The sequence below is a fragment of the Pinus tabuliformis genome, chromosome 4_2, assembly GCF_031772625.1.
Source record: "Pinus tabuliformis cultivar Carrire ecotype Pingquan chromosome 4_2, CPIR1, whole genome shotgun sequence".
NCBI classification, from domain to species: domain Eukaryota; kingdom Viridiplantae; phylum Streptophyta; class Pinopsida; order Pinales; family Pinaceae; genus Pinus; species Pinus tabuliformis.
In genome coordinates this window covers 1,106,312,956-1,106,385,044 of record NC_142304.1, presented here as the reverse complement: position 1 = coordinate 1,106,385,044, position 72,089 = coordinate 1,106,312,956, and the positions used below count along the sequence as shown (strand labels likewise).

General features: G+C 36.3%; 1 protein-coding gene across 6 annotated transcripts; it reads left to right on the top strand.

The window, feature by feature from the left end:
* Window positions 1–23,487: 23,487 nt before the first annotated feature.
* LOC149173539 (wall-associated receptor kinase-like 14) lies at window positions 23,488–57,117 on the top strand. 6 transcript variants are annotated; one of them, XR_016259141.1, is made up of 5 exons: window positions 23,488–25,271; window positions 54,505–54,588; window positions 54,834–56,063; window positions 56,163–56,192; window positions 56,457–57,117. XR_016259141.1 is itself a non-coding variant. In XM_089424647.1 (4 exons), the coding sequence occupies exons 1-3, from the start codon at window positions 24,491–24,493 to the stop codon at window positions 56,015–56,017; spliced, it is 2,049 nt and encodes a 682-aa protein (XP_089280773.1). In that variant the 5' UTR covers window positions 23,488–24,490; the 3' UTR covers window positions 56,018–56,063; window positions 56,457–57,117. The 6 variants fall into 6 exon arrangements, 2 of the variants coding, with proteins under 2 accessions (XP_089280773.1, XP_089280772.1); XR_016259140.1 differs by having other exon boundaries at window positions 54,834–56,068; XR_016259139.1 differs by lacking the exon at window positions 56,163–56,192 and having other exon boundaries at window positions 54,834–56,068.
* The last annotated feature ends 14,972 nt before the right edge of the window (window positions 57,118–72,089 follow it).

The following is a 72,089-nucleotide window of genomic DNA, read 5'->3' as shown; positions in this document are numbered from 1 at the left end:
AAGAAAGGAGGTGAATGGCGTATGTGTACGGATTCCATAGCCATAAACAAGATCACTATCAGGTCTAGAATTCCCTTACCACGCATGGATGATTTGATGGATTGTTTGAGTGGGTCAAAGTATTTTACTAAAATAGATCTAAAGAGTGGATATCATCAAATAAGAATTAGAGAAGGAGATGAATGGAAGACTACATTTAAAACAAACAGTGGGTTGTAGGAGTGGTTAGTGATGCCTTTTGGGCTCACTAATGCACCTAGCACGTTCATGAGATTGATGAATGAAGTTTTGAAGGAATATGCAGGAAAGTTTGTTATTGCTTATCTTGATGATATTCTAGTTTTTAGTAGAAGTAAAGAAGAACATCTAGAGCATCTTAAATTGATTTTAAGAACTCTACAGAAAGAGAAACTACTGATAAATATGAAGAATTGTAGTTTCATGAAAGAAGAATTAATTTACTTGGGATTTGTAGTTTCTAAAGAAGGGTTGAAAATGGATCCAGAGAAAGTCCAAGGAATTTGGAACTGGCCTATTCCAAGGAATATAGTTGAGGTAAGAAGTTTTCATGGTCTTGCAAGTTTTTATAGGAAATTTACCAGAGGTTTTAGTCAGATTTGTGCACCAATTCTTGAAACAATCAAGGAGACTAATCATCCATTCAAGTGGACAGAAGCAGCAAACAGGAATTTTAAGTTGCTGAAGAGTAAAATCACAGAGAAACTAATTTTAGCTTTACCTAATTTTGAAAAAGTATTTCAAGTTGAAACAGCTGCTAGTGGAGTTGCAATTGGAGCCGTTTTGAGTCAGGAACAAAGATCAATATCATACTTTAGTGAGAAATTAAATGAAGCTAAGAAGAAATATTCTTCTTATGATAAAGAATTTTATGCCATTGTACAAGCCTTAAAAAAATGGAGACATTATTTGCTACCAAAAGAGTTTATAATGTATTATGACAATCATGCATTACAGTTCATAAACAATCAACCAAAATTGAACCAGAAACATGTCTAGTGGGTACAGTTTTTGAAAAGCTTTACTTTTGTGATAAAACACACCAGTGGTAAGTTGAACAAAGTTGTTGATGCTTTAAGCAGGGTAAATTTCATTGTGCAAGAATTAAAAGTTGGTGTTGTAGGATTTGAAGAAATGGTTGAAATGTATAAAGATGATGCAGATTTCAAAGATATTTATACAACAATACAAAATCCAATAGTTCATAACATAAGTCAGTGGTTAGATTATCTTATCAAAGGAGGTTTATTGTTTAAAGGCAACAAGTTGTGCATTCCCAAATGTTCTATGAGGGAAAACATAATAAAGGAGAAACACAATGGAGGATTATCTAGTCACTTTGGACAAGACAAAACCTTTGCTCAGGTAAATACTTTTTACTATTGGCCAAAGATGCAGACTGATGTTAAGATATTTGTTGAGAAGTGCAGGATATGTCAACATGCTAAAGGGAGAAGCCAGAATACAGGATTGTACCAGCCATTACCAATAGTAGACCGACCATGGGATGCAGTTAGCATGGATTTTATTTTGGGGTTACCTAAAACTCAAAGGGGGAATGATTCCATTTATGTTGTGGTAGATAGATTTTCCAAGATGACACATTTCATTGCATGTAAGAAGACTAGTGATGGAACACATATTGCTAATCTATTTTTTTCAAAAATTATAAGACTACATGGATTGCCTCTAAGTATTGTGTATGATAGAGATACAAAGTTTGTAGGGCATTTATGGAGAACTCTTTGGAAGAAACTAGGTGTTAAAATCAGTTTCAGTTCATCATACCATCCTCAAACAGATGGACAGACTGAAGTGGTAAACAGAAGCTTGGGGAACATATTGAGAAGTTTAGTGTATCAAAATCCTAAGCAATGGGATTTAGCACTAGCTCAAGCTGAGTTTGCTTATAATGACACTCCAAACCGAAGTACTGGAATGAGTCAATTTCAGATTTTTTTTGGGATGAAACAAAAGGGTGTGTATGAGCTCAGAAATTTGGGTAAACATGAGACAAGAAGTGCAAAAGCTGAAGAGTTTGCAGAGCAGATGCAGAGACTACAAGAAGATGTCAAAGGCATATTGCAGGAAAGCAGTAGCAAATACAAATAGAGAGTAGATATGAAAAGAAGAGAGAAAGAATTCCAAGTGGGATATTTAGTGATGGTGTATTTGAGAAAAGAAAAATTTCCTTTTAAGACTTACAATAAACTAAAAATGAAAAAGATAGGACCATGTAGAATTGTAAGAAAGTTTTCAACTAATGCTTATGAAATTGAATTGCCAGAAGGGATTGGAATATCACCTATCTTCAATGTTGTAGATTTGTATTCATACAAGGAGACAGAGACAAAGCTACAGGAGGAAGCTACAGAAGATGAAGTTCAAACTTTGAACTAGGAAGAACAAATGCCAAAGATAGTTAAGAAAGAGGTGGAAGCTGTTTTGGAGAAAAAAGTATCCAAAAGAACCAGAGGACAAGTTTATTTCAATATCTAGTCAAATGGAAAGGACAGCCAGTGGAGGATGCTAGTTGGTTGATGACAGCAGAGTTGTAGAAGTATGGAGTAAGCCCTGAAAGTCTAAGGGATGATTCTTTTCTTCCCCGGGGGTCTGATGCAGAAGAATCTAGACTTAGCCAGAAATGTGATGGTTTGTTCACATGTTGTGGCTAAATGAGTGAATTTCATGGACCTGAGTGGTCAAAAGTCAGTTTTAGTACAGATGGTTGGATCTCTTGAAAATGATCTTTACTTCACTATTATAATAATTAGGGAATTGTCTTATTTTAGACTAAGGGATAAGTTGTTAGCATAGGTGTGTAATAGAGCTTAAAAATATATATCTGATTGTTAGATTGATTAAAATAGAGATCGAGTTGTTAGTACAGTGAGAATAGGATTTGACTCATAAAAGAGAAGAAATTGTAATGGAAAAGGATTAGCTGAGATGCTTGAGAATTGAGAGAGAGGCGAGAGTTGAGTGATAGATAGGATTTGGAGATTGAGACAGAGGTCTGATAAATCACTGTAATTGAGCCGAGAGGGCCAAGGATCTGTAACTATTATTATATTGAAGAAATTGATTCAGTGTGCGACTGTGTGTTAATTCTAGTGAAGACTCTCGTTTACCTTTGTGAATTTGTGTTCTGAAACTTAATCGAGTATTTCTCTATTTTCCCATTTTAATTGTAAATCTTAGTGTTTATTTGTTAATCATGGTCATTTAGTATCAACTGCGAGGTAGGAGAGCACGAAAATTCTTTATCGTGGTTGGAGACCCACACTCATTCCTAGTCGTTGATCTCAATTTCAAACTTTTAGGTCACATTCAACGGTGGGGTTTAGGCCTGTTTTTAACCCATGTGCTAGTTGAAGACCTGCCAACCATAGGATTTGATGGCCTCTATTATCCAACAGATATCGAGTCACCAAGTGTTCGGATTTTAATTCCAAAGATGGACCCGAACTTTTATAGATCAAGGATTTATAATCCTTATCGGCTTCGTAAGGTTGGTTAAGCGTCGCACAAGTTCCCTGGCCAATATTGTTGTGAACCATTGGATCCAACGCACTTTGATCAACGATGGAGGATCAATGGATTGTTTTGCTGATCGGGGTGAGTGATGACCATTAGATCTGGAGAGAGGAGATCAATGACGTAGAGTGAAGTGCCTATTTACAAAGGAAAAGTCAACGTGGGACCCTCAATGTAAGGTAAGCCACGTACAGAATCCGCTATAACGCATATGATTGGTTATAAAGTAACCAATAGTCTATTTTTAAGGCTTCCACCTTGATTTCATTAGCCTCTTGCGTCAACAAAAAAAACCCTAACCCCAAGAGATGGAACATCGAGAGTTTGTGGGCCCCATTGGAGTTAGTTGGGCAGCCAAATTCCTAGGGTCATAACTTGGTCATATGATCTCTATTTGGTGCATACAATACCTCATTGGAAAGGTCTCTCCAATTACTACAGGATTTGTGGCAATCCATTTAGGGAGGGTCAAAACAACTCCATAGGTTAAGGACCCGAAAAAACTGCTAAAAATAGTAAATGTTAATATGATCAAGGAAACTGATGAAACCAACTGGAAGTTTAGGTGGAATAGGAAAGTGGCCACCAATATCCACCTGGATTAGGAGATCTCGTCCCTGGTGAAGCCACACTATGGTGTACAGCTGTGGGTGTGGTGTGGTCTGTAGGCCCAACCGCTTCATGACCTCTACTGAAATGAGGTTCTTTTGGCTTTCACTGTGGACAATGAACTACAATGGGAAACCCTTTACCCACATTTGTTAGTGGAAGAGTTACCCCCCCTCCTTTGGATCTTCAGGCTTCCGAATCTTAGTGGTGGCAATGGTGGCACTAGGCTCCACATCAATAATTTTATCCCTTTGTCATTCCCCTTGTTAGATTTTGACTTAGAGTCATAACATGCATCTGATTCAGAAGCCTTCAACTCGACCAGCAATGACTGCTTGGCTTGACACTCACTTGTGTTGTGAGTGGGGCTCTTGTGGAACTCACATCATTTTCCTATTTCCTTCTTTGTCTTCATGGTGTTGTTCTTTGCTTGCGGCTTTAGCGGGTTGTACTGGGTTGCCTCGCCTTGCCTTTGTCCTTTGTTTTGCGGTTTGGGGGCACCTTTCCCTTGTTTTGGATTCGCATATCCAAAATATCGCTTCTTCTATTTAAATTTATTCTCGATATTGATAGTGTATCGATAGGCGTCACCATGAAAGGAGATGTCCAGGAACTCCATCTCATTGGATGTACTTGTGTAGACAATGACGGTACTTGAGTACCAAATGCTGCTCAGAATCCTTGATACCCAACTTCGTGTGAAGGGTATAAAAACTATTTGTGAACTCTGGCATGTCTCGGTCCCTTCCCTATTGCAGCGTGGTCCACTTTACGTATTTATCTTCATATTTCCCGACAGGGTAATATTGTTCCTTAATGGCATCTCGAAAAGAATTCCAAGTAGGTGCGGGTGAAAATAATGAGGGTTTTCTCTCGTCCTTCTATTCACAGTAGGTTTCCCACCATTCCTTGACATGGGGGGTGGCTTTGAGGAGAGCAAAAGTAATATTTTCCCGATTGGAAAATTCATGAACTGAAAATATCCTTCCAACATATTTAACCATCTATCTGCGACGTCTGCATCTATTTGCCCTTCAAGTATGGGGATGTCAAAGTTGAATTGTACCTTAAAAGGAGTGGCAACTCGAGAGTGGATGTTGGATGAATATGTGTTGCTTGAGGGTAGTCGCCAAAGGATCTGGACAAAGTTGTCCATCATCGCATTCCTTTGTCGCTCGAGGGTTTCTTCGAGAAATATTTTGAAAGTATCTTTTGGTCCCTCGTCTTTCTTTTTATCCGACATGGGAGGTCGTCAGGGTTTATGAGGCTGGTCTTGCAAAGGTTCAACCATTTTGAGCCCTAACTCCTTATACCCTAACCTCATTGGGGACATGCAAAGAAAAACAAAGAAAGATCAGACCACTCTGATACCACTAATACAAACTTATGCAGGAACACAACAAAACACATATATAAATATAAACACAGAGATGCAACAGGGATAAAACTTCATTTCATTAACATCAAATAACTGAAATGTGCTTACATACAGAATGGAAATAAATTAGCTCGGGCGATGATAGTTTATCTCTGAGAAGAGATGTGGCGGCTACATGCCTTTAAAATGTGTTACAATGAGGCTCAAGGGCCTTTTCATTATTGAACAACAAAGGAAAACCCTAAACAATCAAAACCCTAACCCCGGGAGATGGAACGCCAAGAGTTTGTGGGCCTCGTCGGGGTTAGTTGGGCAGCCAACTTCCCGGGGTTGTAACTTGGTCATATGATCTATGTTTGGCGTGTACGAAACCTCGTTGGAAAGATCTCTCTGAGTACTATAGGATTTGTGGCAGACCCCTAGGGGCCATAAGCCTATTGCAGACCTAAAAAGAACACCAATTAGTGGGTCAAAATAGCTCTGGAAGTTCAGGACCTGAAAAAGTTGCTAAAAATAGTAAATGTTGTTATAATTAAGGAAACTAAAGAAACCGACTAGAGGTCTACGTGGAAAATGCGGGTGGCCACCTATATCCACCTAGATCAATTGAAGCCATGAAAAATTAGCCATAAGATCAACATAATAACTAATACATATGCTCATTGATCACAACATGAAAATAGCTCATATTAACATCTTTAAAAGCCAACTAAGTCAGGGACTTCCACGTACCACCTAACCATAGATTTGGCTAAACTAAATCTCTATTTCAATTAATCAGCCACGTGTCATGTTCTAAGCATGAATGTGGGATCTCATGGGATAAACCAAGACATAACCAAACATGGAATCCAAAGGTTAAACCATTTCTACCCTCAAGCTACCGTGATCTCACCTAAACCGGTCCCCCAATATCACAAAACCAAAACAAGCTTGGATGCCTCAGAATTCCTTCACCATACCCAGAGGAATTTTTTTGTCTCCACCCACCTATCAAGGGTTTCCTGGAGAAGACCATCTCCCCCCAACCCTTGGGATTTTCCTAAGACCACCTCACCTAGATCCAAAATATTTCGGCATTCCAAAGCTCAACCAAGAATGAATCCCATCACACCATGGCTATCTGGAAACGGAAAGGCAAGGCTGAAACCACTGTCAATCTAGGGAAAATCCAGGCCAATGACAACAAATGAACCAAATAATCAAATGCATGTGCCATGCATTCACATCCCAGCAAGGAAATTACACATGCAACTCATTACCTGCAAGATTTTCCTATTGTAGTTGTTGATCTGACTTTCTCCTTACGCTCCCTTGCTTTCCTTTGCTTATTTTTGCTTTCCTCTGCTTTCCTTTTCTTTCCTTTCCTTCCTTGTTCTCTCCTCTTGGAACTCTCTCTCTCACTCTCTAAAATTGATCCAAAGCCAAAACTGACAAAAGTTGTAAATTGTTTCTCTGATTCCTTTTTATCTTTGATGCCTAGTCTCTTCCTTTCCTTTTTCCTTTTATTTCATTTTCCTTCATTTTCTCTCTAATTTCCCTTGCATGCATATTTGTGTCTCTTCATCTTCCTTTTCTCCTACTTTCCTTTATTTCCTTAATTAAATGCCATTTATTTCCTCTTTGCCTTTGTCAATTTCCATAGTCATTATTAAACCACAAGTGATACCCACTATAATGTTTACCCACCATTCAACTTGGAATACGTGTCCCATGACCTTGGTCTTATTTTATTTACTTGGAAAATCAACCCTGGGCTGTTACAACAAATCTATCTTCTATTGTGAAAGGCATAGAGAGATGATTGTTAAGAGAATATTTATTTGTCTATGGGGAGGTGAGACTTTGAGGAAGGATTGAGAGAAAAATGATATTAGGAATTTGAAAGCGACGAGAAGGCAAATGATAGGGATGAAAACACATTTGAAGAAACATAAAAGTACATTGGTTCTTCTAAAAGTAGGGGAAGAAAGGAATAGGGAGTTCTTGGAGGAAGAAGAAGACATGATAAAATAGATGCAAGAAAAGATTTGGCATCTAGAATTTGAGAAAAAGACAAAGTTTCAAAAGTTAAGGAACTCTACATTCCTATCAATCTTAGTTGGCCCCTCTTAGACCAGATTAAGTAGCAATGACAAAAGAAGATATAGTTCAACAATAACCAGAGTATTGTGAAAATCAAGACCCTTCCATTTGTCTTCTACAATTAAAACTCGAAAGAATGTCTGTCTCAAATAATGTTTGAATTTTTGTTAACATATTGAAAAATAGTCTTTTTCACTTAATTAATTTGTAAAAATTTATGTTTAATAAAAAAAATAGTTTACCCTGGATGCGGGTGACATCAGGGACGAAGGACGGGAGACACATGGAGGCCATGTGTGGCCTCAGGCCTAAGACAAGCCTTCAATGCATCCCGCCGTCGCTGGGTTTAAGTGTGGGGAATGGGACGACATTTCAATGCACAGTCCAGAGCTCAAGAGTGGTTGTAGAACGCAGTTATGGCCTGCAGATTCCAAGGAATGGATGAAGAGATTAAATTCGATGCGGGGATGGAGTGCTCTATGTTGTTTCGCGCTCAGCACTTGGAGCTTGGCTCATGGTCCAGGAAGAGCGCCCCTGTTGTGTTTATGGTATGCGGCGCTGCTGCTCACACCTTTCCTCTGTATTCTAATTGTGGCCTCCAAGCAGAAAACGCGAAAGGTAATCGCCTCAATTCATCCTCTGAGCGTCTGTTCTTCCATCCGGGTCTCAGTGGGAAAATGGTTCCGCCGCGGCAGCGTCTCCTCAGCAGGCATGGCACTAGCCGAGGCGGGTCGTCACGCCCCTCCGAGGCTTCAGCCCAATCTAGATGCTGTAGATGCCTCTGCCACAGAGTTGCAGAAGCACACCCAATTCAAGCCAGCCAGTTCTTGGACGCGAGAGACCCAGATTTGGACTCGGCCCCTCTACCAGCGTTTGGCACGGCTGTCTTCTCTTTCAGCAGTTCTCAAGAGAATTCTCACATCAATGCCCATGTCTCGGTCCTCTTCCTTGAGGAACCGAAGGACGAGAGCGAGAATCAACCCAGCACGAAGAAGCACCAGGCGGGAAGCTCGAGGGATGCTGAAGAACCACCAGAGGCTGCTCCAGAACAGACGGCCAATCCACCTTTGTCTCAGGCAATGCCTTCTCCAGCGGAAGCTAAGAAAGATCAGGATCCTCTCCCTGATGATTATGGATGGTATCCAATTGTCGAGGAGGAACCTGAAGATTAGCCATCCTCTTGCTCAGAATCGTCGTTCAGGTTCTCCCAAGTTATGTTATGTCTGCGTAAGCCTTCTGTTTGTTTATGTTGTTTACGTTTGGGTCGAAAGTAGTTTTTTTAAATGGTTTTTGAAGCCCCTGCGCGGGTTCTTGATGAAGATCTCCCTGTACTTTTTTGATCCCCTGCGCGGGATGACAAGTCTGGTTCAGAAAACTCCTCCTTGGTTTGAAACCCCTGCGTGGGCTGTTTTAGCTGTTAAATTTCAGTCCACAGTGCCATCTATGGCCTTGGACAACATGACTCAACGACTATAATTATTCTCCTATTTTGTATATAATAGAATAGCATAGTTTTAACGATAAAAATAAAAATAAAAAAATAATTTAAAATTTTGATAATAAAACCACCCAGAAATAATTTTTGAGACACTTTTATGGACAATATCGCTTCCTTTTAATTTTTATCATCAAACTTTACCATATAATCACAATTCCTTTTTTAATTAAAATCAGCTTCTTTTAAAAATATATAATATATAATTTTTCCAAATAAAAATACTTTATTTTTAATAATACCAAATTCAAATCATTAAAAAAAAAACAATCTTACCAAAGCTAACTTTCATACTTCAATACATATCTAGCAACTCCATGACAATCTCAAGTAAAAAATATTAAATAAAGTTTACCATATGATAGTTTGAGGCGACTTCTCACATCACGAAGTTTTTAAAATACAAAGCAAAGTACCATGATTTCAACATTTCAACCACACAATCTACATAATGGAAGAACATTGACATTTACTTAATTTCAAAATAATTATTGTTCGTTGAAAATTGAGCATAGGTCAAGATAAATAGTCCATACGCGTTGCAGTCATTTACCTCATGATAATATAGTTTTGTGGTAAGTCTGATGTCAAGCTATGACTTTTAGGAGTGTGTTGTACCTTGTAACTCTTTTATTCTCAAATTCATTTTAGCAATCATTTCATTAATAAAAAGTGATGGCATTGAAGTCAAGGTTAAACATTAAAAAAACAAATATAAAAATAATAGGATTAATTTTAAAATAAATATATTAATAAATTATATAATTTTGAAATATTACAATATAAAAGATTTTATATTTGTATATAAAAAAGAGAACAAAGATTATTTTTATATATCAGTATATATCCATTTTAAATACGGATCTAATATGAGTCGAGAAAGATTTAATTTTTTCATGTGTAAATTTTTTTATGAGTAAACATTATTTAAATGTTTTATATTAGTTTTTTTTTAGATTAAAAAAAAATTGGTGGACATGAGCAAAATCTCAACTTTGATGATGGATGGACAACGTTACACATCATCACACTGGATTGTAGAACGAGCATTTCGGCTCAATTAAAAAAAATGAAGATAATTTTTCTTAAATGACTTGCTTATACCCATCTTAAATTTAGATATTAATTTTAAAATATTTAAAATATTAAAGTTTTTTAATAATTTGAGTTTCAGAGATTTAAAAAAGTTTTTTTTTCAATTTTTTTAATTATAAAACGTGTCTATTAAATTTTTTAAAATTATATATAACTTAAGTGGCTTAATGGTTAACAACATGCTTTTTTCTTATGATGCTACATATTCAAATCTAAAGGGGTAGAGTATGTAGCCCTACATAATGTGTGGAGGTGGGTCCCGTGTCCCATTAACAAGACGGTCTCATAAACCAATTTAGTGTGTAACTTGAGCTGACCTTAAAATTACATTATTAATATTATTATTATAAATCAAAATTGATATCAATAATAATGACAACAATTATCATCATCAATAAAAACATTCTCTTTGTATAATGTTTTTATTTTTCAATGATGATGATGGTTGTTACTATCCATTAAGATTTTTTTTTGCAAGCAAGCCAAAATTGTTATATTTGCAGAAATTTACATTAAGTACAGTCATGGAAAAATTGGAGGAGACGATATCCATGATGTGGTGCTATTTTCAAAAAAGTATTTGTCGTGAGGAGAGTGTAAGAGAGACCAACTACCCATGAGAGGGAAACTAGGTGGTCTCTCAGAGAGTTCTAAGCCCAAATTAAAACAGTATTGGTCCATAGCAAAGTAGAGATTACTGACACTAAAAAGATAAGAACAAAAAAAATCATGGAAAACTAGGAAGCAACAAAGGTTGAGTAAGCCTTTCCTAGGAATTTAGTGAGCTTGGTTGAGCTAGTTTGTTTCCTAGTTGTGCTTGACCTAGTTGTGTTGACCTTGATCCCTTTGAGCCTTGTCCCTTCGAGCTTGTTCCTATTGGTCAAGGTAGAGGAAGGGGTCGTCAAATCCTTTAAGAAGCCATGAAGGGAGCTCCCTCTCAACATACACAATCCCAGTGTAGGTGTCTGCCTCCTTCCATGAGGTTTCTCCCTTGGTTTGGCACTCAACATTAGCTTGGTTTGCCAAGTTTTTCAATTTCTCTGCTTGTTATGGGGAGTTGTGGCTACTAACAAGATTTTGTTTCTTTGTCTAAGGCTCTTGATGAGCAAGACTGGAGAGTTTGTGTCCCTAATGAGTAGAATCAACTGCTTCTATCTCATCATACGAATTGAAGGAAGCCAAAGGTGGGGGAGGAGGGGGAAAATGAATTCCCAATGCTTTAGATAGATTTCGCAAGGTTGTGTGCATATGAATGAGATAAGAATTGATTTATGCGATTCAACATTCTGCCCTCTGCATAACTTCTTCCTCTTCCTGGAGATGTCTTCCTAGCAGGTTTCAAATGACCCAGTGGCCATTGCCAATATTTCTTCACTCTTGTGCATCCATGGCAGCGATTAAGTGGTGGATGTGCATCAACAAGTCTTCATTGAATTGTTATTCACCTTGACCATGCCAAGGAGGGAGAGGTTGATGCTTGTGTCCTTTGCCACCTCCCCTAGCTAGACCCTTTTCACAGACCATGTTGATCAAACCTAAAAATGTTATGCTTATGACCCGAAACACCCTAAATCTCTCAGCCCTGCCAGACCCACAGTGACCGACCACCCATGGAGCATAAAAACTAAGAGAATGAATGTCCTGCTAAGTGTTAATGGCGGAATTCAAGTTCCTTGCTGCTAGTAAATGCCCTGTCCTCATTCGATCCCCCATATCATGTCTACAATGAATGAAACCTTCAGTGTGCTCTGAGAATGGCCACTACCCAACCCTTCTCATTAATGAGTCATGCATCGCTAGCATGTGAATTTTGTCGCGACTTAGTTGATGTGAGGACACTCGGATCCACGATATTCATTAATATTGTTAAAAAACATGTTTCCTTGTAATTAGGTTATTTTTTTTTTTTTTTATAATGAAAATATAAATATAAATTTAATCTTTATATTGAAGTATGGTACATGTGTTTACTTCTAGGAGTTCATGAGTTCAAATCTACAGTGAGGTAGAGTATATACACCTCTACAGACTTTAGCAGTCAAATCGTTCTGCAAATGGGTGGTCCTTTGTTCCAAAAACAATGGGGTCCCATAGAACAATTTGATATCTAGTTTATCTGCGGCCTTAAAATTTAATTATTATTAAAAAATAAGTTATTTTCTCCCTTTAAATTTATAGATGAGTTTTTTTTTTTTCCAAATAAATAATAATATATATACGAAATAATTAAAAAAATGTTATATTTGAAAAAGTAATAATGTTTTAAAATTATTATGTCCAAATTTATTAGAGAAAAATGTAGATTTAAATATTTTCGTTGTTGTAGCCCTATTATAATTATATGAAAGTGAATCATTTGGGTCTAGCTCAAGTGGTTGGGAGGAATGAATTTTTTTTAAAATCATAATTGGGAGATTTCACATTAAATAAAAATTGCAACAAAGCTCTCAACAAAAGTACATCAAAATTTTGTTTCAAATCTTTTAGAATAGAAGTAGGGGAGAGAAGAGCAAGTGGGACTTTACAAAATCTAGATAGAAAATGTCTTCTACTTCTCATGGGGATTAGGACATGCCACAAAGAATCATGCAATTTGTTTTTTTTTTTTTGTTTATGGGGCTTCACTTAACAAGTAAGAAGCATATCATAAAGATGGTGGGTCTTGGAGACTCTGAAATCATAATTAAGTCAATGTAAGACTACGAAATAAGAACTCAGACATAGTAGATAGCCATAAGCTATGCCATGATCCAACAAGAGCATCATAAAGTCAATGAAGCCCTTTTTCCACATCCTTAAAAAAAGCAATGGTTGTACTGACACCTTAGCAAAGAAGCAACAAACATTCCTTAAGGAATCTAGAAACTTCATATGGGAACTTTGAATTTCAAATTCCTTAATCTCTTACTATGTATTATAATTATAAAAAAAGATTTTTATATATATCATCCCCCTACTTTCATGAACCATTAGATCCTATCATTATCATCTAGACATTTTTCATTTCAATTCATGGCACATCTACTCGTCGTTATCTATCTAGTACTTTCCCTTGTTTGAATCCCTCCACCCCATTTACACTTTCCTAATCCACCATGATTAATATGGGTGGGTTTAATCCTTTGATTGTTGTGAGTGAAGTAATCCACCCTTGTTGTAGAGTTTTCATGTTTGTATCCACTATAAATACCCATAAATTCCTCTATTGATCCTTGGGCTGTTTTTTTTTTTTTGTTAGGCTTCCTTTTACGTGGTTTGGCTAATATGGGTTCCCTAAGCCCGGGATCAATATGTGGCTAGCTCAACGAATTGGAAAATTTAAGGCCCTAGTCTCATAAATTTTAGCTCTTGTTGTTCATCTTGTTAATTATTATATGGCCTATAGTCCACTAGGGTTTATGAATCTTTTTTCATTTTTGCAGCTTGCTTTAAGTTTTGGATACACTTCATTTTCAATCTAAAATTTCATAAATTTTATTTCCTTCCTACCAATATGTGGTGCAAATCTACCCCTTTCCACATCACTAATATATGTGTAGGTTCTCTAAGTTGGTATCCTAAAGATAGGAAGCATAAGAATGATCTAGAGCATATTCATTGCATTTCGAAGTAGGTTTGGGACCAGGAAAACAACCTTATCCTCAATAGATTGTCAACTCATGAACTAGATATAGTAGGCCTACAATATGAGAACATTATACCTAAGATTTGTGAGCCCTTTATATAACTCTTTTTGTATAGAGAAGGTCGGATGTCATAATGATAAGTTACACAGAAACATCATGTAATTTTGTACTCAATTGCCATATTTTTGTGCATCAAAATATTAATACAAATTACAATCGTTCTTATGAAAAAAAGGTTTTAGAATAGAAGTAAAAAAGATAGCTATTTTCAACATATAGTTGTACACAATAACTAGTCCAATAGATAAAACATCCTAGAATGGCTTAATGAGTTAGATTCTAGATAATAAAAATAAGAAAGGGCATGATGACTACCCACTCCCTCCAGTGTTGCCGTAGCTAGATTTGATTCCTACTCAATAGCTTCCACATCCTTAAGGAGTTGATGCATTGTTTCTTCTTCCTCCAGTATCCCACAATTTAAATTAAGTAATTACATTTGATTGGATGCCTTAAACTACTCACTCTTTCTTAAATTGACTACCATATTCTAAAGCATGTTGCATCTTGCCTCCAAAATATCAATATGATATTTTTGTTACATTGGGGTTCCCATAATTATTGCAATTTGGGTGGCAACTTGATGATATTGCTCATGGATTCATTGTGGTTGTTAGGATTGAGCTTCCATTAACGTGAGTTACTCCTTCGTTGTTTTGTAATGCACATCTTGTTTCTTAAATATCCTTGTAATCCATTTGAAAACAGAAACAATCCAATTCCCAATGCAAATTTTAAAAACTCAAAATTGTCAACAAAGCCTTATTATTGACCCATTATCAAGTCTTTCCAAGCCTAGAATAATTACATGATTGATTCAAGGAAATTGAAGGAAACAAGACCTAGATATTCATTATGTAGAAAACCCCAAGGCGTTGACAAAGAGTTTGGGATTAAACTTCCTCAGTGTAAGAATAGAGGAGACCAAGAAAAATCTAACCACCAATATCATAAAGAAAACTCCTTTCTTACCTAGAAATTCCAAATTCAATCTTGACAAGGGTCAAATTGAAAGAGGACTCACCCTAAAGGGATAACTCTCCCAAAGATGACTAAAAATCATCAAAAAATATAACATGATCCCAAGGGAATGAAACCGAAACAAGGATTAAATCTCTAGAATTGAAGCTTGAGACATACCCTTCCAAACTACAAACGAGTCTTAAAGAAAAAACAAGAAACAAGGTTGACATGTTACTTAAGGTCCAAAAGAAAAATAAAATCATAGTCACAAGTTGGGTCCAATTACGAGAAATCATTAAACCGAAGCTTCAACCTATAGACTAAAACCTTCATGCAGGAAAGCTGAACCATAAATCCATAATCCCATAATGTGTAAAGAGAACTATGATTCATGAATTCATAATTTTGTGAGGGTAAGTTGTCGAGGCATGCAAGAAGATGGGAAACATCACTTCTAATAGTACTCTTTGCCATAAGACGAGCTTGCCTTACATTGAGCCATGTATCCCCTTAATTGAATGATACATGCCTTATCCCCCACTAATATATCATGGTATAGGTTGAATGAGTACCTTGCAATTGAAATATCCCCTTCTTTTATTGAAGTAGCTTGGTTGCAAAAAAATTCCTATTAAGGTATTGTTTTTACTTAAAACATAATAAAAGTGCACACAAGAGAATGATTTAGATATTTGATTTGTCCATTCTATCACTAATTCCAAGAGGAGATCAATTGGAATGGTGTCCATAATCATATGCTTAATAACATTTTTTTTTGTTCCCACAGCACAATCAAATTATAAATGCGATAGAAATTTATAGGCCTTGCAACGATGCATAGGTTTCAACTTGATTATTGATGGATGTGTTGAGACCCAAGCAAATGCACTTTCTTTTGTTTTTCCTGGGTTCGTGATAACCTCTTCCACACCCTTCATCCCATGTCAAGAAAAAAAGATTGCTACCCTTCCCACTTAAATTCAATTCACACAACTAACATGTTGAGATCTTAACCAAAATGTTATTGTAATGGCCTTAAAACTTATATTATAAATATTGCAAAATTTTGAACTTTTACCAATACTATTCTTTTTTTTTGTGAGTAAGGTTCGCCATTTTATTACCGAAATAGAGCATTACAAGTGATAGTTCTTTGTATTACTGGCCTTCCCACTAGGAAATCAACCCAGTACCACAAATTGAGAAGCTTGAGATTATATATATCTCATTTCAACAATTTAAGAGACAAAAAGAAAGAGTTGCCACAATTGACATGGAGTTCCAAGGGTACAAAAACATAGAGGCCATGTTCTGCAGAGCTATGCAAGCTGGACCATAACAAAAATAGACCACCATAACAAAAATAGATGACATATTTACAATTAAGACATGAAATAGGATTGCCTAGTACCCTGTAAGTGCCACAGAATGAGCGACAAAAATTGAGCAACACTAAGGAACCCTTCGACAGACCACAAGCAGTAATAGCCCATGAACCTTGAACAACAATAGCCCATAAACCAAAGCCCTAAACATCCAACACGACACATAAATATATAAGCGATAAACTAAGTAGCCACTTGCTCCATATGTTTTCAACATGACAATGACCTACATCGAGATCAAACACCCTTCAGGGGAATACTAATACCATTCTTAAAATAAAAATAAATAAATAAAAATAAATAAAATTTCTTAAAGATATATATTCCAAATTAATTATATAAAAATAAAATTTATAAACCATTAACAAACATTTACACGTAAAGAAATAAACAATGATGGAGGCAATAAATGAATACTAGATCGCTTTCTACTCTAACAACATTCCTTCTCGGGCCATCTTTGTACAAGGCATATCAAATAAGTCTTGGTACAATGATACAATAATGTTTTTAAGTTGAAATTGGCCAATCCACCTAACAAGCAACAACTCCATAGAAATAGTGGAGGATTCTACGCTTCCTAGAATGTAGGCTTTATTATTTTATTTGAGGATTCTACACTTCATAAAACATAGGCTTCATTGATGTAGATATGTCATTGGATTTGAATGGTTACTTAAATTAGATGGTGATATTGCACATTGAAATTTGAGTTTCCCAATGAATATAGTATTTTTCAATCCTCACCAACTGAATAAAGAGTTGGATAGTGAAATAGTGATAGAGTTGGATAAAGAAATAGTGATATTTCCTCATTTAGATTTGATCTTCCTTACCTAGGTTTAATCTCACGAAATAAAAAATAAAATCTTAATTAATGCAAATATATTATAAAATATATTTTATTAGTTTTGTTTGTGTTATTTATTTATTCTAGTGTGATGTGAATATTGTATTAAATTAAAATTTGCGTTTGGATTGCAGCTTGTATAATAAGTAAGTATAATGGAATTTTTTTGGACGTTAGCTATACTTGTAATTGAAACAATATTTATTCTCAATATCTATTAGTTGTTTTACTATCCTAAAAGATATAGGGTTTTTGGAAGTGTAAATTCTCCAAAATACTTGTAGATATAGACAAAATTTACATTGCATATCAGACCCCCTGTTAAGGACTAATTGTGAGGGTAGGAATACCATTTCTCATTAGGACTCCTGTGTCCAAGTTTACACCTTTATGACAAAATCATATGAAGTAGAATTGTTCATTCTCAATACATGAAAAAAGCAAATAGTAGAGAAGGCTAGTTTGAGGTTCCTAATTCGATCAATAGTGCTTCACAACTTACAATCTTTAGACAAAGATCTATGAACAAGGTGATGGATAACTAGACACGAATCTCCCAACGCCACCAAATCTTCAATGTTTGCTTCTTTGTCCAGAAGGAGCCTTTGTAGTAATCCATATGACTTTTCTGCATAATTTGCGCAGTTGCCTAATCCCCAAATATACTTAATTTCAATTTTTCCATCGGAAGTTAAGAATAACCCCTCCCGCTCTTGCCACCCTTTGTTTATCCTATGTTATAATTTTTATTACATAATTTTTATTAATTGATTTTTTGTTTTTGATAAAATTTAGGTGTAATTTAATTGTTTTATATTTTTATTTATTTTTGTAAAAATCTAATGATATAGTTATTTGTAAGATTATACTTTTCATTATTTAAATTACATTTTTAAATATATAAACATATTCATCATTATTAAAAATTTATGGAGTACTAATATTGTGTGAACTACACTATTCAAATTTATAATTCTTATAAATCTCTATCAAATTGATCATAAAATATGCCCAAAAATTTCAAAATGTAAAATAGTTAGTCTACATTTAAATTATAAATTTTTTTAAAAAATACATATATGTATACACTAGTTGATTTATGTGGGATTTAGTCTCTATCATATATTTGAGTCAAATCTCATAGGAAATGGTTAAAAATGGAAGCTACCTAGAAGTTAAAACTTGTCCCACTAAAAATAATCCAATTAACACCATCACACGAGTAGCTACCCAACTTTTCTCATACATACAACCGTTAAAATATTCAACATTATATATATATATATATATCACTTTAAATACTCTATTTATTATTTAATTTTTTCAATTTTTTTTATTAATTTAATAAATATAAATTTTAATACTAATATACTAAAATATAACTTAAACTTATTTTTCCTTTTTTTGGGTGAGTATTTTCCGTATTTTAATGAAAATATACAATACTGATATATCTCACTAGTTCATTTCAAATTAAAAATGTCTTCCTGTACCTAACATTTTTGACTTTTTAGCCGTTCTTTTAAATGACTCCACAGCACCATAAAGTTAGGATTGACGTTGTTGAATGTCAAGCTCCACATCCACTTGGAAATCAAACATTATTTTAATGTCAAGGAAGCGCGATATATATATAAATAAGTGGTTTTTTTTTGGTTTTTTTTAATTATTAAGAAAAAGGTTTTTATTAACCATAAATTAATAATTTTAATGTTGAAGTTTAAACATTATTATAATTAATTTTTTTTATTATATAATTAATAAATAATTTTGGTTACATTATTTGATAAAAATAGAAATTAGTGTTGAAGTTTAAATATTATTACAATTAATTTTTTTTACTATATAATTAATAAATAATTTTTGTTACATTATTTGATAAAAATAGAAATTAGAAAGATATGTAGTATTTTGAATAGATAGATTATTAATTAAAAAACAAATATATACGTTTTTATATGAGGGAAAAAATTATTATTATTTATAAGGTAGATTTTTATGGGTTGAATTTACGTTAGAAACAAAAGTTATAGAAAAATTGTGTGGAAATTGTAATGTTTAATATTTTGGGTGAATATTTCACATATTTTCACGGAACATAAGTTTGAATTCATGTTGGAGATAAAATTGATAAAATTTCAGGAAAACTATGTGTAGAAACTTGAATACTTTACCTATTTTAAAAAATTGTAAGCTTGAATTTTAAGCTTATGGTCCTTGAAGATGGGTGAAGTGTTCCCCTGAAACGACAAACATTGCAGTTTCGACACACAATTTTTCCAGAAAGTTTGACACCAATATTATTACTCCACAAAAAATTATGACTAAGATGGTTGATAGAAACTATAAAGCCTATCAAGTCAGGTCTACCTCAACCTCCATTGTTATGCCTTTATTGTGAATGTTCTTTGTAGTTTGGTAAGTGGGGTTGATAATCCCTACAATGTCTTCCATAACTAAACCACAAGTGCATTGAAACAACATGTATCCACCATAAGCTTGTAAGAAGTCATTGAATGAATATCTCTAATTGATACAAAATCTCCTTGAGGAGGAGGGTGGATTACATCCTAGGGAATATACGGATGCTCTAGTACTTAATTAACCAAAGATTTCAAGTCTCCAAGTTAAGCATCTAATTCTAGAGAATGCCTTCAAGAAAAAATCATTGAGGCAAAGAATTCCTTCTTTGCTTCCTTTTGTTCCAACAATTGGGACATTATCTCCATGGCACAATCATTTTAGATTCATTGTTCTTTGTCTTTAACTTTTGCTTATGTTCCTCTTGCCATCAATGCCACTCAATGGTAGAAAACCACCACCCTACTTTAGACCTCTAAAACCTCTTTTTTTGCACCCTTAGAGGGCGCATTAAACCTCCAAAAAGTCACAAAAAATACAATAGTTATGTCAATAATGATATCAACCCATATGGACATAAGAAAGAGGTAGGCATCGGGCTAATAGAGGTACTATAGAGAGCCACTAGAATTCAACTAATATTGTGCAAGTTAGGACTCCTCTAAGTTTCATTGCCTTTTATTTACAAGAGTTAGAGGTGGATACAAAAGTGATAACAACATGTCCTTCTACAACCCTCTCAATATTCAAACACTTGCATGCTTGGAGTGTTGTTATTTAATGTGTAATGGAGAGGGATGACATGATAAGAAGCATGTTGGTGTATCAACTTCTAGTTATTTTAGAGATCTAAGAGTGGCATTGGAATTCAATAATCCTTATCATCAATGCATGTGTTATGGCACGGGTGCAAAAGAGTATGCCCCTTAGTGACCTTTACAAGGCCAACCTCAAGTTGCACTCTTGCATTAACTTGCATCCACAATTCATTATGTATTCTTAATACTTAGTAACATGATTTGTTTTTTTAAGCATCATTTCAATATAATGATCATTTGTGTCAACCATGACATCCTAAATTTTTGTAGAAAGAAGCTATTAAAACCACAATTTCATGTTGATAGAAGAGTTATCAATAACAATTACTTGTCTTATAATATCCTAAGTCCATAGTAAACTACTAAAACTTCTACTTCATTATTAATGATATCCTTAATTTTCATGTATATTCTCATATTTTTATTCTTAAAAATTGGAAATAATATCCTAAAATCTTGCTATCCCTTATATATATATATATATATATATATCCCAAGGAGAGTAGAGTATGTTCACCTCCGTAAACTATAGTGATGAAATTACTTCCCTTATTTCACAAATGAGGATATCTTATACACCAACAAGTGTGGTTCATTGTCAGGACCTTAGGCTTCTGTGATCCATATCAAGTTTATTGAGAAGAGATTTCGGCGAAAATCACATCATAATTCATTTGTCGACGCGTTTTGAACCAACAAGTGTGGTTCATCGTCAGGACCTTAGGCTTCTGTGATCCATATCAAGTTTATTGAGAAGAGATTTCAGCGAAAATCACATCATAATTCATTTGTCGACGCGTTTTGAACCAACAAGCGTGGTTCTTTGTCAGGACCTTAGGCTTTTGTGATCCATATCAAGTTTATTGAGAAGAGATTTTGGCGAAAATCACATAATAATTCATTTGTCGACGCGTTCAAACCAACAAATGTGATTCATCGTCAAGACCAAATATAAATTGATTTTAATTTCTATAAAAATAAATTTATTTTATTGATTTGTAATCCAATATAATGACTTTTTATTTATTAATTTTTTTTATAAATAATATATATTTATGATTATATATTATTTAAATACATATAATTTCATCAGTAATAGCTATAAAAATGATGGTAATCCGTCTTCATTATTTAAATTAAAAGCGTGGTTTGATTTAGTGTGTTTTGATTTTAAAGTAAAATTTAAATTTGTTTTTATTAGTTAGAATTTTAAAAATTTAAATATAAGGTAATATATTATTAATTCAAAAGTAAGAGGTATTTGATAATACTATTACTATATTAGAATTAAATTACATTGATTTTAAATTTTAAATCTATTGGAATGGATTAAATATATCAGATATAATTATTTTATAAATGTCATAAATTGTTGTGAGTTACTATTTGAATATATATTTAAATTTTGTTATAATTTAATTCTACGCGATGTATTAAAAAATTTAGACACTAAAAAAATATCCCTCTCAATGTTATATTTGGGTTTAAAATAGATCCAAGTTAGTTTAATTGCTTTAAGATGTTGTCATATAGTTAGTTTATTTGCTTTTAGATGTTGTGAATACATATTTAAATTAGTTGAACTTTTTAGATGTTATCACATACATATATAGTTATATTTTAATTTTTTTAATGTAACATCTCCCCACACTCTTACTTCAATTTTTTTAGTGTAACATTATATGATAACATCAATTTTTTTAGTGTAACATTATATGATAACATCTCTCTATACTCGTTCCTTCAATATTTTTTTAGTGTAGCATTAAATGTATGTCTCTCCATACTAGTGACTCAATATGCAATACATACCAAGTCAATGTAGATATTTATATTTATAAAATATGTGTTATTTAAATTAATTAAAAAAGTATAGTTTAAACATTATATATGCAAAGAATGGGAAAACCTCTTATAATTTGTCAAACTAGAGTGAGGACAATGATGACTAGCTAGACTCATAAGCCTTTTCCAAAGAAAATAAGGCAACTTGGAATTACATGCTGGAAGTGTTTTGTAAGGGGCAAACTTTCTCCTTTTCACTCCTACTGAATGCCTTTAAGTCTTTATATAGAAAGAAAGAAGAAAGAAAATTATTTTAACATCCACTAGGCTGAAGATAGCCTATGGGACATGTTGCTTCTTTATTTGGTTAATGTATTCGACCATTTTTCTGAAGCTTCACAATAAGCGCTCCCAAGGGATAGATTGCTTCTTCATTTGGTTAATGTATTCGACCCTTGCTTCTTCATTTGGTTAATGTATTTGACCACTTTTCTGTGAAGCCTCACAATAACGCTCCCAATGGACAAATTGCTTCTTCATTTGGTTAATGTATTCGACCCTTATTTTGTGAAGCCTCACAATAAGCGCTCCCAACGTTTCGACAAACCCCTTGCTAAATAGATTATTCCAAGAGCTACCTGCTCAAATATTTGCATAACTTGGCCCTTTTTCTGTGAAGCCTCACAATAAGCATTCCCAACATTTCGACAAACCCCTTGCTAAATAGATTATTCCAAGAGCTACCTACCCAAATATGTGCATAACTTTCCCTGTTGTCCTTGAAAGCCCCGCATTCTAAAATTACATGTTTTCCTGTTTCCACTTTTCTAAAAAAACAAAAAATACATACTCTTTCCTCCTTCACATCTATAAAAAACTTTTAATTAAACAAAAAAACAATATAAAAATATAAGCCAAACCCAAATTTATTTATATATATATTTTAGATTTTCAGATTTCTAATCTAAATATTTTAGATTTTTCAGATTTCTAATTTAAAGCAACTAAAAATAACTGTCTTAAAAAAAGTTGCATCCTTAAACTTATAAGAAAAAATAAAAATATAAAATAATTAAACTTTTACCCATTATTTTCATTATTGTTATTTTTAAATATTTAAAATAAATTTCCCGTTTAGGTCTGTACACTCGTGCAGTCGACAAAAGGAAAAAAGTTTTCTCAAGAACAACGTAGGAAAGTAATATGAACCAACGGTTGAAATCAATTTATATATAATATTAGAAATAGCGTGTGTGATTAAATCGAGGATTATGGCCACCTGGAGCTTACTGTATCTGAAAAGACCTAGACCCACCCCAACCAAATAATATGAATATAATACTCAAAATTCAATGCATATCTGTTTGTTTTGGCTTGGCATTCCCCTGTTTGACATTTCTGCTTTTTAATAAAGGGTTAAAAAACAAAAGAGAAAACCTTGTCATCAGCTATTTGGAGGATTCGGATCAAAGGTGGGTGGATGATATTCAATTCCTGGTGCTTAGTTGATTCTGCGCATTGGATATTGTGCGCTGTAATGGAGTTGTTGGGATATCCATAAATTGTTGCAGTTTGCTTCTTGCAAGATTTTATCTGTCCCAGGATTCATTCAAGATGCTGTCTGAACAAGGCCATAAACCACGAGGCAGGCCCGGTTTGGTGTTTGTTTTCCTGATATTTTATGTCATGAATAGGTGACTGAAACGGAGGACTCTTGGCCCACATGCAAAAAAATTTCATTTCAAGGATTCGGTGATATACTCAATGTGTATATTGTAGACCAGGACGTATACACAGTGGCTGTCAAGATTCGACAATGAAGCACTAGTTATGTTTTCATAACCCAAATGCAAGAGGGTTGAACCCACATGTCCGAAATGTCATTTTTAGTATTTGGATGGATATGTAATATGTATATGCAGTGGGCGGAGTAAACATACATGACATATACTCAGTGGCTGTGGAAATACAATGAAGCACTTATCAAACAGATTGTGAAAGACAGGCTGCTACAGTGGCCAAGCAATTATTCAACCTCTTGTCTTGTAGGGAACCAACAAAGAATGTATGAACAAAGAAATGGGATGCATATATTTATTGTGAGCCATGATTGTCCTACTTTTGGGTTGATTTGACAAGAACCATTGTAGACTTTGTGATCCAATGAAGTAGTGCAGCTGAAAGGTGGATCCAAGCAAAGAAACAATTGATATCAACTGCACAGGATAGCAGAGTTTGTGATCCAAACAAAGGCGCATATTGATATCAACTGCACAATATAGGAGAGCTTGGAGCAGGGAATGAGCAGAGATTGAACGCTACCATTGTATCGGGTGCCTAATCTTGCCATAGCAGGCTTCAAAACCAGGCATGGGTATTTGTTTTTTCATTCTGGGAAGTATATACTGTCTTTGCAGGCCTTAAAATGATGTGGGAACTTTCAAGGCAAATGACTATTAGCCTTGCCTATTTTGTTGTTCTGGCCTTTTTGGGTTCATGGCTGCCTCAGGTCTTCTCGATTAGAGTGTTTTCTAACCTAGCCCAGAGCTCAAGGCAATGCAATGAAAGCTGTGGGAATACCTCAATTCCATATCCTTTCTATATCAATTCAAGGCATTGTGGGCTGGATGGATTCAAATTGCAATGCTCTAACGATACTGTGAGCGTTGAAGTGAACAAGCTTTACTATAGTGTCCTCAGTTTCGCATCAGATGGGATCATCATCGATCCTCTCCGATCTTCCTGTTCTAAAAATCTCAAGGGCTTCAGTGTCAAAGGCATGAAGAATTATGCAATTTCCGTCAGCAACTTTGTCCAGTTCTCTGACTGTAAGAACACTACAGGTTGTCTGCTGAAGTGCAATATTCCTATGCAGAGCCGGAATGAACAGTGCATGTTTGACAAGACATGCTGCTATCCCCTTCTGAATGAGACGATATGGCACCCTGGAGATGACGACTTTACTAAGTTTTCCCCGTTGCAGTGCCAGAGTTTCATTAGCTGGGTACTCACACCAACATCGACCCGTTTGGATGCAGAGTATGGGCTAAAGCTGGAGTGGGGTATTCTGGGCACTTGTCATGATGTTCAATGTGACCCTAATGCGGACTGTAAACACGCGATAGCTGTAACTAACAGTGTGAGGTGTGCTTGTAAAGATGGCTATCAAGGAGATGGGTTTCGTCAAGGCACTGGATGCATAAGAGGTACTGCACTTAGGGATTTCTTCATTTTCGTTTCGGTTGCAAAAGTGCCTGTCTCCATGGAGTGAAATCCTGGAATTCTACTCATTAATGAATCGTTATAGGATTGTTTTTAACATATTACATTGAGTCACCACCAGGTCTCGGGTTCAAATCACATGGGGAGGGGCATTGAGTCCCCGCCTGGTCTAGGGTTCAAATTTCATGGGGAGGGGCCGAGGATGGAAGCCACCTTGAGGAATTAAACTATCCCAATGGAGGGGCGTCTAGACTTGACTTAGCCTCACACAATTTAGCCTCACACAATTTTGTCACTGTAGATGGATCATTTTTCTTCCATCCAATAAATGAGCTGGCACTGACCTAGCCTCAACCTAAACAACAACATTGAGCTCTCTCCCTTTGTTGATTATTTCCATCCTGTCCCCTCTTTATTTCGAACTGAAAGGAAAAAAGTTTGCCAAGGTCTGGAAAGCATAACTCAATTGAGAAGATCATAATTTTTTTTCCATGCATTTGCTTTTCACTAATCCTTACCTTGAAGGCTGGCTTTCCTTCCCGAGGAAGACACTAACGTATTAGTAGCCCCAGTAGAGAGTAGGAATGTGCCAATTCATCATGTTCCTAGTTTCAGTATGACTCTATTCTGTGAATTTGCATGAAGTTGAACTATCCTTCATTGATTTTGTCAATTTGTAGAAAACACATAAGTTAGTAACAACCTTCAGCAGAGACTAGTATCTATTAGTTATATGTTTGATTTCCTAGCTATGTGATAGAGCTAAGTTTGTTCTTTTATATTACAGCATTTCTGATATTGATCTCAAAAAGAGAATCATGCATGCTTAATGGAAAAGATCTAAATTCTTATACCATGTAAACATTCTAATATTTCTCACAAAAAACTTTAGTTAGGACCTCCAAAGTTGGAGTATTTAATATTGATCCATCCTATCATATTCCTGGATAGCCAAGCTTCCCTTTTAGAAGAATTTGAAACAACCAAATCTTTTGGTGCATATTACAAGATAGTGGATCTGACTTTGATTTTTTACCTAGTACTCGAATGCATTTTTGTTAATCCGGTCTAATACACAATGACTGGGTGGTTTGAAGCAGAGCACCTCAAGTGTCGATATAATTTCTGGAATGATGCACTCTATTATTAGGTCTTCAGTGTGGTTATACAATTGCAAAACCTATTAAGTGCTCTCTGATGACTTTAGCTGATACTATTATTTCTCTTCAGATTGGAAGACCTATCTAATATAGAATTATTGTCAACTCAAATTTGATTCTTGGCAAATGGAGTAGAAAGGAAACCTGAATTTCCTATTAAGGTTTTAACTCATTTTTGAATTCAATACAGAAAGGAGTATTTCCAATCCTTTTGAAAAGGTAATCATGTGTCATGCACAATGATATGTTGACGACATCGCTAACAACAGAGTTTTAGCATAGCCAAGCATGTTACTTCAATGCACATACCTTTCCTCTTGCGTTTGAATTTTAGATTTCAATGATAATATCAATTTTATTGATTCATAGCAAACTCACTTATTTCCTGTTGGGTGTTAAGAAACAGTTCCCTATGAGGAATGCTTGTTAATAGTGCAAAAAATAATAGCAGATATTACTGGGGACATCACTGCGGTGAAAAGTGTGCAGTATATCATCACACCCTTGTTTTTTATTATGCTTGTAAGTGCAAAGCCTGTTTAGTTATTTTTGGCACTTGTTCCTGGTGCGTTTTCTAAAATTTTAGGAAGAATTCGGAGGCCAAGTACCATAAGGGAAATTTCTGTGCTCCTCACATGTCAGATCTAGATTGGTCAGTGACTCAGTATGCATGGCTCTGCCTGCAGATGAATTTACTTTGAGAGATAACAGTGTTGAGACTTCAGAGGCAGTAATAGACAGTCCAAATAAGTACTGGTTGTGGAAAAATCTTGTGTATTTGAAATTGATCATAATGGTCCAGAGTGGTCTTCTAGCTCTGATTGGATTTTCTCTAAAATCTAGACAAGCCATTGAGATCAGTGGTGTCTGCTTGTCAAAATCTAGAGATGCACATTTCTGTCCCATTACTAATATTGGTATAGATTATAGAAAATCCTTACAAGCTTGGCAGAAAAGTTCTGCCATAAGTGGAATTAACATACTTAGTAGGCCTACTCTTCCCAATTTTAGGGCTTAAAATTAGTTGTTCCATTTCCTCCCTTTATCGAGGTTCTTTTTCCTCTAAATCATGTATTGCTGAAGAAGGTAGGTGACAGACTCTAACAATGTATAAAATTATTCTATTAATAACTGCGAGAACATTACTTTAAGTTTTTTTATCAATGTAGGATTGTTTTGAAAGATTGTAAGACTTTCAAAACAATGTGTAATATATATAGATTTTTGGACTCCTAAATTACTAGCCTTTCATGTAATTACAAGATTCCCTTTTATACAAATTTCACAAACTTTACAAAATTGACAAGCTTCTTAATACCAATTTCCCTATGCACTCCTAAATCTGCATATTAATTATCTTATTCCCCATTAAACTAGCAATGAACCCACTAAACTATTACTAGAAAATTATTCATGATGATTCAGCAATAAACTAATTTTGCTACAGGAAACAAATTCAGCAACTGGAAATAACCTACCTACACCACTGCAGAAAATAATTACAACAAATAGAAATAAACTACGATACTGTTTCAGAAAATAATTACAGCAGACAAATAAACTACTCTACCACCGCAGAAAGTAACTATAGCAAACAAAAATAAACTACTTATAGGAAATGTTGTCAGCAATTAACTAAGCTCATCCATCCTATTGCATTTCTACAAATTTGAATATTACAAAATAGCTTACAACAACTATAACTAATTTAGCCAAGAAGTATGGCTGAGATGAAATATGTCCTAAACTTCTGCACATAACAAGTAACCCCTAATTCAGAGTACAAATAAGAACTCTTTTGCATGAAGAAAATAACATAACAGCAATTAATTACACATTGCACTTTTAAGAAAGAAAAATTGCATAACATGAAAACTAAGGAACACCACGGCTGTAAACCCCTATGGATGGTCTAGTTTATTAGTGTCTCAAATATCGTAAACCACTACGAATGGTCTTGATTACACCCACTAGAAGAGATAAATGATCCACAAACGCTTTATGGTGGATGCGACAACATAGGGCTGAAAATGTAGAGAAGTTGTGAATGGTGGAGAGCTAAGTCACTTGACATAGGGATTCGGGATTCGTAGGATTCGGGGATTCGAGTGTCAGATTCAGACACATTGACCCCCCGGCACAAGACACGTAGGATTCATTATATATTATTTTATATATATATATATATATATTAAAAATTAGATATTTCTTACACAAATTCTAATTAATGATACAAATTCATTGATTTCAAACATAGATCTTCATCTATAGGCTATAGCATGCATAGTACATACAAAATTCAAATACATGTCAGTGGTCACATAAATCATGATTCATAATTCATAATTTATAAATTCAAATACATGTCAGTGGTCACATAAATCATGATTCATAATTCATAATTTATTTTAATGCAATGTAACCATCTCAAAATTTTGAAGGTGCAATGCCCTCCACCTCTGTGTTTCACCATCATCCAAAAGAGGGATATGTCAATACCAGAGTATTTATATGAAGAAAACTTTGTCAAAGGTATTTTAAACCACCGGTCTTCTTTTCCATATGCATCCCTCTGGCACTTCCTCTGCAGTGTGCAAGACTGATGTTACCTCCAACACAAATCTTCAGGTAATGTTTGAAATCAACAACATCTTTGACCTCCATATTCAAGAGATTCTCCTCCATAATTAACAGATAAACTTTAAACTGAAAGAACAATAAAACTCTGCATTTCTGAGTGATTTTTTGGAAAATTAAGCATTGCATTCTGAGTCATTTTCTTGGGATTCGAATCCCAAAATTGGGATTCGTTGTGCCCGTACGGGATTCATATGGGATTCGTACGAATCCTGTATGGACACGTCGAATCCTATTCTGGGATTTGAATTCCTGTCGAATCGTATCTGATTCGTAGGATTTGGATTTGACAGGGGTTTCCAACGAATCCAGTTACATAGGTGGAGAGCCTCCTTGAGAAGATGATAGGTGGCTCAGGCATGTTCATAGCAGTTGGGTTCATTGGAAGCATGAAGCAAAAAATGTACCAATAACGGCCAGGGTAATTCCCATGGAGGTAGATCAACGATAATGGATTGGCTGTGAGGGATAAAGTAAAAAGGGTCCCATTATCACAAAGAATTTCACTTTAGTGTGATGCCTTAACAAGGTGCTGAGACTAGTATAACATGGAAGTGTTACCACTGTCATCTAGGGAACAACTTCCCTTTCTTTAGTGAAGGATGAATCCTACATAAGGGGCCTTCCCTACTAGCTTCAAGGGTTCTTAAGGCAAGAGTAAATCAAGTCTAAGGACACCTATCTAACTACTCGCAATACCACCACAATGTATAATATTCAATGGAAAGGATAAGGTGGTTTAATATTGCAATTACCAGGTTTGAGTGGATGGAGTTCTATGACAATTTATAAAACTTAGAAAGTCAATATTGGTCAAAGGAGGATCCCCAACCACTACAAAAGAAGAAAAAACTATGGCTGTAGCAAAACTTGTTTGAAAAATGATAAATTGCAGCAATTAAACAAGTTATAACAGGAGCAAATAAAACAACCCTTGAACAAAAATATATCAATAAAAAATAGGGCTTAAACAATGGATTAAACTAGGGTTTAATAAACTTTACAAAATATGAAAATTGAGATGCATATAACCAATGTTTTAAAACTCCGACTTTGACTCTGCCGAGTGTTGACTCCGACTCCGACTCGGTATCGACTCGGCCGGCTCGATTTCAATGACTTGGTCGTTGTAAAAAATACATTAAATATTAATTTTTTTATTATAAAAAAACATAATTTTAAAGATTTTCATTCAGGTTTCCAAACACACAGCATTAGAATATAGATAGAAGACAACATATGATCAAAGTAGGTTCATGAATATATCCATTATATCAAAATGGCACCTAGTGCACTGTCCAATACATATATGATGATGAAACAGAGATCAAAACAAAAACACATAACCAAGGAGGCTAGAAATGGCCTCTACAACAAAAGTAAACTGTGGCCAGTACTAATGGCTACTGCCAGAGGAGCCAAGATCATCTGGATCAACCTCTGGATCAGAGTCAGATATCATCATCATCTCCAATTGCAATTGTAGAAGTGGTAGCACTAGCAGGTTGCGCAACCACTGCAAGCTGAGATAGACGAGATATGCGCTTTTGTTGTGGCTGAGCAGAGGAAGCGCCTGCAACTGGAGGACTTGCTGGCCCTACGGCTAAGGCTGGTACAAGTGGATCAGGATCTGCATTCAACTGAACATTATGTTCGAGTGATGCCTCCACTTGTAAATCCAAATCAAGATCCTCATTAGAATCAAACTCCGCGGGATGACTCTCCACTACCCAATCTGATGTTGGATCAATGTCTTCCAACACAATGGGATTTGAATCAGGGCTTTTGTTCAAGAATTGGTTGTGTCTGAGCCGGAGGTTGTATTGGACATAGACTAGATCATTTAACCGTCTTTGATCTAAACGGTTTCTCTTTTTCGTGTGAATCCTCTCAAAGACAGACCAATTGTGCTCATACCCAATAGCACTGCAAGTTTGACTCAAAATACGAATTGCAAACTTCTGCAATTCAGGACAATGGCTACCAAAAACCTCCCACCATTGTGTTGCAAAAAACATAGGAGTGTAATGAGTTAGCTCAACAAAATTACAAATTATATCCAACTTTCAAATTATAAACGATTTAACAAAATAAGTATTAAGAATTTGAAAATTGATTTTTTTTTTTTACCTGGTTCATCTGCTTCCCTTGCAATCTTTGCTAGGTTCTTCCCAAAGGTAATTGAGGCATTGCTGAAGGTTGTGGCTTGTCGGTGTAGATCCAAATGATCACACTCCAATGGGATCATGCGATCAGTGCAGTCAATCAATCCATCTCTAACCTCCCCCTTCAAAGCTCATGTCTCCTTAGCTTTATAATGATATCGTGGGTTAAAAAAATGCCCAGTTGCATGTATAGGGCGATGGAGTTGATTGTTCCATCTTTCATCAATGATTGCCCAAATGGGCCCATACTTAGCCACTTTATCCTTGTATGCCCTCTTTATTTGCTCCTTTGCTTGATCCATAGCCTCATAAATGAAGCCCATAGCCAATCTTTCCCCATCAACCAACCGCAACACCTTAACCAGTGGCTCTGCAAGCTTCACAATCTCTGCTGCCTTTCTCCAAAATATTTCTTCATTAACTTTCTTTTTCAATTCTTTGCCTTCCTGTTTGTGAGACCACTGGCTTTGATTCCATTCTTCACTGGAAAATATCTTTTGCAAGTTTCTATGTTGTGAAAGCATAGATTGCAATGTCAAAAAATGAGTAGCAAATCTAGTGATGGTAGGCCTAATAATATCCCTGCCCCCTGTGTGTTTCCTCATCAGGCACAAAATCCATGAATGGTTGTAGATAAATTTTGTTATGCTTTTGGCATGATCTACAATGTTTTTGACCCAATCTAATTTGCCAATATCCTCAAGCATGAGGTCTATGCAATGTGCAACACATGGGGTCCAAAAGATGGTTTTGTGTTTTTCCTCTAACAGTTTACCAGCAAGAGTATAGTTAGAGGCATTATCTGTGATGACTTGAACAACATTAGCCACCCCCACCTCTTCAACAACCTCATCCAATAGCTGAAACGACAATTGTCCATTTTTTACCTTATTAGATGCATCAACTGATTTTAGAAACATGGTTCCCTGTGGGCAGAAGATGAGAAAGTTTATGATGGTATGGTTTCTTTGATCAGTCCATCCATCTGACATGATGGTACATCCTGTTTTTGCCCATGAGTTTTTGAAATCTTTCAAATACTCATTAATGGAGGCAATTTCCTTCTGCAAACGATACCCCCTTATCTCATGCATAGTAGGGCCTTTGAAGCCTTTTCCAGCAACATGTATAGCATCAAACATACGCTCATAATATGGTGAATGAGAAGCATTGAAGGGGATATCAACATCATACCACCATCTACATATGTAATCACAAGCAATCTTCCTCAATTCTTTCTTCCAATGGTCATCTAAAGTGGGCTGCAAAGTTTTACTAGCTTGAGGACCATGTGCATCTGACGGAGAGGAGGGTGTGACAGTGAAGTAACTTTTGATATTCATGCTACCCTTCTTTTTCATTTTAGCCTTACCCTTTTTTTGAATAGACTCCAAAGAGGGAGGAACATATCGGAAGGGGTTGGATGCATCAGTACAAGGGATAGAGGAAGAACCCTCAAAATCAAAATGGGGGTTGGTAGTCAACATTTTTTGTATATTCCTCTTCCTCCCAATTTCAACCTCTAACTCTTTTTGCCTAGCCTTTTCTTCTTTAAACTTCTCAAAGTTAGCTAACAATTCCTTCCTAATCTCCCCAATTTCATCTGATCAGATGGAGTAATTTGGCCTCTAATCCCCTCAAAATGTTGTTTCAGCCTATTAATGCCCCCAGGACCTTCCTTAATTTTTCTATGGCAAAATTTGCAATGCATTTGACTATCAACCATTTCAACATATGCCCAAGCAACATCTCTCACTCTAGGTGCCATTTTTTGACTTGAAAATGAAAGCAAAAAATCTGAAAATGAAAACCAAAAAAATAGCATTGCTTCAATGTTCATTTCTTTCACAAAAAACACTCTTTTCAATTTCCAGATTTGCACATAAAAATTAATAAGCAAAAACAGAGTTTTACAAGTGAAAAAAAATACCTCTAGGCACAAACTGCCTCCTCAAGCTTGCTCCAACAAACCAACTCCTCAATGCTGCTCCAAATGGTTGCCCAAGAAGCTCCTCACTCCTGCTACAATGTTTGCCCAAGACTCCTCACTGTTGCTCCAAAAACAAACTCCACAACTCACAAACTCTCACTCAAATGCAATGAGATGGCTATGAGGAAATGAGAGGGGTTGGGTGGGTTTTATAGGGTTTAGGAGGGGGGAATGGACCTCAAATAAGCTATAGACAAATTACAAATCTAGTTGGGGTCCCCAAAAAAGCAAAAACAAAAAAAATATCGTTGTTTGTTGAGTTTATGAGCCGCTGTCACTGAGTCGACTGAGTTGTTAGACAACTTGGCCGGCTCGGTAATAACTCGACCAACCGAACTGGTTAGATGGCTGAGTCGACCCGATGAGGCAATGGCTCGGACCAATTCGGCCGAGTCGTTCCGAGCCCACTGTTTCTTAAAACAAAGCATATAACAACCTTAAGTAGCAAGACATCTAGCCCTAAAGGGCTATGTAACTGAAATCAACAAGACAAAATATGATCATACAATTAATTCTAGATCTTTTAGATGCACAAATATCCAAAATGTCTAGCATCTTTATTTCCAAAAATTTAGGTAAGGTTGTTGTAAACCCTAATCTAACCCTAAAATAATAAAATGAAGTAAAATTTTGGATTTTATGATTGACGATCGGAAGAAGACTAGTGCCTACCTGTTTTTTGGGGCATACGAGGTTGGTTAAGGTTCCCTTGGGAGAAAGTAAGAGGATTTATGGTGATATCTTCTATCTAGGGCTTCTCAGTACTAACCCTAGAAGATTTACCTAGTACCTTACAAAATCCAAGAAATTTAAGGGAAGACTCTCCCCTAGAAATCTGCCATGGGTTTTTTAACAAGGGATTTATCCAAGAAGAAACCAAACATATGGCTGTGCACCCTCTCTACTAGAAAAGCACAATTACATTTAATGAACATGCATAAAAAAAAGACAAGAAGATTGGAGAGATTACTAACTCATAAAATCAAGATCATCTGTGAACCCTACCCATGAAAATCCATAGAATTTTCATGATCATCCATAAAACTATCTTCACAAGAAATCCCTCTAGTCATCTTTCCATAGCCTTTTGATAAAACAGAAGTAAAGTAGACAAGTAGTGATATATCTACACAAGTAGTACTAATTTACAAGTAAGGAGTGCGTTTATTTATAGGAAAGACCTAACACTTCCTCATCCACCAAAAGCCCTAAGAACATAAAATGATTCATTTATTGCTCACAAACCCTAGAGATAAGGCAACAACACATAAAATATCTATAATACAAGAGTCGATAGGTCTCAATACCCGCAATGATGCCTCATAGAGTAATTATGAAAATGTCAAGTTGTCCTTGTTACCCATCCACATGTGTTAATAACCCAAGGAGAAAGATTTTCTTTTGTGATTCAACTTTCCAACTAGAAAAACCTATCATGATCCACATATAGCCAACCTCTGATGCCTCTCATCCACTCTCTGGTTAGTGCATTCATTAATCTAGCTCGCTCATCCAATCAAGATGGGTCGTCTATTGTGAGGTGCATTAACCTTTCTTCTATTCAAGTGCTTTCATTTAATGATTAAGGGCATTCTAGTATGGATCACATGTTGAATTGGATGATAGATCACTATTGGTCATACACTTGTTCTCTTGCTTCACATTGGTGGTTATCACTTGTTGACCTTCCTTGAGGCCTTTTCTTTCATTATCTAGGAGGGGCACAAATAACAGGTTCTGATGATGGTAGTGTTTAATGATATGCATGCTTAACATTTGTCATCATTCCCCTACTCCATTGTCCTACCTTTTGATTGGTTGTTGTTAATCGCTCATGTGGGTTCACTATTGACCTTGTCCAGTGAGAAGGGGTATATAATGTGAGAAGAAGGGGTTGTATGTATCCAAGGTTGGTGTAGTTGTAAGAAAAGAAAGAGCATAAGTCAAAAGTTAAAATGTAAAAGAATGGCAAGGGCTGTAAATAAAGTAAAAGCCAAATTATAGCTTGAGCCCTTGCCTCTTTTGTATAGCCACTTGTCCTCGAGAGTATCTACGCATATCTCGCCTACCAAAGTAAAAAAAACTCTTTATAAAGATTCCAGTCCCTATGAAGCAACAAACTGCTCATTAAAAAGAGTTATCTTATTATTACATGATAATCAATGAAGCTTGTTAAACAAACTATCTAAAGAAAAAAAAAGGCAAGCATGGGGTTTTGGAAAAACAAAGGCGAGGAAGGTAATTCAGGTGATGCTAAGCACTCCCTCTATACGGTGCTCATGGACAATGGTTTGATATAAGCTAGACTCCATTCATGAAGTACACCCCAACCCATAACATCATCACATACACTTATCTTCTAAAAGGGTCAGCCTAGGGATTGTTCCTTCCCTTAGGGAACCTAATAGGGCTTGTTACCGCAAAATCTAGCAGGCCTAGTGCAACACGCCACTAGGAAAATCTAGACCTTATGGAAACAAGAGATCGACCACCACTACCACCTCAACTGCCTTTCTCCAACTATTTAGTGGTGAATTAAATCCCACAAGGAAGGCTTCCCTATAAAGATCACCTAAAGGTATTTGGGAGGAGGATTTAAGGTGATGCAATGTCTAATGATTTGGGAAAGGTACTGGCAAAGCCAAGAAAGGCTAAGATAATCTTTACCAAGGTTCAAGTATCCTTTCCTAAGACCTTTTAGATATATTAGCGAGTTGTTATAAGTTAGGTTTTTAGAGATATTTAATGATATGGCATGCAATGTCATATAATAGCTAGAAGAAAGAGCCCTTTAAGGGATTAAGGCTATTAGTTAGGTAAACAAGTATTAGGGTAGGCAAGCGAGTTTTATGACTAGAACATGAATAAAACAACAACAAAAGAGACGACATCAGCCATAATTATAGGGTTTTATCATGTAAAAATGCTAGATTTTGTCTTTGTCAAGTTATTAAATACAATCTCTATTAAGAGGGCAATAACACATCAAATAAAATTGCTATTAAATACAATCTTAAAAACTCTAACTCTAACCCAAATCGTAGGTACCTGGAAATTAGAGAAGAGAGATAAAATATGTATAAATTAGGGGTTGATCAACACCTAATAGACCATTGCCTTGATCAAATTAGGTGAAGGAGTCTTTTAGGGAAAAATCTATGAAGATGGCCTTGATTAAGAGGGTGAGAGAGTACAAATCTCTACTTTGAAACCCTAACGACTTTTGTAGATGGGAGATTTTAAGTTCAAGAGATGCATATATCAAAGTTCTCTTGAAGGATTCAAGGAAAACAATTTCACATACCATGAAGAATCAACGTCTCAACAAAAATATTGCAATTTTGACATGGCACACATAGAACACTAATTCACATATTATATCATGTGAAAATGGAAGAAGATCAACCTTAAAGTTACAATATTCCATGAGAATCTCTTCAATCAATCCCAAAGAAGTCTCCTTATGCAAAATTCCTCAAAAGACAACTTGCTCCATTAAAATACATTGTGGCCAAGTAGAAAAGACAACAATAGCTAGTGCACACTTCCAAAAGATAGAAATGTGATAAATGATAATGATGAATGTGAGTGAGACTCCCTTCTATTTATATGATGGAAACCGAGTCTCACTTCACCAATTTTACAAACAAAATCCCAAAACAAGTTTACTTCGAGCATTCAACTAGGTCAAATGTCGCAAGCCACCTTGAGATAATTCTAAAACATAAAAATATGCTAAAAATAACCCACATGTGTGGGAGAAAATGCTCCATCATGACATCATCCTCCAAGAATGGTCAATAATGCATCAAGCAAGTGAAGCAATGGTCCAATAGTGCTCCTCACTCCAAGAAATCCTCAAAGTGCATGTGTACATCTCTAAAAGGCACTTCCTCCACCATGACTTCATCCAAGAAGAGGCCTACATCACCCTTCCAAGGCATGCAGGAGTGACGTGGCACCATCTAGGCTAGATGTTGGCATCAAGGAAGAATGTGCTAGCCCTCCCAAGTCATCTAAGTAACAACAATCCTCATCTGGGCTTCGAAACAAGGCATCATCCATCAAATAGGGTCAAAGCTAGCTTGGAGGTGTCCTAGGTCCATCTGGGCACATCATCAAATAGTCCAATGCCCAAGCTTTCTAATTGAGTGTTTTAGCATTTGGAGGCACTTCAAGAGGTGTAGAACCATGTAGTAGCCGTGCAAGCCCAACTCTCGTCCCTGGAGGGGCAACATGGGGCCACAAGGTCATATCTACTCTTAGAGTGGGACAAAATATCCTTTAGAAGGTGTTGGAAAGAATTCAAGCCATCCCTCAAGGGCTCTCTATTGCATGTTTTATACCACCCGAACAATGTTGATTTGGGGTAGCATCGGATGTGTTATAGCCATGAAAATTAGTGGAGAGGCTAAAGCACGTGAGATCTCCAAGACCCATAAATGGTTTGGACAGACTGTACCCGGTTTGGGAGATATTAAAATAATTAATATTCTTAATGGAGTTCCTAAGTCTAAACTTAGGAAAAATAAAATATTAACGGGTATTAATATAAAACTGGGTTAGAAGGTTCCAAAAGGCTTGGATCAAACCCAATCTAATCTTAGCCGTTGATTAGAGATGTAATCTCGACCGTTGAAGGACCAATAGGAAAAGTATAAGACGAGGCTTGAGGGTCAGTTGGAGAATACACCAGAGTGATCAGTCATTCGATTTTCTAGAGCGGGGTTTGCTAAGAAAAGTCGAATCAGTGATCAGTGTGCAGCGAGGCAGAGAGGCAGAGATAGCGCCAAGAGACTAGCACAGAGGCAGAGAGGCAGATGCAGAAGCCAAAGCAGGACATGCAGAGGCTAGCTGAGACAACGCAGGGGCTAGAGGACCTATGTCATCCACGCAGTGGGCAACAAGAGTGACGCAGAAGGCTGTAGGGGTTGCGCAGTCCCTCAGAGGGCTGACGCAGAGGGTTTTGAGGCTCAAGTAGAGGCTAGGAGGGCTGACGCAGTGCTTCAGTTGTTCTGGAGAGGGTTTCACAGGGCAGATTTTCTGAATATCTACTTCCAAATAGAGCAGTATTATTGCCGGTTATTTTTCTCTGTCCGGTGAGCCAGTTTGGCACCCAGTTGTACTCAAGGATATACTGCATAATAAATAACACTCATAATTGCTGCACCGGTTTTCCCAAGTTGGGTTTTTCCGGGGACGAGTTGTCCAAAAATAACGGTGTCACTTGTGTGTTTGCTATTTCTTTCACCTGTTGATCTGTAGATGGTTGAGACTGCATTGTGTTTATTTCGATGTTTATATGTTTACATAACTTGTTCATAATTAACAAGTAGGAGAAATAAACCAGAAAAATACAAATAAAATTTCTAACGGTTAGACTTAGAAATTTCAACATGGTATCAGAGCCTGGTTGCAGATCACAGGGAAGCTTAAGGCATCAACTAAGCAGAGCATTTGCAGCAGAATCAGCTGTCCCGAGTAACAAAAAGATGATCCTTGCAGAAGCGACAGAGGAAGGGTTGACGCAGAGGGACTGTGTCATTAGTCTGAGCTAGAGAGAGGCTAGCATAGAGGCTGAGGAGGGCAGAGAGAGGCTTACGCAGAGACCAGGAGGGTTGACGCAGTGGCAGAGGGAGCTTTTTTTGCCATTGTTGGGATTGCGCAGAGCCTAGAGGCTCATTCCTTCAGTTGTTGGGGCATAGGAAGCTGTGGGCAGTTTGCGGGAGTGAAGCTGGTGGGGTACTGTGGTCAGAACAATACCTAATAGGGCAAAACCAAGGTAGAGGGAGTTGCTGCCGAGGTAGATTTCTAGCCAAGGAATCTGGATTAGTGTTGCGGGTGCACAGACGATCGGAGAGGGGCAACTTGACGATTGGCAAAAGGATTTCCAGGAGGGAAATCGAGACTCAGAGGGAGTCCAGCAGAGAACTTCCATGCGGGAAGTAGAGAGACTCAGCAGGAGTCGAAAGGAGAACTTCCAGAGGGAAGTAGAGAGACTTGGAGGAGTCGACAGAAGAGCAGAGAGATGGCTGGGAATGCGCTGAGAGATCAGGATAGGCTAGACGAAGTGTCCAACTTTGTGGTCTGGAAGGCCAGGATCTTGTCCAATCTAGATAGACATCGTATCAAGGGCTTCGCCCTGAGAGTAATGGCTATCCCAGTTGACCCGGTAGCTAATGAGAAGTACAAGGAGGCAATGACCAAGGCAAAATGCATCATCCTTGATGGGGTCAAGGATCATGTGGTCCAACATATTGCCGAGAAGGAAACGACAAAGGAGATGTGGGACACCTTGAAGACATTGTACCAACATACTTCCGTGTAGAGGAAGATGTTACTTGAGAATCAACTAAGGTCATACCAGATGCAAAAGGGGGAGCAGATAGATCACTTCCTCGGTTGGTTGAAGGAGATCTGGGACTAGCTAACTTCCATAGGAGTCACGCCGGATGAAGAGTTGATGGTAAGGACCACACTTAACGCAGTCTCCGAGGAGTGGGAGACATTTGTCCAGGGGATACTAGGCAGGGCAGATCTTCCAGATTGGGAAGAATTATGGGCGGCTCTTCGTCAAGAGGAGATCAAGAGATTGAGCAAGGTGGGAAATAGCAGCAAAGGGGTCCAGATTAAGAAGGAAGAGGAAGAGGATGTAGCTCTAGCATCTGCGAGAAAGCAGGAGAAGAGGAAGAAGAACAAGGGAGAGGTGTCTGACTTTAAGGTAGCGCCAACGAAGGCGGAGAAGGAAGTCGAGGAGGATGATGATTGTGCCATGAGTGCTCATGTACCTCTAGAGAAGAGGTGGGGAGACATCAAGTTGTAGTCAGGAGGACTATAAGCGATGAGGGGCAGGATCCTTGAGGTACCCAACCTCTTGGATTATATCTTACTACGGGAGCCCTGAAGAGGAGTAGTAGGATTGGCTGATGTCGGTAGAGACGGATGCAGATGAAGCGACAAAGAGTGCTACAGTGCAGGAGTCCCTGGGCAGCCCAAGGCTAGCAGGTTGTAATAGTGCGAGAGGCACGGGAGTGTTGCAACAGTGCAGGATGGCACAAAGAGATTTGCAACGGTGCGAGATGCAAGGAGTTGTTGCAGCAGCACAGAGGTCAGTGGAGGGAGCACTTGTTAGCAACAGAGGGAGCTTCAACATCGGAAGTGTTTCTAGCCTGACAGGGATATCAGAAGTTGGGTGGATCAGTTACGTACTTCTCAATGACTGAGTTGCAGTGCAGTAGCACGATGCAAGATGATGAGAGGGGGATGCAGTGCAGATGCAGTGTTGGGAGGATGGACCAGCAATAGCGTGGAATGCAGAGGGAGCTGCCGTACGGATGCAGTAGTGGCAGTGGCAGAGCCATGGGCAACAATACAGGATGCAGCAGTGCATAGGATGCTGGGTGGGGAGGCCTAGCATCAACACAGGTACCAGTGCCGTATAATCAGAGTGATGCTTAGTGTGGAGTATTACTAGAGCACAGTCCTCGCTAAGAGGGAGTGTTGATTAGGGGTAGCATCAGATGTGCTCTAACCATGAAAATTGGTGGAGAGGCTAAAGCACATGAGATCTCCAAGACCCAGAAATGGTTTGGACAGATTGTACCTGGTTTGGGAGATATTAAAATAATTAATATTTTTAATGGAGTTCCTAAGTTTAAACTTAGGAAAATAAAAATATTAATGGGTAGTAATATAAAACTGGGTTAAAAGGTTCCAAAAGACATGGATCAAGCCAAATCTAATTTTAGCCGTTGATTAGAGATGTAATCTCAGCCGTTGAAGGACCAACAGGAAAATTATAAGAGGAGGCTTGAGGGTCAGTTGGAGAATACACCAGAGTGATCAGTCATTCGATTTTCTAGAGTGGGGTTTGCTAAGAAAAGTCGAATCAGTGATCAGTTTGCAGCAAGGGGCAGTGAGTACTGGATAGAGAGGCAGAGATAGTGTTGAGAGACCAACGCAAAAGCAGAGAGGTAGATGCAAAAGCCAGAGCAGGCCACACAGATGCTAGCTGAGACAACGCAGAGGCCAGAGGGCCTGCGTCATCCACGTAGAAGGCAACAAGAGTGACACAGAAGGCCATAGAGGCTACGCAGTGCCTCATAGGGCTGACGCAGAGGGTTTTGAGGCAGAGGCAGAGGCTAGGAGGGTTGATGCAATGCATCAGTTGTGCTGGAGAGGGTTTCGTGGGGCAAATTTTCTGAATATCTACTTCCGAATAGAGAGGTATTACTTTCGGTTATTTTTCTTTGTCAGGTGAGCCAGTTTGGCACCCAGTTGTACTCAAGGATATACTACTAACGCTCAAAATTGTTGCACTGGTTTTCCCAAGTTGGGTTTTTTTGGGGATGAGTTGTCCAAAAATAACGGTGTCACTTGTGTGTTTGCTATTTCTTTCAGCGGTTGATGTGTAGATGGTTGAGACTGTATTGTGTTTATTTCGATGTTTATATGTTTAAATAACTTGTTCATAATTAACAAGTAGGAGAAATAAACCAGAAGAATACAGATAAAATTTCTAACGGTTAGACTTAGGAATTTCAACAAACAAATCTCTCAAGATTAAATGAGGTCAACATTATTAGCGACATAAAACTATTAAAGCATCATAATTTGACCAATCTAATGCTAGGAGCATAAAAATACTTCACACAAAACTTACCTTCAAATGTCTAACTAGCTCAAGACCTACAAACAAGTTACCTCACTTATGTTAGGGATGATTAGGCCAACAACTCTATTAGGTTTTTCCAGTCTACAAGGGGAGTGACTTGTCCTAAGTAGACCCATCAATCCATAGGTGTGTGTGATAAGGTGGTCATGGAGTGGGAAAGACTTCAAGGAAGATGCCACAATCATGAGACCAACTAATGGGGGTCCAACATAGTAATGAGGGAGCGATCGTGGAGGCATGAGTTACCCTACTTGGCTACTTTTTCCACCTCTCTGGTGCACCTTTTACTTTAATGATGCGTCTTTCTTTGATGCATACCTAAGAGCCGGGCTTGCTTTGTGTTGTTTCAATACCCCTTAAAGATGTATAAATTTCTAACTCATTGGGGTTGGAACATTCAATAATTCATTTCTTTTAGATGAAACATTAAATGCTTGAGGAATTGGGCGATTGTTAATGAGGGGGGTTAGAGCTCATGCTAGGCTTTTTCCCACCTGCTAAAGAAGTCTCAACCATCTTTTGCATTTTACATCTTTTTTCTATTGTGACTTTATATGCTTTAATCATTCTTTTAGTTGTATCAATCTCTGGGGCCAAGTTTTTGGGCCTTCACTCAAGGATGTGGATATAGGGTGCCAATCCCAAGGATGTCTAATCGGGAAGATGGAAAGTTGGATTACTGTGGACATGCTATATCAATTAGTGCCTCCCCACTAGTGCCCTTCCTAAACCATACAACCTCAAAGGAGGTCCCACTGGACCAAAGACTAACCTCCTAGGTGAAGTTTGGGAACAAGGATACAATTAGGAGCGATCAATTATCCAATTTTCCCTGTGATTCTTATTAATATGCCCCTAACATTAAATGAAAGCGCATGATTGGTAAAATGGTCAGAGTACCTACTAACAGATGACCCACCTTCCTTTAAGAAAGAATGCTAGAAGGGTGAGAGCACTGACTAGAGCAACAGGTGGTGAAATCTGGCATAATGCTACCTGAAGACCATCATAGGGTTGCTGGCTGTCAAATGAGGAGAACAAATTTGTCCTATGGGTTACCCAGTTTTGGTGGGTAATAGGGCCATCCAATAACTCTCCCATACCCAAGCATGGTAACCTCTGTACAAATCATAAGCTAGGAAGATATTTGAAGATGATGCTTGTGTGAAGTACTTTGATGCCTTAACATTGGGGTTGAAGCAGGAGTAGCGAAGAACGTCCCTTTAATGTAAACCCGACCTAAAACAATATGTGCTTTTCCTACTCTATGCATTCTTCTTCCTTCCCTTTTGCCAAATAAGTTAACTTGCTCACTTTGGTTGCCCATAGAGGGGTCTCTAGTAGACCTTGTGTTGGTTCCTCACAAACATCTAAATGTATGCCCCCTTAGTTTGATGCCATCCAACCCCTTGACTTAGTTGACCCCACTATGCTTCTAATGAAGAGAGAAAGAAAAAAGGCTAGGAAAAGATCTCTAGCTCGAGGTAGTTGTGAACAGGTAGCAAGAGTGGGAAGCGGGAGAGGGAATGGAAGCATGAAGTGCATTTTCAAAAATTTCTTGGAGCGAAGTGCTTTGGAAATGTTTCTTATATAATACATATATTTTAATGTATATATATCCGAAAAGGCATGCAAAATGTCAAATCGACTGCATAAAACACGAAACATAGATTTAATTATTGGATTAGTGATGATCATTATAGCATCAATCATTTAGTATGCATATAACATCAACCATCTAGTTGGTATAACGTTGCCATCAAATTATTAGTCATTAACCACAACATTAGCCTTCATGTTTCAACATATAAAATTTGTCATCAAAAGATTGCAATAGATAACATCAACCTGATGTTGCACGAAGCAGGGACGTTTTTTAGAAGCGGATCTGCGGAAGCGTCATTTCCCTAAAATCTAGGAAGCGAAGCGTCTACTATATACATATAGATTTTATTTATTTTTGTATTTATATTAAAAAACATCCAAAATACCAAATTAGTTGTAGAAGATATGGAAACATGCATATTTGTACATAAATCAAGATAGATATGACATCCATTGTACATTAATGATTAATTATTCGAGCATCAACCATCTAGAATCTAGATTATTCTCTTGTCTAGCCTTTGCCTCTACCTTGATTGTCTAGGCATATTAGTCAACATTGCCCAATTTTGATCAAACTACCTATAATCCAAGCCTTAAAATATGGTAGAAAAAGCTTAACATGCTTGATCGATGATTTTGACTTGATTGAAAGGTAATTTTCTGCTAAGGGCATGACAAAGGAGTTCAACAATTAACAACACCAACACTAGGGTACATATAGGGCTTTGGCACTCTTGATTAAATGCCAATCACATGCCCTGTACATGATATAATCTACTGACATACCACAATCCCATTGATCTTGAATTCTCGAAAACTGTTAAGTTTGCTGAATTTTGAATAGGATATGAAATTCTAATATCTCCGTAGGAAGTCCGATGAGGCTAGAACCACTCTCAAACATCTTGAGTCATTTCATGGTAATGTTAAAAATTTAAGTAAAAGTGACATTCGCCTTTATCTTTATCTTTCATTTTCATCTTTTTACTTTAAGAATGTAACATTACCAAGAAGGAGCATCTAGGAAGCATCTAATGAGCATCAAGGGAGCACCTTGGGAGTCTCCGAGAAGTCCCAACCCAACTTCAGTCAAAGATTTTTTTTTTTTAAACCATGTGGAACTGCTTGTCTCCCTTAAGATCCACTCAGGATCCATTTGGATCCGTGCTTGATCTGTTGTGGATCCAGGGCAGATCCGTGGTTTGGAAATCCGGAACCGTAGATTGGGTCAACACGGTTCTGAATTTTCAGGAACTGTCTTTGCCTACCTGATGCGTGGTTTCGGATTTCTGAACTACGGATCCCCCATGGGTTTGTACGGGACACGGTTACTGGTTTGGATGGGGGGCGTTTCGTGCAACATTGCATCAACCACGAAATGAAATCGAGCATCATATTTATTACCAAAGAGCTGTAAAAGTCAATCAACAGTTCAAAGGTAGGTCCAAACTTAAAGTTAAAATTGAAACTATCTCATAATGTTTACAAAATAAGCCATAATAAATACAAAGCACTAGGTTCTATAGACTACTTCTAAACATGAAAAAGAAAAAGAGATGGCAGCGAGTATGGTGAGTTTGTGAGACAGTATGGCTTTGCAAGATGCTTGCAGGACTATTTGATCTTGAGATGGGGCCAACAATGATTCACTGTGATAATCAGAGTTGCATTAAGCTCTCTGAGAATCCTGTGTTTCATGACAAGTCCAAGCATATCGAGATCAAATATCACTTCATCAGGGACAAGGTACAGAGAGGTGATGTGAGATTACAGTACATTTCCACAGAGGAGCAGGTGGCAGATATTCTCACTAAGCCTCTAGTGAAAGGGATGTTATCATGCTTGTGAAGCACTGAGAGAAGCTGGGGATGGTGGAGAATCCTTTCCTTACTAGGAGTGTTGAAGCTTATAGTAGCTTTGGAAGGTCTTTTGCATAGGCTTGGTGTCTTAGCATGCAAAAGATGATTTATTGCCTCTTTAGGTGCTTGCTTGGTGGAGCAAGTGATTTATGTCTTTTTTCTAAGTCTAACTTAAGAAAAGTACAATAATTAAAGTCAAGTAATTATTGTAATTTATTAAGTCATTTTCTAAGGATAAATAATTCAATTATTTAAGTGACATAGAAATGATATCAATCATTCATCTCCAAGATCTTGTAGAAGGGAGATTATGGTTAGGGATTTGGGCTTAATGAAGATTATAAAAAGAAGCCTGAGGAAGAGGTGAAGAAACAAGAGAGGAGACACAACAAGAGAAAGTGATTTTCTTTAGTGCGAGTGACTTAGTGTACTGAAGCACATAGGAGGAAGACTACAAGACCATTCAAGGGTGTATCCAGGGGGCTGAGTTGCTGGAGATTACAGGGTCGAGTTGTTGAAGTGAGTGAGGTTGATTTAATTGGAGAAGCCGATTTGTTGGAGGCTGAATTTCCTGAGGCGTAGTAGCAGCTTGTAGGGAAGGTGCAGGGTCGATTTGCCAGCAGATTGTTGGGCCAAATTTCTCAAGGTTGAATTCCTTTAGAGGCCAATTTGTAGGAGGCCGAATTTCCTTGGGCTTAATTCATCCAGTGGGGGCTGAGTTACAGGTTCCAACAATTGTATTTTTCCTTGTAATACCCTGTGGGTCAAAAACCTTCATTTTCCAGATTAATGAATGACAGAGAATTGTTGTGGGTATTTATCTGTTGTAATGTGTGATTGATCTCTCCAAATTTTTATTTTCCATTGCATATATTTCTAGAAGTTAAAATACCAGTGATTTTATTTTTCGGTAATTCAGAATTTATTTGGTTAATTAAATAAATTGCTGGGAATAAATAATTGCTGTGAGAAAATAAATCTGGGCTGGTATTAGGAGATTTAATAGTAAAAATAGGAGAGAAGAGAGTCGGGAATGGAAAATGAAAGCTCAGGTCTTTTGGCCCTTCCCATAACCCCTGCTCTTCTTATATCTTGTTGTAATTGTACTCACAAAGGGCTTTTATGGGCCAAGAGGACGATGCACGGGAGCCTGGCTGTGTAATTTGTTGAATGGTGATGGAGCCATGAGCTGCATTGTAACCCGAGATTCTCAAAATGAAGACTGAGCAGCGATTTGAAGCTGGTTCCCTTTTAGAAGTGTTTTATTTGCTGTGTAATGGTTTCAGTTCTGTGATTGAATCTTTGCAATAATCCTGGTCTTTTCCTTAACAATTAGAATCTACAGCAAGCAAAACATTTTCGATTACTCTGCTCAAGTATGGTTGTGTGACAAGTAAGCAAATAGCGAGTGGTGGCTAGAGATTGAATTTCTCTTGATTTCAGTACCCAACAATCATGTTTTGTTTGGATAGCAGCCTCATACATCGTTGTTACACTGCTGTACACACACAGACAGCAAATCGTTGTTACATGTGATAACACTAAAATCCAACAGATAATATAATTAGACAAGCCAAAAGATATCAATGGATGTATTAAAAGAGTTACTGCACTTCTCCAATGAAACTTCTTTTCTCAATACTGTGTAATTAGCCATTTTCTTCCTTGTCGGGATGTTGGACACGTGAAAAGGCAGTACATTTCTGCCATATGGGTTTTCTGTCTGTTTGGGTGTTCTATATTGTCTGTAATATGGGTCAATTAAATTGTTGAAACAAATTCCTTGCTTCCTTATGTTCCCTTAACCTCTGTAGCACAAGATTTTACCATCCAGCATACCATTTGATAAGATGTGGGATCAATTTGACACCTCCCAACTTTGAATTGTGTGGTAATCACCCCACACTCTCCACTATTCCATAGTTTGTCAGCTGTTATACCTACAGATTGTGTGCGCAATGAAGGGGATGGAATAATGCAGAGTAACAAGACCAAAACAAATCAGTCAATGACATTTATCTCATGACTCCAGTTACAAACAAATCCATATTCATTCTGTTTAAAAAATACATTTCAATTGCTGGTCCTCCACTGGATGTTTGAACTTTGAATATTCATATTGATACTGGAGCAATGTGACAATTTGAAGAGCATTCTTGTGTTTACATGTGCTAGAGCAATTTATTTCTTTGTTAGTAAAGTGCTGTGTTGACACCTACAACTGTGTAGAGCCTTCTCACATTTGTGAATGGGTTGGAATGTCGACTGTTTGAGAATGCCACTGGTTATAAACTATTCATTTGATTCATATGAAAGTTGTTCTCTATGTACATCCAACCAATGCTCTCAACCATCAATTGTAATTGTTGGAACATTGCTTCTAAGCAGCTTACAGTATGTCCCTACACACCCAATTCATTGTGTCTTTGACAGTGCACACTCAACTACCTGAGGAGTATAAGGGTATGTGTGGGTATTTCTTCAAGTTCTCATGGTTATTTGATGTAAAGAGAAGAGAAAGCACTAGCACCTCTATTCTTTAATAATAATGGGCAATATATATGTACATATATATGTTTTAAACGTGTGGGAGTGCTATATTAAACTCCTGGTGTAAACAGGCTAACAGCAGTAGCATCTGACCATCAGAATCTGAATTGATAGCACATGGAGTCATGATGGTTTCTCAGCCTTGTTCATCTTGAAAGAATTGATTTCAGTTGAATATTAATTTGAAAAGGAGTCAATTGAAATACAATTGAGCAAACAGTGTTATTGATTGACATATAGCAGAGCAAAGTAGCATTCCAATTTGGCATTGACAGAAGTGACTGTATTTCCTGCTGCTGTCATTTGCATGGCATTACAAAGCTAACAAACATAACCAGCCTCACATGCTCACTGAAAAATAATGAGCAGAGAAGTTTGTACTTAGAATTGCACCAAGAGCAGGCTTTGTAAGCAATTCTGAGCAGGGATTGCAGAGAACAAGTTTCACTTCCACAAAGGATCTGTGTTGGTGAAGTGAGTGGGTTATAAGTCCCTTGTTTATGGATCAGGTTTGAATTCAAATGCACTGAACATTAGAGACTTAGTTTTGATCTGGAAAAGTAAAAATAAAGTTGTCAATTGACGCACACATTAATAATGCCTACCTGTAGTAATCAATGATAGCATGAGAATTTAATGGTAATGGTAAGGCAACACTCTCTTCAGAAGACAGTGGCCCTTATGGTAAAGATTAGAGGCTGGTCAAGCCCCTCTTAAAAGGGTCAAATGATGTAAGTATACTATGCCGAGACTGTCCTAACAAAATCTAAAGGCTGCCAACCTAGGGGTCACCAAAACTCAGCTAGTGCAAACCTCCCAAGCTACAATGAGTAAGTAACAATACAATTTTTTGAGATATGAGATCCAAAGAGATTTGAAAATATCATAGATTTGAAAGATCCATGCAAAATGGAGAATATCCTTCCTGGGTTTGATCAATCATTAATCCCATCCTCTTGAAAAGCACTTATGTGAATATTGCCATACCATTCTTGATGTTGATCTCGTAAGGTATGCCTTGAATATTTTATGCAGATGTTGGTATCTTTCAAACAATGAGGTTGTTGTTGGCTTTATTAGGTATTGTCATCTGTGTTTGGTACCCCAAAGTTATCATTATTGAGGATGAATAAACTAGTTAATCACATGGCAAGAAGCTAAGAGAACGAGGATGAGACAATCACACAAGTCAACTACATAACAATTTGGATTTATCAACACTTTTCATTACCAGGTTCATTATTTGATAGAATGTCAGCTGATCAATCCATAATGCTAGACTCTCAACAACTAGCGGATTAATTTCACATGTTTCAACATAACCTACAACTATTACTTAATCATATAATTATATATTTCACAAATGTCAACTAACTGTATTTGGTTGCCAACCTACATATTAATACTTTAGTGAATGTCTTTATCTGATACAAAAGTGTGTTAATTAATACATATCTCCAATGATTGTTGGTGGTTTGGTGGGCCAGCAAATCAGTGGAATGATTGGTTAGTGGGAAGGTGGATTTGTGGACTAGATAAAGTTTCTTATTCCAGTATTTCCCTGATTAACTTTTCATCAATTCCAACTCAAGGATTCAAAATTCCTGTTTCTTCCTACTCCTTCCCCCAAAGGCTTTACTTTTGTTCCACCCTTTTAGGGCATTTTGGAACCTTTACATATTGTTGTGGTAAGAACCAGACTACCAAAATAAACAGAGAAATACTGGGTACAACAAATATAGGTGAGCATAGTTCCAAAGTACAATAATGACAATGCGTTGTGCATCAACCTCAAAAAAAAGGAAAGAGAACTGCACTTAAACATTTTTGGGGTTAACTGTGTAGAGTGAGTCATTAAGGTGGAAACCATCTCACATGAACATTTTCAGTTTCTAAGTTGTGGTATCTGTTACCCACCAAAATGGGTAACCCCATAGGGGAAAATTTTTCTCCTACATTTGACAGCCAACCAGCTAGCGGTCTCTGACATTCACTTCTTCATGATGATATGCCATATGCCTCCTCCATCTGCATCAACCATGCACCTCTCATCCTCCAACATTTTCTCGTAGATGAAGGTGGGCTGCTACACGACAAGTACTTTGATCATTTTCCAATTGGGTGCTTATACTTGTTGTCTTGGGAATTTGGTATGGATAAAACGGTGATCGGGAAGATTGATTGATCTTGATTGTAAATCTGTTCTCTCACCTTACCAGGGGATTAATCCTTAGTTCTAGTCCTGTGGGACCTTCCTTGAGGCCTCAAGGTTATAGGAGGGGCACTACTTGGAAAACCTAGATTGAAATATCGTGTTCATCCTCCCTTATGCCATATTTAACACTTTTAATGTCAAATTATAAGCCCTTTTATATACCATCTTCATTATTCAGGTCTAACTTATTGGTTCATTGGGATTTGACACCTTATCCACATCCTTGAATAGGACCAGGAAACATTGCCCTAGAGGTTGATGCAACTAAAAGAATGGAAAAACATAATATGATCACAATGGAATGAAGAAAATCAAAATGCAAAAGATGGCCAGGACATAAATTAGCGTGTGGGAAAAATCCTAGCATGATCTCTACCCTCCTCATTAGCCATCACCTGATTCCTTAGCATTTGATGTCTTGGGCATTTAGTATGGATAAAGGGGTGATTTGGAAGATTGATTGTTCTTGACTGTAAATTTGTTCTGTCACCTTACTATGGGGGTTAATTCTTAGCCCTAGCCCACTAGGACCTCCTTTCAGGTCTTAGGGTTATAGGAGGGGCACTACTTGGAAAACTTGGATTGAAATATCATGTTCATCTTCCCTTACACTATACTTAACACTTTCCATGTCAAATCATAAGCCCTTTTATATACCATCTCCATTCTTCGAGTCTGACTTGTCATTGGTTTATTGGGATTTGGCACCCTCTTATCCACATCCTTGAGTAGGGTTGGGAAACATTGCACTAGAGTTTGATGCAACTAAAAGAATGGAAAAGCATAATATGACCGCAGTGAAAGAAAAAGAAAATCAAAATGCAAAATATGGCCAGGACATAAATTGACGCGTGGGCAAAAGCCTAGCATGAGCTCTACCGTCCTCATTAGCCATCATCTGATTCTTGAGCACTTGATGTCTTGGGCATTTAGTATGGATAAAGGGGTGATCTGGAAGATTGACTGATCTTGATTGTAAATCTGTTCTCTCAACTTACCAGGGGGTTAATCCTTACCCATAGTCTAATGGGACCTCCTTTGAGGCCTCAAGGTTATAGGAGGGGCACCACTTGGAAAACCTGGATTGAAATATCATGTTCATCCTCCCTTACTCCATACTTAACACTTTCTATGTCAAATTAATAACCCTTTTATATACCATTTCCATTCTTCGTGTCTAAGTTGTCATTGGTTCTTTGGGATTTGGAACCTCTCATCCACATCCTTGAGTAGGGCTTGGAAACATTTCCTTAGAGTTTGATGCATCTAAAAGAAAGGAAAAGCATAATATGGCCGCAATGAAAGAAAAAGAAAATCAAAATGCAAAAGATGGCCGGGACATAAATTAGCATGTGGGCAAAAGCCTAGCATAAGCTATACCTGCGTCATTAGTCATCACCCGATTCCTGAGCTCTTGATGCTCTATCTTATCTAAAGGAACCCTTGTAGGTACCAACCTTGATGAGCGATAAACTGTCTCATATTAAGGGGTAAAATTAAATGATATATCATAAAGAACAAGCTCTAACCCTTGAGCTATGCACCCAAAATAAAAGAAATAAAAAATATTATGAAGAAGTAAAAGGTCCACTACAGGGATGGAAAAGCCAAGCTGAGTTGGGTAACTCATGCCTCCATGCTTGCTCCTTCCATTACATCTATACACTCAGGATGTGGACTCCCTTTAGTTGCCCCCCTTGACCATGGCACTTGGCCATGAAGCGTTTCCCCTCCATTGCCACTTATTTACACCAATACCTATTGATTGACGGTTGACCTTGGAAATGCCACCTCCCCTCGGGGACCAGAAGCACCTAATAGGTTGACTATTAGCCATCCCTACCAAAGTAGGTAACACCTTTATAGGACTTAGTCTAGTTAGATATTGGAAGGTGATCCTGGTTTAAAATATTAATATGCCCTTAACATAGAAGTTTAGTCCACTTAGATGCTCATATGATCTTAGTCTCTAATGAATGGTTGTTTTCGTTGGAGTTTATGTTGGTCTTGCCAGGTGGCCCTCAATTGAACAGGCCTTGAGGGCACCCACTCCACAGGAACCTAGGCCCTGTAGAGAGGCTAATGACTTAGTAAATGCAACGTTGCCCACTTACATCAGAATGTTGGGCAGTATGATGACTCGAGCGACTGAGGCACATCTTGGAGTACCCCCCAGGACCTAGGGTGCTAATCTTCTTTTACCTAGCAAAAAGGATTCCTGATGATTGTATCTCTAGACCCAACATACCCCTAGGCTGGCCTTGACACTATCTGATTGGCACACCATGATTTAGAGCCCATATGAGGATGGTCTTCCATGAAATGTCTAGGGAGGGCTTGTTGCACCAAATAGAGCCCTAACACTGGAGAAAGGAGGCACTACATTGACCATTGGAGACCCATGGAGATGACGTGGGGGCACCTTAGCTTGATTTGGGACCTTTGGAGCTGCTTTGAGGTTGGATTTGCGGGCTTCTCCTCAAATGATGGATGATCATGTTGCTTGGAGACACCTTGAGCCTTCTCTTCACCATCACCTAGCATTTGAAGCCTAAAAAGGGCATGTTGTCATCATAATTAAGGCTTATGGCTCAAATGTGTAGGTCTAGTTTGGCATTATTTCATGTTGACTTGATGGGTTGGCTTGTAACCCAAGGTTTACCTATGTTTACTCATTATCAAACTTGTTTTAGGGGCTTCTTAGTTAAAATTAGGTGAGGTAGATCTCATATGTCACTCTTGCATTTCATCATCACTTGTGGACTATTTCGGCCTCTTAGAAGATTTTGGCCTAGCTCTTGTACCTCGCTACTCTTGTGGAGATGTGATCTTTGTGGATATTTTGCTATTGGAGACTAGTCCTTGTTGTGGAGACGTCATTTTGGGATAATGAAGGATTGTTCATTGATATCTTGTGAGTACTTTTATTGTTGAATATATTTTATGGTTATTGTATGCAATGTATTTTGCTAGGGTTTCTATATTCCATGTCTAAATGCATATTTTTATATGAAATTTTTGGTGAAATGTTGCATGCTTTAATTGAGAATCTTGAACAACCCTTGAGAAGTTGAGAACCTTCTAGAGATCTTTTCTCTTGTTTTTATCCCCATATTGAATGATAGCTAGGGTTTTAAAGTGGAAACTTAGGGTTCCCCCTTACTCCTTTCAAGGGTTTGATATTTCCATAGTAATTTTCCCTTAGACTCCATCACCCAAGTAGTTAGTAGGCACTGCCATCCACAAAGTTGGTTAAAACGATACAAAATTTACTCTTTTCTCTCCTCTTACATATTTGGCCCTTCAAGGCAAGCCGCTAGGGCTAGGGCATGGGGCCGAATTCAACTAGGGTTGAAATGTTGGCTTGTTTTAAGGTTGTTCTTGCTGGTTGGAACTTATCACATCTAAATATTGCATGGTTGGAATAACCTCCTTAGGGTTGATCACAAACCCTATGCAATTCTACCCTGGGAAACCCTAATCTAATATTTAAGGCTTCAACTTAGGGCTTGTTGAAGGATTGTGCCTCCCTTTTTGTTGATCATATCTTTCTTTCAAGCCTTTTTTTGGTCTTACATGCCTAAGTGTGCCATTTGTGTAGCATATCATCCAAACCGTAGGCTGCAAGCCCTTCCTTTTTAGGTTCTTTAGAGGGTACGCTGATCCTTATCCTATTGGATTGAGCCTTGTTTTTAGTCTGAGTGCCCTTTCTGAGCCTATTAAAGCTGTTAACTTTGAGCTATTGACTAAGAATATCTGTTACGTGACTTCCACCGGGAAGCCTCCCTTGTGGTGAAATTCCACTAGAGAGCAGGAGGTGACAGTGGCCTCCACCTCATTGTTGTATCTTGATCTAGCCCTAGTCTTGTGAAGCCTCTCACAAGACCTGCTAGATTTTGAGGCAACGGGATCCACCCCTTGGCTTATTTTAAAAAAAGGAAAAAAAAAACTGCTTTTCACTGTATGGAAGTACTTGTCCACACAGGAATGTTTCCTAGACATTTATCTTGAGAAACCTTTTTCTTGGATAAGGCCAAACCAGAGTCAGATGTTTCGGTTCAATATCCTTATAGTCATTTATTTTGTGCCTATTCTTTGGCTGTTATTGAGGCCAACCTGCTGCATGAACATGCAGTGCGTACCATTGCTTATTTTGTCTACATTGAACCTTTCTATGAAGCAGATGTCAAAGAGTTTACAGTACAAGTCATGGTATAATTCTGACACAAATTGAGATAATGGAATTCTAAGCATTTAACAAAGATTATTGTTGCTGAGTTTTTGGTTATTGTTGGTTTCTGTTTACGTTGGCTTTCGTTGTATTCTCATGTCGTGATTCACAACAATGTTTTTCTTCAGTGTGCCAAAAGCATGGTGAGAAGGCATATGATAAGGACTGCCGGAAAGATCACAATACAACAAAGACAATAGTCCTTGCAGCTGGTATGTTAATGTCAGCCCAAAGGCTATGAAGTTTAGAATATCATATTCATTTGAGTGGGTTCACAAATTTGAAACTGAAAACTAACATATATTAGGTGTTAAATACGGGGAATTTTGACATTATCTTCTGGTAATTTTTGCATAGATTCATAGAATATTTTATTTTATTATGTTATAACTGTCTAATCTATTTAAATTCTTTTCTTGTGTACTTAATGAAGACTTTTTTCATTTTCCTTTACCAGGGCTTGTGGCTTCAGCAACACTTGTGGCAGCAAGTCTTATTGCACTTGCTTTACACAGGCGGCGTAAATCATCTAGATTTCGAATTAGACGGCCTGGGGATGGAAGCCAACTTGCAAGCCTTCTACCTATGCGCTCTGAGGAATTCAAACCTGAGCTATTCTCTTATAAGACGCTGGAGAAGGCGACTAAAGGCTTTGCTGCTACAGAAAAGTGTGGACATGGTGCTTGTGGGACTGTATATGCTGGGAGGCTTAGTGATGGTCGCCTTGTTGCTGTAAAAAGGATCCATTTTGGCAGTTCCCATGGAGTAGATCAGCTATTAAATGAAATTAATGTCCTCTCAACAGTGAAACAAAAAAACCTAGTGAAAATTCTTGGCTGTTGTCTGGAAGCAGATGATCCTATTTTGGTTTATGAGTTTGTTCCAAATGGCACCCTTTCTGAACACTTGCAGAAGGAGAGGGGGGAAGGCTTGAGTTGGTTAACCAGAATTACCATAGCTACAGATGCATCTGAAGCTCTGGCATATTTGCACTCAACACTGAATCCACCAATATATCACCGTGATGTAAAGTCCTGCAATATTCTTTTAGACATGGACTTTAATTGCAAGGTTGCTGACTTTGGGCTTTCCAGATTGGTACTTTCAGATGGATCTCACATATCGACCGTTCCCCAGGGCACTCCTGGCTATCTTGATCCAGAATATCATCAAAACTTCCATCTTACGGATAAAAGTGATGTGTACAGTTTTGGTGTAGTCCTGATTGAAATAATTACAGCCATGAAACCTGTGGACTTTTCACGGGATCAAAAGGAAGTGAATCTTGCTTCTCTTGCACTTGCAAAAATTACAGGTGGCTGCCTTGATGACATCATAGACCCATTTCTACAGGTTGATCAACATCCTTCTGTTCGAGCATTAGTGCAGAGAGTTGCAGAGCTTGCATTTAGATGTTTATCATATGACAAAGATGCAAGGCCAACAATGTTGGAAGTTGCACATGAACTTTCATTAATCAAGGCGGCAAGCATGCCCTTGGAAAACTCTCCAAAAGGGGTTTTTCCAATTTTACCTGAAGGCACGGAAAGCCCTGACAAAGTTGGTTGCTCACCGACTTCTGTGCAAGCACTTTGGCCTAGCAACAGTACTACTCCTTCAGATAGTTTAACTGAGACATGAAAAGCTGAGGAAGGAGTTAGCATTTTGGTTACCCACTGATAGAATGGTAAGGTGAGTGTTTGCAGCCTCTTTTTTCTATTTTCTCTGAAATAGTTCACGGACTTAGCTCATTCTTTTCCTTTTGTTCTGCCTTTGCTTTCTTCAGGTAGGTAAGACGCGTTTAGGTGATTGAAAGGTATTTTGGGAACATCTATCTCTCAATTCTGACTTCTGAAGATGTAGTCATGGCAGGCATTTTGACTTGCTTGGGAAACATTTAGTTCTGTGCCCTAATCATGGATAATATCTCAGTATGATGTGTATAGGCAATCATGTCAAGACAACACTGTTGCTTTGGAAATTGGAGCTTGTGTCAACTCATTTATTGCTGCTACACCTAGCATACTTCATGTCAACGGCTGATTTCCTGATTGTTACTTTGCAATATATCCTCCTGCAGGAAGTCATGTTAATGATAGATCCTTATGCATGGAGAATTGTTTGCATTGGAAATTGGTGAAGAGAAACATGGGTGCAGCTATGTGATTGTGGGCAGATAGTCTTTCGAAAGTTCCTCTCCTTGTTCTCTGGTGTAAGTTTCACTGTGTCGGAGAAAATGGAAGTGGATTTCTTATATCTGTGAAGATAGATTCAAAGACACACCTTGTTACAGTGCAAAGCCCATTCCTGTCATTAACTGACTTGTTACAAAGCATGTACACACATCACAACGAACCTCTAGGCTCTATCTAGAAACAAATTTCAAAGTCCTAATTCTGTTTCTCTGATCATAAATAGCCTAAAGATTGAGGCCTCCGGTTTGTTATGTCAGCAGATGGCCATGTGGCTTGGACTTGGGTTTTTGCAAATTACATCCTTGGAAAAGATTATATGTTGACTATTGAGCAACAAGAAAACTTGTATCATATTAAGCCTCTGATTAGTGGAGCACTCTTCATGCACAACATTTTTCAATTGTTGGATATATCCCCTTGAGGAGAAAGTATGGTTCACACTCCATTGCTCAATAACATGTAGTTCATGTCGGCTGCATGCTCCTCACCTTCCTGATCTCGGAAACAGGGCCCTTTTGTAGTAATAAAATATGTTCTATTCTTGAAGATTTCAAACCTCATGCTTTTGACAGACTGAAATGTATTTTCAAAATGTGCTTGTTATACCCCAATATAAAATATATAGTGCTAAAACACGACACTGTTAGGTTTTGTAATGAGCACATCACAAAGAGAGAGGTTGCTCTCAAGTTTGTTTGTTAGTTTTTTTTTTTTTTTTTTGCTTTCTGTAAAATTGTGTCTTCCCAAAACTGTGGGTGTCTTTGTATTGCTCAAGAATACATAGCTTTATGTTATATTAACACGTGCTTATGAAAAAACTGGAGATTGAAGATAACAATAGATTTTTTTCAGTCATACGTTACTATAGCATTTGTTTGGGACAGTTATTGGAGATTGGAGATAAAAAGTGATCCTTATTTGGTTATAAAACTATCATAGGATGGTGGATTATTAACCATCGACTTTCCTTGTATGGGATGCTGAAAACAGTTGATCTTGATAATGGACAATACCTAACGTCCAGAGATAGAATAAATACCATCTATATTTCATCATTTTGCAACCAAGTCTAAGCGTACACGACGTCATCAAGAGTTGCAACTATGATGAAATTTTCAGTTTTTTATTTTCTTTGTTTTTTTGAAAAATTTTCAATGTAATACACATCCTGGGAAACCCTCCAGGCACTTCCCCTCGACTTTCTTTGTATGGGATGCTGAATACAGTTGATCTTGATAATGGACAATAACTAACCCCCAAAGATAGAATAAACCCTATCCATATTTCTTCATTTTGCAACCAAGTCTAAGAGTACACAACGTCATCAAGAGTTGCAACTGTGATGAAATTTTCAGTTTTTTCTTTTCTTTGGTTTTTTGAAATTTTTTCAATGTAATACACATCCTGGGAAACCCTCCAGGCGTTTCCCTACATTTCGAAGATGGTAACAGTGGTACACTGGGTAGTTGCAGTTTTGGCAATGTAAACCAATGGGAACATAGAGTGAGGCCTAATAATTTTCAGAGACAGCCAGCCCAGGGACTTGACCTAGTGATTTCCTGCTTGTAATTTACAGCACTCAATTATTTGAGCTAACCCACTGTGCTAATGGAGCCCTTAGTTATAGGATGTGCATTTTAGTTAATACTTTGAAGTTACTTGTAGGCTATTTAGAAACTTTATTATAAATGATGTTTCTGATGCCATATGATATATCTGGTATCTAATATTTGAAATATTGTTTATTGATAAATTGATTGGATGATTTATTATACAATAGTTGGAGGATATGCAGGTGAACAACTTACCCCTTTGTCAAAAGTATGGCTAACCATTTCGACTTGTCAAAACAATAATGATATAGTTATAATCAATTATTGTATTATGCTGAATATTTATAATATTAAGGATAACTGTATAAGCAATTACACTTTTTTTTGTTTGGTTAGACTACCCATGGGGTTCTGAACCGGTGCAAGGAATGCCTTAATAGTTAGTATACCTTATTGTTGACTGTTCTATGCCCCTTGAGGGTTTTACTCTTATACATGTACATGTTGTGAGGTCACAACACATGAATAATAATCATGGTAATCTTATAGATTGTTTGCCATTAAGTTATGTTATAGATTTTTCACATCTCAATTTACTTGTCATCATTAAGAGTGGCATGAGAATTATCAGGATCTGATGAATTGAATTCGACACTAGTTTGACTTATTTTTGGGGGTTATCGGTTGTAATTGGTCATTTAAACTGGTTTTGTTTATGCTAGTTAAAAGTGGCCAGAATTGGCCATCCAAACCACTTTTGTCTTGAATCAATTGAAAACTTCCTAGTTCAAATTAAAATTGGTCAAAACTAGCTAGTTTGAACAGTTTTATACCAGTGTAGTGAACAGCCCCTCTCCAAGAAAATAACATTCTACAACTAACTAAAATCCACGTTTCCCTCTATTTAATGATGCCCCCCACCCTATGTTGGATGGATTTGCAGTGACTTCTGTTGCCATAGGATATGGACATTGTGAACATTTGTATTAGACATTTAGGAGCATCTATTTAAGATATTGAGCATGCCTATGCAGAAAATGTGATTTGTTTTGAATGTAAACTATATGATTAATTTTGGAATGTTGAGGCCATATAAAGTCCTATTGTTTATTATTTTGGTTCAAATATGTTGTAGTTGGTGCCACTATACTACATTCACCTTTACATGCTATATATATATGATAACACTTTTACATGCTAAATACATGAGAACATTGGTTGAGCTAATTCCTTGGTCTTTGTGTTATATATATATATTATTTGGAAAACCCATCAAGCTAACCCCCCTCTCGGTTTATGTGTTTCATAAAATATATATCATGAGGAAAACCACTGAGCACTTTCCCTTATTTTGAAAAATGTACCCAAGGTAAACCAGATTTTACAATATATTCATTAAGTGGTGAACATGTCACTTGTGGAAATTGATCTTGGGTGGGAAAGATAACACTCCTCTTAACCACTCAAGCTAGACCGAATATATATATATATATATCCCCAAGAGTTGGCTAAAGTGACATGACTTGTCATGTTGAAGTTGCAATTGCCCAAGGAGGCCATAAGAGTTGACTCAAATGCTTTGACTTGTTATGTTGAAGCCATAATGGCCAAGGAGATCATGAGGTAGAATCTCTTTGGGTTCCTTGGAGTTACATGTACACGTTATCTGTTGATGGCATTTACCTTGCTCATCATTCACACAGATTGTGAACTTTGAGGGTTTCTTTGTGGAAGCTCTCCATGATGGAAAAATATATATCGAAATTTGAATATTTTATATATTTTTTACAATTGGTTATTTTTTCTAAATTTTGATTCAAGCTGTGATCTTGAGGCTGAATGGCTTGGTTCTAGTTGTGGTTTTGATATCATTGGCTGGCACTACAAGTATACTTTATTTCTTTTCTGGGGTCATATGAAATTTAGTTCTATAGTTTGATATGAATTTTAGTTCTATAGTTTGAGGATACTTTTCTTGTAAGATTTTTATCATTATGACATTATTAGGTGATATTCACTAGCATAAAATACATTGACAAGTAAAAGGTGTTGATAAGATTTAAAACTAGGTTTCTCCATGGCATGTGCCTGTAAATTACAATTCAATCAACCCAGCCATGGGCAACTTACAAAGCTTTTTTTGATAATCAAATTCTAAAAATGTGAATGGTTTAGATTTGACTCATAATTTTGCTTTCAATGCACATGTGATATAATGGCAAAGTGATTTAGAGTGGACCTTGTGCTTGGGGAGCATTATAAGTTATTAACTAGTTTGGTTTCTTATATGTGCAACAAAGTAGTGTCATGATTAAAATAAGATGCTATTAAATAAATTTTCAATAAATGAAAGTTACTTATTTCTATTTTGCTTATTGGAAATATGTTTTGGATCTCAAATTCTGTGCCATTTGTTTGTCTGGATTCTCTTACCTAAACACACATTACTGAAATTTAGATACAATGTGAATGGCTATGAGATGTTGAAACTAGATGGTATAGGAATTTTTTTTCAGGGATTATAGTAATGGTGAGACTACGGTAAAATATAGAGAAACTTGAATCTTATAATCATGTTTATCTAAACATACACCACTAAATTTAGATATGATATGAGATTTTGAAACGAGATGGTATAAAAATAATATCTTTTTGAGTAATTATAATAATTATTGAACTAAGGTAAAACATTGAAAATTTTGAATATGATAGCCATCTTTAGAGCTTAATCGGATTGAGTGTTGATTGACCTCGTGCATAGATCTACTGAGTTTTTATGAATGTGAAGTGAATTTATGCCTTTTTTTTTCAATATTTAAACACATTTTAACTATTGATCCTGTGAGATTCATCACCATAACAACATGACAGCATTGGGTATTGATATTTTTTTCAACAGGAAAATAAATTTCAACAATTAGTTTTATAAGATTGACCATTGTAATAAATTTATATTATCAGTTATTGATAAATAGTTGGAAAGCAAAAGGTGTCATAAGATTTGAAGATACATTTCAACAATTAGTTTTATAAAATTAACCATGCTAGTAAATTTATATTTACCACACGTGAGTGCATGTTGCAACGGTCGGGGCGGTTGGTTTGTGCACCCCCTGGTCGCGATCGAATCGAATCTGTGGAGCTGCGCATGCTGCAGCATATCCAGATCCATGACGAATTATCAAAAACGATATGACAGTTTTCAGCGGAATTCTGACACTTATTTGTAATATATCTATAAAAAAAAGGGCTCATGATGCTTCTGTAGGGAACTAGCCCCACCCATTTTTAAATTTATATTTACGCCTTAAAGCGTTTCCTTAAAAAAAACTCCCCTATATTCCACAATGTCCTATTTTGCACTATGTCCTATCTTGCACTTGCACTATGAATCCGATGTGTTAGACGATTAAAAAAACAATTGTCGTTTGATCATTATAGGCCGCGGAGAACACCGTAGAGAACACTTCGTTGGAAGTTGGTTACGAAGTTGATTAGGGTAGACACGGCGCTGGAAGTGCGGTTGAAGTTGGTTACTGCTAGAAATTCTTTAATGAATGTGATACATTAGCCGCCTCATCGGAGAGCTTCTTCATCAACTCCTTCGACTCCCACTTCTGCTCCATCGCCATCTTCAACTGGAGTTGCACCATCTCCACCGAAATCTGGATCACCTGTTTATGCTCCCGCGCCATTTTTGAGTGCCAACAACACGAATGGGCCTCCATCGACGACTCCACCATCTCCACCGAAATCTGGATCACCTGTTTATGCTCCCGCGCCATTTTTGAGTGCCAACAACACGAATGGGCCTCCATCGACTTCTGGATGGTCTCCTCTTATCCCCAAGCCTGGGGGCAATGTTTATATTGGTGCGTATGAATCCCTCATGATTTTGTATTTTCTCAGTTTCTTGGCTGATTGTTCCATTATGTTAAATTTGGGGTTATCCTCTTCTCTGTGGTGGATGTTGCAGTCTGTACAATAAAGAGGAAAGAAAATTCATTGTAATAAGCAGCCCTGTTGTGGGGGTGTACTCCAAATTCAAGCTCGCTGGAGTGAAGCCATATAATGGTGGATGTCTGGAAACTACAAATCAGCTGGCAGTGGCATTTAATGATGGTCTAACGTTGTTCATCAATCAGCAGAATAAAAAAAATTAGACTGAGCAACAATTCTGCTTGGTAACGCTAATGATTTTTAATGATGGTCTAAGGTTGCTCATCAACAAGCGGAATAAAAAATTAGAGTGAGGAACGATCCTGCTTGCTATAACTATTTTCGTGAAAACCACGCATTGGTCGTTAGACTTTAAGTTACATAACTTCAAAGGTCCGATCACCTGTGGTGCAACATCTTGCAATTCTAGTGTGAGGTAGTTTTTAAATGAGCAGCGCCACAAATTTCTGGAACGCCTGAAAGTGTGCCGTTGCTTCAAATTTGAATACCTGAGGATATAAAATGCATATAAGTGGATTCAGTTATTCTATAAGATAGAAGGAATCCTTGTTAAATCAAGTACGAATCGTATATATAAAATCAGTGCAAACTAGAGGGCATGGTCTAGTAGACATGTATAGAGATAGGCATAGTGCACCATATATCAATGGGAGTAAAAGTAGTTCTTAGTAATGATCATCAAACATTTTTTTTATCCAAAGTGATCCAAAGTGATACTGGTGATGATGTTATGAGATTATCTTCTCAATATAATACCGATATTTTAAAATTTGAAGTTTTGAAAATTTTGCATTGATTTGGAATTCTACAATCCAATTAAATATATTTTATTAGATTTATTGTGATAGGTTAACTAGTGATTTGTTTATTAGTATATGCACTTTGTAAGGTGAATTTAAATAAAATAAAATAATTAAAAAAAATAAGAAACTAAAATGATGAAGCATGTCATAATACTAAAATATAATGAAAATGATTAAAAGAATTTGACACTCATAAATAAACAATAACATGGTATTAAATTCTCAACGTGAGATTGTATATATTATTTTTTATTATTATACTGACTAGGGAAATTATTGTATATTATTTATTTTTAATTATCATATTGAAAGTGAGAAACCATTTTATGTTATTTTTATTATATTATTTATTTTTTATTATCATACTGAAACCCATGCTTTTAAGCATCTATAACATGGAATTTTCAAATCATAATGAAAATTGTGATTAAAAAAAAAAAAAACATAGTACTTAATAAAAAACTTAAATTTGAATATAGTAACTAGGTAGAAAACACTATACTACTATACATATGTTAATGAGACTATTATAATATGAAAATATGAAATCACTCATGTAAAATAACAAAATAAAGTAAAATAAAATTGTGATTTAATATAAATAGAACAAAAGCAACATAAATAAAAACCAAGCTTCGACGAAGAATAAGAATGAGATATAATATTAATATAAGAAAACGAAAAGTTAAATTAACATGATTAAAGTATGTGCATGGTTTCAGAAGAGAAAGGAACACATTAAATTGCTCACTTAGTTGTAAAAACACAAAAAGAAAAAAAGAACACAATTAGAAAAATAACAAAAGAAATGGTATATTATAAGAAAAGGGGCTTTTAAAAATAATGCATCTAAAGCATAATTAGAAAAATAACAAAAGGAATGGTATATTATAAGAAATGTGGCTCTAAAGTTTCTTTAACCGAACTTACCACAAAAGTTAATGATAAATTAACTTGCAATTTAAAGAATTAAAAAAAAAAACAATTTTGACCACAATACAACAACACACTATATCATGGATGAAAAGAAATTTACATAAACATATTCCAAATTTTATTTTCTTTTAAAATAAACTACAACTTTTTTTTGTTTTTCCAACAAATTAATGAAAATGTGACATATTAAAGAAAATGTAAAGTCATTATAGTTATAATAAAAATGCAAACATAATGAAAATTTTCAATAATTTTCAAATTCTTTTGAAAGAGTAATGATCCAATAACTATTAAAATCAAAATGGTGTTAGCTATTTGATTTCAAATAAACTTAAATATTAAAAATATATATCAAAATAAAGAAATGGAAGTATCTATATGGCTAACTACTTTCTTATGGCCATCTAGCAAAATTAGATATTTATTGTTGTGAAAAATTCTAAACATAGAAATAAATGAACTTAACACCTCAAAGTAACTTATTAAATAGTTGATGGAGATCGTTTGGAATTATATACTTCTACTCATGTTCATCCTACTAAATTACTTCCTTTGTCCACCTTCTCACTCATCACTAGTCAACACAATGCATATGATTAATCTATATTCTTTCTCCAAAGGAAAATTTACAATGGAGTATACACAATTTTAAATAGACTAGTCTAGATCCATTTGGATTCTAGAGATTTGATCCCTCTCGGATTAATCTATATTATTTCTCCAAAGACAAATTTATAATGGAGTATACACATTTTTAAATAGAGTCTAGATCCATAAGCACCGAGAGATTTGATCCTTCTTGGCACGCTTGGCAGATCCAGAGTTAAGATATATGTAGGATATTTAATTACCCCCTTTAAATAGGCTATACTCCACATGATTACTATGGGTCAATACCATGGGTTCTCCATACCATGGACCAATAGATTTATTTATTTATTTTGTTTGTTTGTTTGTTTGTTATGTAGGATATCTAATTACCCCCTTTAAATAGGCTATACCCCACATGATTACTATGGGTCAATACCATGGGTTTTCCATACCATGGACCAATAGATTTATTTATTTACTTTGTTTGTTTGTTTGTTTTTTAGTCTAACGATTATTCTTTTTTGCTCTAAAAGTTATGAAAATTCCCTTTTTTGGCCCTCAAAGTTATGGAAATTTTAGTCATATTTTGAAAATTCAATTTTTGTAAATTCAAGTAAAAACGGTTAAAATTCATAATTTTGGATGCCCTAGAGGTCTTTGATGGTGTTGAATCCATTTCCACCATCAAACACATGATTTTCCACCATAAAAAACATGATTCAAACACTGCATCTACAAGATTTTTGAAATTGACCGACTCCTTCTGTAGACGACTCCCGACTCCTTGTGTAGACGACTCCTTCGACTCCCGACTCCTTGTGTAGACGACTCCTTCCCGACTCCTTCTGTAGACGATTCCCAGTTAAAATGTTTACATTACATTAATCATTTAATTTAATTTAATTTAAACATCATACCATGGTAAAAATCAAGGGTTATCAAAATCGAGAGGCCAAAAACTACCAATGATAAAGGCTACATTAAAAATTAAAACCATGGATAAAAGCATGGAAACTTGGAACCCCAAAAACCACCAACAATAAGTTTTGTTACAACTACTTTAACACCGACTCCTTCTGTAGACGACTCCTCCCAGTTAAAATGTTTACATTACATTAATCATTTAATTTAATTTAATTTAAACATCATACCATGGTAAAAATTAAGGGTTATCAAAATCGAGAGGCCAAAAACTACCAATGATAAAAGGCTACATCAAAAATTAAAACCATGGAAACTTGGAGCCCCAAAAACCACCAACAATAAGTTTTGCTACAACTACTCTAACATATATAGTAAAAGAGAGAACATAGATATATTAAAAAAATAAAATTTGAGCCAAGCACTCTCCACCAAGTATGGTAACCATGCCATAATGCCAAAACATAAACATTATTACTTGGTAAAAAAAATAAACAAAAATAATAAATAAATCCATATAACTAGACTTATAAAATAAGAATAAAATTAATTGTTATAATTTTATCTATAGTAAAATCATCAAATTAATGCATAAAATTATCTTATTATATCGCTCTTTTCCAATGACCAGGTGTTAGTTTGACTTTGAGCAAAAATTTAAGACGTTTATCCATAGTTTAACATTAGGAATTCAATTTTTATTTATTTATTTATTATTATTATTTAAATTTTTTATTTATAAGGTGATTGGTTGGGGTCTTATTATGAGGTGTTTAGTAACTTCTATTTCTATTAGTTACTAGTTTTTTGTTTTGATTTGTTTTGTTTTGTTTTGTTTTTTTTTTTTTTCCAAAGGTGGCAAAACCTATCAAACTCAGGTGTCAAACCAACAGTAAGGACCAGTGATCGAATTTGAAGGGCTGGTATTAATTTTATTTGGAAGGGCATATATTTATCTAACCCTTCAAAGATGAAAAGTTATAAAAAAAATTCTACTTTTATTAACAAGTGTATAGTAAATAAACCTTTATAAAAAAGTTCCAAAATGAAATGGTGTCCTAAATCTTTAAAATTTAAAAAGTGGCTACACTAAAACACTATAAAATTTCAATAGAATTTAGTAAATAGGCAAACATTTTTCTCAAATTCTATTAAAAAAAAGGTAAACATATGTTTCTTCTATTCATTAGATGATCTTCAAAAGTATTTGAATTTACATCATTGAAAATACAAATCTATTTGCACAATTGAAAAGGTTTTCTTAGTTTTCATTTGTGTCTAATTTATACTATCTGTTTTGTTCAACTTGAAGAAATTAAAGAAAACTAAAGAAACAAATATATACCTTCAACAACTAAGGGAATTTGTCTTTTCGCTTAACATTGCTCCGTCAAAGAACACTATCAATAGACTTTCATCTTCATTAAAAACTTCAAGCTCTATAGATTCAAAAATTTATGTAATTAATAAGAAAGTTTTCTATATCTAATAGGAAAATATTGTAATATGTAATACACATCTACAGTGTTGTTGTTGTACGGCTTGGTTGGTCATTTTTTTCTTCTTTGAAAATTGATTTCAAATTTGGTCCTTAGAATGAATTCAATCTTGGTTGGTGTCTTTTTCTAATAATGTGGTTTCTTTTTGTTGATGTTTTTTTTCTAATAATGTGGTTTCTTTTCGTTAACAATGTCGTTTAATTTTTCTATGATTTCAACATCTCCTTAAAGACCCTTCATAGCAGCAGCTACATGGACAGCCACACACACTCCTTATTTCCTAAATGTTTAATGGAGAGAATGAAGCGAGAGACACAATAGTAGTTGTATGGATAACTATTGACATTCTATATCTTTTGGGAAGACCAACGGAGGAAAAAGAAAATTAAGTTGTAACCCTTTGGCAAACCAATATTCGGTTGTATGGTTATTAATATAGTCCCGGAGATTCATTTTAACACTTGAGAGTTCTCCCTAGTTCAAAACTATACATAATTTTATCCGAAGCACACTTATTATTTCTCAATTTTTTTTATAGTATTAATTTGTATGTTTTAAAAAACTAGAGAGTTAATAAAGAAAAACACTTTGAAGATAAGAGAAGAAATACGGGGTTTTAAATAAAGCTTGATTTTATAAATGCTATGCTTAATAGTAAGCTTGATTATAGTAAGTTCAAATGGCAACAATGCTAGGCTTTTGTAAGCATTCTCATTGTCGGCCTTGGAATCATCTAAAAATAGAAAAGAGATGGTAGTAGTTATTTATGACAGTATAAGAAAGGTTCGTGAATCACTAAGCATAGTTACCACCATCTAATGGGGTAATTTCATAATTGAACAATCTTTTCTGAATGGTTGGTTGACAAAAAAAAGAAAAATTTGCAAATTAGAAAAGAAAATGAAGATACAACATATGATGTAAAAATGTCAATACTATCACTTTAATCTATTTTTAAGCTCAATAAAATTACATCTTTAGATAATCTATTTCATTTATTACTATAAAATGAAAATTTATTCATTTATTACTATAAAATGAAAATCTATTCATTTATTACTATAAAATAAGAATTTAAATTAATAAAGAGATTATTCTGTCTATATACCTATGTTGGCTAAAAAGAAACCCTAAAGAAAGAACCCTATCAGCCTTATTATTCTATCTCAATATTTCCATTTCAAACATCAAACTTTCAATGTAATGATTTCCTCATGGAAAATGTAAATAACCTTATCGACCTGTTGGGATTTTTTTGGTAAATTCCAAAACAAAATCACTGAACAGAGAATAATACTCTATTTTTGCCACAAGATCTTTAACACAGGGAAGCTAAAATATTTTCTGAGAACAAAGATTCACACCCATAAAACAAACTTTGTATTCATTAAAAAACTGTTGTTACAAAACCATCTTCCTCCAATAGAGGGATTCTCCAAGAACTTCCAGTTCCAAAACAAAAGAAATTTACCTTGTCTCTCTCTTGAAAATTTTTACACTACTGTGTGTAAAAATTTCTTACATTTACTGCTGTAAATAAAAAAAAACTTCTTGTTTCATTTACTCGGCTGCATATTTCATTTCAACACAAAATATAAAAATTACATACTCTGCCTCCTACGCTTCTGCGTATATTTTCAGAACATATTCAACGAACAACCAAAAATTTACATGTGTGCTGCTACAGATTCCATTTCAATCTCTCAACAAAAGGAACATTACATCTGCACGCATTAAAAATTTGACACCTCTGTGTAAGAGATTTTGTTCATTCGCCCTTTTTCATTATGCCCATACCTCCTTAAAATAAAAAACATTAAAATTCAAAATTCTACCAACATTTACTTGTGCCCATGTTCCCGCTGATAGAAAATAATAAAATTAATTTTTTTTTTACCTACGTTCTACCCATCACAATAAATTTCATTAATTACTTTTGCGGAGAAACTGGCGGTCAAAACAAAAAATTCACGCAATGTCATGTTGCAGGCATCAACGCAACTTTGGATGCAATCAACGGTGGATAACCTTCCTTTCGACCAAACGGCTATCGCTTTCCCAATCCAAACAAACATTACATCCCGATGAAAAGTGGTTTTGGAGAAAGTACTGAGGACATGCGCCAGCTCAGGGTTTTATCGCGTCCGTTCGGAGGAAAACCACTTTTCAGCAAAAGCGGTGCGATCAGGTTCAACGGTTTTCTGAATTAAATGCAACACGGCAGTTGAAATTAATATTTCAACACTCCCCTTTAATTTCAACTACTGTGTTATCATTCATACCCAGTCATTTCCTCAAAAATTCAAAACTTTTCTGATCCAATGGTTTGGTCAGAATGTCTGCAACCTGTTCACGAGTCCTGCAATGTTTAAAACAATTTCTCCATTGCTTACCAATTCCTTGATGTAATGAAACCTTGTGTCAATGTGTTTCATTCTCTTATGAAACCCCGAATTCTTGGATAATGCAATAGCTGAGCTATTGTCACAAAAAATCACTGTTCCTTTTGCTTGCTCTTGGCCTAAGCTTCTTAACATTCTTCTCATCCAAACTTCTTGACATGCTATTACTGTAGCTGCCACATATTCTGCCTCTGCTGTAGATAATGCTACAATAGGCTGTTTTTTAGAAGCCCATGAAATGGCTCCTGAACCCATGTGAAAAACATAACCTGGATGTGCTTTTCCGATCATCTACACTTCCAGCCCAATCACTATCAGTGTATCCAATTAAATCTGAACATTCTGAGACAGTATATAAAATGCCAAACCTTTTTGTACCTTTAACATACCTCAGAATCCTTTTTGTTGCCTGCCAATGTGCTTCTTTTGGCCTCTCCATGAATCTGGAAATTAAACTAACAGCAAACATTATATCTGAACTAGTTGCAGTCAAATACATAAGGCTGCCAACTATGCTCTTGTACAAACTAGGATCAAAATCCTTGCTGTTGTCCTCTTTGCTGAGTTTTAATCCCATCACTGTGGGAGTGATTGCTGCCTTGCGGTCCTGCATATTGAATCTCTCCAACACTTCATTAACATATTTTGCTTGTGAAATAAAGATTCCATTTTCATTTTGATCTACTTCTATTCCTAAGAAGTATCTCAGGAAACCCATGTCAGTCATCTCAAATTCTTCTTTCATGTTTGTTTTGAAATTTTCAATAAGGCAATCATCATTACCTGTGAAAATAATATCATCAACATATAACACAACAATTAGTAATTTACCATCCTTTTCTTTGATGTAGAGGGTGGGTTTTCCCTCACACTTTTCAAATTCATTTTCCAGTAGATAGGAAACTATCCTACTGTACCATGCTCTTGGCGCTTGTTTCAGCCCATAAAGAGCTTTCTTCAATCTGCATACTTTGTGCTCTTGGCCTTTCTTCTCATAGCCTAGAGGTTGTTCAATGTAAACCTCTTCCATTAACACTCCATTTAGGAATTTTGACTTCACGTCCATTTGGTAAACTTTCCACTTGTTTTGTGCTGATATGGACAGCACTGCTCTCACGATTTCCATTCTTGCAATCGGTGCAAAAGTTTCCTCGTAGTCTCTCCCATACTGCTGCTTATATCTTTTGACAACCAGCCTTGCCTTGTGTCTTTCTATTTTGCCTTCAACATTACTCTTGGTCTTGTAGACCCATTTGACTCCAATGACTTCTTTTCCTTTTGGTAGTTCAACTAAATCCCATGTCTTGTTTCTTTCTATGGAATTAATCACCTCATCCATAGCTTCTATCCATTTCCTATCCTTAATAGCAAATTCGAAATGAATAGGGTCATCAACATGACAATATAAATCAAACAAAGAATTCATACCTTCATCATAAATGTCACTTAAATTTCTGAATTTCTTACCTCTTTCATTTGGTGTACAAGTGCTTGAAGAAGCACTTGAATTCCTCCTTATGGTGTGCTTGGAGAAGCACTTTCATTTCTCCTCAAGGGTGTCTCTTGTTGTCCTTGTGTTGGCGCTGCTATTTGGGGATGTATTTCAACCATCTCCTCATCATTTTCATCATGAGACAAACAGTTTAACATTCACTGTTTTCTCTATGCTTCCATCCCAAGCTTCCTCCTCAATGAATTGAACATCTCTAGTCACAAAAATCTTCTTGGTAGATGAGATATACCACCTATAAGCTTTGGATTCCTCACTGTATCCAATGAAAATACATTTCTCCTATTTGTTGTCGAACTTCTTCCTTAGCTGATATGGAATGTGTGCATAAGCCACACAACCAAAAACTTTCATGTGGGTGACTCCTTGCTTTCTCCCACTCCATGCTTCTTCCGGCACTCTATTCATGACTGTTTTTGTTGGGCATCTATTCAAAATATATATTGCACTGTGTACAACTTCAGTCCAATAATCATTTGGCAAATGCTTTGCCTTTAGCATCCTCCTCGCCATATCCATGATTGTCCTATTCTTCCTTTCAGCTACTCCATTTTGCTGCGGGGTGTACCTAGCTGTAAATTGCTTATGAATTCCATTTTCTCTACAAAAACGCAAAAATTCTTTGGAGATATATTCACCTCCTCTGTCAGTTCTTAAAACTTTGATATGCAGCCCGCTTTGGTTTTCTACAAGTGCTTTGAAATTTCGAAATTTTTCAAACACTTCACTTTTGTTCTTCAGGAAATAAACCCAAGTTTTTCTAGTAAAATCATCAATGAATGTTAGAAAATATTGGCTGCCTGCTAGTGATGGAGTTTGCATTGGTCCACATAAATTTGAGTGGACAATTTCTAAGGGTGCTTTTGCCCTGATGCTTTTCCCTGATGGAAAACTTTCTCTGTGTTGTTTCCCCAAGATACAACCTTCACAAAGGCTGTCCGGTTTCTCTATCAATGGTAATCCTCTTACCATTCCTTTTCTACTCAGCAAGTTAAGACCTCCAAAGTTGAGATTTCCAAATCTCTAGTGCCACAACCAATTTTCATCCTTTGGTACTCTTTGGAAAGCCTCTTGGGTAACTGCTGCAATTACTTCTTTGTTTTTCAAATCTGCCCTTATTCTGAAAGGGAACATAATGTTCCTCGTTATCTTCACTTCAGCAATACATCGTTTGTTGGGTGCTCTATCCATGATGGTGCATACATCATTCTCAAAGAAAACATTGTACCCCTTTTGAACAAGCTGTCCAATACTTAAGAGGTTTCACTTCATTCCAGGAACATAATAGACATCTGCTATGGTTTTCTTTTCACCTTTCTTTGTAAATATTTTTGCTTCTCCTT

Coding starts and splice junctions, on each gene's coding strand:
- LOC149173539 (XM_089424647.1), top strand. CDS start 24,491: ATGATGTGGGAACTTTCAAGGCAAATGACTATTAGCCTTGCCTATTTT. Junction 25,272..54,504: donor AGGCACTGGATGCATAAGAG/GTACTGCACTTA, acceptor GTTTTTCTTCAG/TGTGCCAAAAGCATGGTGAG. Junction 54,589..54,833: donor GACAATAGTCCTTGCAGCTG/GTATGTTAATGT, acceptor TTCCTTTACCAG/GGCTTGTGGCTTCAGCAACA.